Source organism: Lampris incognitus, chromosome 1 (assembly GCF_029633865.1).
Source record: "Lampris incognitus isolate fLamInc1 chromosome 1, fLamInc1.hap2, whole genome shotgun sequence".
Taxonomy (NCBI): Eukaryota; Metazoa; Chordata; class Actinopteri; order Lampriformes; family Lampridae; genus Lampris; species Lampris incognitus.
In genome coordinates this window covers 67,784,380-67,856,468 of record NC_079211.1, presented here as the reverse complement: position 1 = coordinate 67,856,468, position 72,089 = coordinate 67,784,380, and the positions used below count along the sequence as shown (strand labels likewise).

At 44.9% G+C, this 72,089-nt stretch overlaps 1 protein-coding gene across 1 annotated transcript; it reads left to right on the top strand.

Annotated features, from left to right (window-relative positions):
- Nucleotides 1-13,954: 13,954 nt before the first annotated feature.
- med27 (mediator complex subunit 27) lies at nt 13,955-66,918 on the top strand. The gene is made up of 8 exons (XM_056289193.1): nt 13,955-14,163; nt 15,454-15,598; nt 16,630-16,760; nt 44,736-44,829; nt 53,050-53,157; nt 57,308-57,349; nt 58,724-58,801; nt 66,614-66,918. Exons 1-8 carry the CDS (start codon nt 13,961-13,963, stop codon nt 66,746-66,748), a joined length of 936 nt encoding a protein of 311 aa, XP_056145168.1. The 5' UTR covers nt 13,955-13,960; the 3' UTR covers nt 66,749-66,918.
- The last annotated feature ends 5,171 nt before the right edge of the window (nt 66,919-72,089 follow it).

The following is a 72,089-nucleotide window of genomic DNA, read 5'->3' as shown; positions in this document are numbered from 1 at the left end:
GTCCCAGGGCTCCTATCACTACTGGCATTGTTGTGGTTTTTTAAGACAGTCCCAGGGCTGCTATCACTACTGGTATTGTTGTGGTTTTTACAAGTCCCAGGGCTCCTATCACTACTGGCATTGTTGTGGGTTTTTACAAGTCCCAGGGCTGCTATCACTAGTGGTATTGTTGTGGTTTTTACAAGTCCAAGGGCTCCTATCACTTCTCGTACTGTTGTGGTTTTTACAAGTCCCAGGACTCCTATCACTTCTCGTACTGTTGTGGTTTTACAAGTCCCAGGACTGCTATCACTGCTGGTAATGTTGAGGTTTTTACAAGTCCCAGGACTCCTATCACTACTGCTATTGCTCTGGTTTTTACAAGTCCCAAGACTCCTATCACTACTGGTACTGTTGTGGTTTTTACAAGACCCAGTGCTCCTATAACTACTGGTACTGTTGTGGTTTTTTACAATTCCAAGGGCTCCTATCACTACTGGTACTGTTGTTGTTTTTACAAGTCCCAGGACTCCTATCACTTCTCGTACTGTTGTGGTTTTTACAAGTCCCAGGACTCCTATCACTTCTCGTACTGTTGTGGTTTTTACAAGTCCCAGGGCTCCTATCACTACTGGCATTGTTGTGGTTTTTTACAAGTCCCAGGGCTCCTATCACTACTGGTATTGTTGTGGCTTTTACAAGTCCCAGGACTGCTATCACTGCTGGTAATATTGTGGTTTTTACAAGTCCCAGGGCTCCTATCACTACTGGTATTGTTGTGGTTTTTACAAGTCCCAGGGTTCCTATCACTACTGGTATTGTTGTGGTTTTTACAAGTCCAAGGGCTCCTATCACTTCTAGTACTGTTGTGGTTTTTACTAGTCCCAGGGCTCCTATCACTACTGGTATTGTTGCGGTTTTTTACAAGTTCCAGGGCTGCTATCACTACTATTATTGTTGTGGGTTTTACAAGTCCCAGTTCTGCTACCACTAGTGGTATTGCTGTGGTTTTTACAAGTCCCAGGGCTCATATCACTGCTGGTATTGTTGTGGTTTTTACAAGTCCAAGGACTCCTATCACTACTGGTACTGTTGTGGTTTTTACAAGACCCAGGGCTCCTATAACTACTGGTACTTTTGTGGTTTTTTACAATTCCAAGGGCTCCTATCACTACTGGTACTGTTGTGGTTTTTACAAGTCCCAGGACTCCTATCACTTCTCGTACTGTTGTGGTTTTACAAGTCCCAGGGCTCCTATCACTACTGGTATTGTTGTGGTTTTTACAAGTCCCAGGGTTCCTATCACTACTGGTATTCTTGTGGTTTTTACAAGTCCAAGGGCTCCTATCACTTCTCGTACTGTTGTGGTTTTTACAAGTCCCAGGACTCCTATCACTTCTCGTACTGTTGTGGTTTTACAAGTCCCAGGACTCCTATCACTTCTCGTACTGTTGTGGTTTTTAAAAGTCCCAGGGCTCCTATCACTACTGGTATTGTTGAGGTTTTTTACAAGTTCCAGGGCTGCTATCACTAGTGGTATTGCTGTGGTATTTGCAAGTCCCAAGTATGCTATCACTACTGGTATTGTTGTGGTTTTTACAAGTCCCAGGGCTCCTATCACTACTGGTATTGTTGTGGTTTTTACAAGTCCAAGGACTCCTATCACTTCTCTTACTGTTGTGGTTTTTACAAGTCCCAGGACTCCTATCACTTCTCGTACTGTTGTGGTTTTTACAAGTCCCAGGACTCCTATCACTACTGGTATTTTTTTTGGTTTTTACAAGTCCCAGGGCTCCTATAACTACTGCTATTGCTCTGGTTTTTACAAGTCCCAAGACTCCTATCACTACTGCTATTGCTCTGGTTTTTACAAGACCCAGGGCTCCTATAACTACTGGTACTGTTGTGGTTTTTTACAATTCCAAGGGCTCCTATCACTACTGGTACTGTTGTGGTTTTTACAAGTCCCAGGACTCCTATCACTTCTCGTACTGTTGTGGTTTTTACAAGTCCCAGGGCTCCTATCACTACTGGTATTGTTGTGGTTTTTACAAGTCCCAGGGTTCCTATCACTACTGGTATTGTTGTGGTTTTTACAAGTCCAAGGGCTCCTATCACTTCTCGTACTGTTGTGGTTTTTACAAGTCCCAGGGCTCCTATCACTACTGGTATTGTTGCGGTTTTTACAAGTCCCAGGACTCCTATCACTGCTGGTACTGTTGTGGTTTTTACAAGTCCCAGGGCTCCTATCACTACTGGAATTTTGGGGTTTTTACAAGTCCAAGGACTCCTATCACTTCTCTTACTGTTGTGGTTTTTACAAGTCCCAGGGCTGCTATCACTACTGGTATTGTTGAGGTTTTTACAAGTCCCAGGACTCCTATCACTACTGCTATTGCTCTGGTTTTTACAAGTCCCAAGACTCCTATCACTACTGGTACTGTTGTGGTTTTTACAAGACCCAGTGCTCCTATAACTACTGGTACTGTTGTGGTTTTTTACAATTCCAAGGGCTCCTATCACTTCTCGTACTGTTGTGGTTTTTACAAGTCGCAGGACTCCTATCACGTCTCGTACTGTTGTGGTTTTACAAGTCCCAGGACTCCTATCACTTCTCGTACTGTTGTGGTTTTTACAAGTGCCAGGGCTCCTATCACTACTGGTATTGTTGCGGTTTTTTAGAAGTTCCAGGGCTGCTATCACTACTATTATTGTTGTGGGTTTTACAAGTCCCAGTTCTGCTATCACTAGTGGTAATTCTGTGGTTTTTACAAGTCCCAAGTCTGCTATCACTACTGGTAGTGTTGTGGTTTTAACAAGTCCCAGGGCTCCTATCACTACTGGCATTGTTGTGGTTTTTGAAGACAGTCCCAGGGCTGCTATCACTACTGGTATTGTTGTGGTTTTTACAAGTCCCAGGGCTCCTATCACTACTGGCATTGTTGTGGGTTTTTACAAGTCCCAGGGCTGCTATCACTAGTGGTATTGTTGTGGTTTTTACAAGTCCAAGGGCTTCTATCACTTCTCGTACTGTTGTGGTTTTTACAAGTCCCAGGACTCCTATCACTTCTCGTACTGTTGTGGTTTTACAAGTCCCAGGACTGCTATCACTGCTGGTAATGTTGAGGTTTTTACAAGTCCCAGGACTCCTATCACTACTGCTATTGCTCTGGTTTTTACAAGTCCCAAGACTCCTATCACTACTGGTACTGTTGTGGTTTTTACAAGACCCAGTGCTCCTATAACTACTGGTACTGTTGTGGTTTTTTACAATTCCAAGGGCTCCTATCACTACTGGTACTGTTGTTTTTTTTACAAGTCCCAGGACTCCTATCACTTCTCGTACTGTTGTGGTTTTTACAAGTCCCAGGACTCCTATCACTTCTCGTACTGTTGTGGTTTTTACAAGTCCCAGGGCTCCTATCACTACTGGCATTGTTGTGGTTTTTTACAAGTCCCAGGGCTCCTATCACTTCTCGTACTGTTGTGGTTTTTACAAGTCCCAGGGCTCCTATCACTACTGGCATTGTTGTGGTTTTTTACAAGTCCCAGGGCTCCTATCACTACTGGTATTGTTGTGGCTTTTACAAGTCCCAGGACTGCTATCACTGCTGGTAATATTGTGGTTTTTACAAGTCCCAGGGCTCCTATCACTACTGGTATTGTTGTGGTTTTTACAAGTCCCAGGGTTCCTATCACTTCTCGTACTGTTGTGGTTTTTACAAGTCCCAGGGCTCCTATCACTACTGGCATTGTTGTGGTTTTTTACAAGTCCCAGGGCTCCTATCACTACTGGTATTGTTGTGGCTTTTACAAGTCCCAGGACTGCTATCACTGCTGGTAATATTGTGGTTTTTACAAGTCCCAGGGCTCCTATCACTACTGGTATTGTTGTGGTTTTTACAAGTCCCAGGGTTCCTATCACTACTGGTATTGTTGTGGTTTTTACAAGTCCAAGGGCTCCTATCACTTCTAGTACTGTTGTGGTTTTTACTAGTCCCAGGGCTCCTATCACTACTGGTATTGTTGCGGTTTTTTACAAGTTCCAGGGCTGCTATCACTACTATTATTGTTGTGGGTTTTACAAGTCCCAGTTCTGCTACCACTAGTGGTATTGCTGTGGTTTTTACAAGTCCCAGGGCTCATATCACTGCTGGTATTGTTGTGGTTTTTACAAGTCCAAGGACTCCTATCACTACTGGTACTGTTGTGGTTTTTACAAGACCCAGGGCTCCTATAACTACTGGTACTTTTGTGGTTTTTTACAATTCCAAGGGCTCCTATCACTACTGGTACTGTTGTGGTTTTTACAAGTCCCAGGACTCCTATCACTTCTCGTACTGTTGTGGTTTTTACAAGTCCCAGGGCTCCTATCACTACTGGTATTGTTGTGGTTTTTACAAGTCCCAGGGTTCCTATCACTACTGGTATTCTTGTGGTTTTTACAAGTCCAAGGGCTCCTATCACTTCTCGTACTGTTGTGGTTTTTACAAGTCCCAGGACTCCTATCACTTCTCGTACTGTTGTGGTTTTACAAGTCCCAGGACTCCTATCACTTCTCGTACTGTTGTGGTTTTTAAAAGTCCCAGGGCTCCTATCACTACTGGTATTGTTGAGGTTTTTTACAAGTTCCAGGGCTGCTATCACTAGTGGTATTGCTGTGGTATTTGCAAGTCCCAAGTATGCTATCACTACTGGTATTGTTGTGGTTTTTACAAGTCCCAGGGCTCCTATCACTACTGGTATTGTTGTGGTTTTTACAAGTCCAAGGACTCCTATCACTTCTCTTACTGTTGTGGTTTTTACAAGTCCCAGGACTCCTATCACTTCTCGTACTGTTGTGGTTTTTACAAGTCCCAGGACTCCTATCACTACTGGTATTTTTTTTGGTTTTTACAAGTCCCAGGGCTCCTATAACTACTGCTATTGCTCTGGTTTTTACAAGTCCCAAGACTCCTATCACTACTGCTATTGCTCTGGTTTTTACAAGACCCAGGGCTCCTATAACTACTGGTACTGTTGTGGTTTTTTACAATTCCAAGGGCTCCTATCACTACTGGTACTGTTGTGGTTTTTACAAGTCCCAGGACTCCTATCACTTCTCGTACTGTTGTGGTTTTTACAAGTCCCAGGGCTCCTATCACTACTGGTATTGTTGTGGTTTTTACAAGTCCCAGGGTTCCTATCACTACTGGTATTGTTGTGGTTTTTACAAGTCCAAGGGCTCCTATCACTTCTCGTACTGTTGTGGTTTTTACAAGTCCCAGGGCTCCTATCACTACTGGTATTGTTGCGGTTTTTACAAGTCCCAGGACTCCTATCACTGCTGGTACTGTTGTGGTTTTTACAAGTCCCAGGGCTCCTATCACTACTGGAATTTTGGGGTTTTTACAAGTCCAAGGACTCCTATCACTTCTCTTACTGTTGTGGTTTTTACAAGTCCCAGGGCTGCTATCACTACTGGTATTGTTGAGGTTTTTACAAGTCCCAGGACTCCTATCACTACTGCTATTGCTCTGGTTTTTACAAGTCCCAAGACTCCTATCACTACTGGTACTGTTGTGGTTTTTACAAGACCCAGTGCTCCTATAACTACTGGTACTGTTGTGGTTTTTTACAATTCCAAGGGCTCCTATCACTTCTCGTACTGTTGTGGTTTTTACAAGTCGCAGGACTCCTATCACGTCTCGTACTGTTGTGGTTTTACAAGTCCCAGGACTCCTATCACTTCTCGTACTGTTGTGGTTTTTACAAGTGCCAGGGCTCCTATCACTACTGGTATTGTTGCGGTTTTTTAGAAGTTCCAGGGCTGCTATCACTACTATTATTGTTGTGGGTTTTACAAGTCCCAGTTCTGCTATCACTAGTGGTAATTCTGTGGTTTTTACAAGTCCCAAGTCTGCTATCACTACTGGTATTGTTGTGGTTTTAACAAGTCCCAGGGCTCCTATCACTACTGGCATTGTTGTGGTTTTTGAAGACAGTCCCAGGGCTGCTATCACTACTGGTATTGTTGTGGTTTTTACAAGTCCCAGGGCTCCTATCACTACTGGCATTGTTGTGGGTTTTTACAAGTCCCAGGGCTGCTATCACTAGTGGTATTGTTGTGGTTTTTACAAGTCCAAGGGCTTCTATCACTTCTCGTACTGTTGTGGTTTTTACAAGTCCCAGGACTCCTATCACTTCTCGTACTGTTGTGGTTTTACAAGTCCCAGGACTGCTATCACTGCTGGTAATGTTGAGGTTTTTACAAGTCCCAGGACTCCTATCACTACTGCTATTGCTCTGGTTTTTACAAGTCCCAAGACTCCTATCACTACTGGTACTGTTGTGGTTTTTACAAGACCCAGTGCTCCTATAACTACTGGTACTGTTGTGGTTTTTTACAATTCCAAGGGCTCCTATCACTACTGGTACTGTTGTTTTTTTTACAAGTCCCAGGACTCCTATCACTTCTCGTACTGTTGTGGTTTTTACAAGTCCCAGGACTCCTATCACTTCTCGTACTGTTGTGGTTTTTACAAGTCCCAGGGCTCCTATCACTACTGGCATTGTTGTGGTTTTTTACAAGTCCCAGGGCTCCTATCACTACTGGTATTGTTGTGGCTTTTACAAGTCCCAGGACTGCTATCACTGCTGGTAATATTGTGGTTTTTACAAGTCCCAGGGCTCATATCACTACTGGTATTGTTGTGGTTTTTTACAATTCCCAGGGCTCCTATCACTACTAGTATTGTTGTGGTTTTTACAAGTCCAAGGACTCCTATCACTTCTCGTACTGTTGTGGTTTGTACAAGTCCCAGGGCTCCTCTCACTACTGGTATTTTTGTGGTTTTTACAAGTCCCAGGGTTCCTATCACTACTGGTATTGTTGTGGTTTTTACAAGTCCAAGGGCTCCTATCACTTCTCGTACTGTTGTGGTTTTTACAAGTCCCAGGACTCCTATCACGTCTCGTACTGTTGTGGTTTTTACAAGTGCCAGGGCTCCTATCACTACTGGTATTGTTGCGGTTTTTTAGAAGTTCCAGGGCTGCTATCACTACTATTATTGTTGTGGGTTTTACAAGTCCCAGTTCTGCTATAACTAGTGGTAATTCTGTGGTTTTTACAAGTCCCAAGTCTGCTATCACTACTGGTATTGTTGTGGTTTTTACAAGTCCCAGGGCTCCTATCACTACTGGCATTGTTGTGGTTTTTTAAGACAGTCCCAGGGCTGCTATCACTACTGGTATTGTTGTGGTTTTTACAAGTCCCAGGGCTCCTATCACTACTGGCATTGTTGTGGTTTTTTACAAGTCCCAGGGCTGCTATCACTAGTGGTATTGTTGTGGTTTTTACAAATCCAAGGGCTCCTATCACTTCTCGTACTGTTGTGGTTTTTTCAAGTCCCAGGACTCCTATCACTTCTCGTACTGTTGTGGTTTTACAAGTCCCAGGACTGCTATCACTGCTGGTAATGTTGTGGTTTTTACAAGTCCCAGGGCTCATATCACTACTGGTATTGTTGTGGTTTTTCACAATTCCCAGGGCTCCTATCACTGCTAGTATTGTTGTGGTTTTTTACAAGTCCAAGGACTCCTATCACTTCTCGTACTGTTGTGGTTTTTACAATTCCCAGGGCTCCTATCACTACTAGTATTGTTGTGGTTTTACAAGTCCCAGGACTCCTATCACTTCTCGTACTGTTGTGGTTTTTACAAGTCCCAGGGCTCCTATCACTACTGGTATTGTTGTGGTTTTTACAAGTCCCAGGGCTCCTATCACTACTGGTATTGTTGTGGTTTTTACAAGTCCAAGGACTCCTATCACTACTGGTATTTTTTTGGTTTTTACAAGTCCCAAGACTCCTATCACTACTGGTACTGTTGTGGTTTTTACAAGACCCAGGGCTCCTATAACTACTGGTACTTTTGTGGTTTTTTACAATTCCAAGGGCTCCTTTCACTACTGGTACTGTTGTGGTTTTTACAAGTCCCAGGACTCCTATCACTTCTCGTACTGTTGTGGTTTTTACAAGTCCCAGGGCTCCTATCACTACTGGTATTGTTGTGGTTTTTACAAGTCCCAGGGTTCCTATCACTACTGGTATTCTTGTGGTTTTTACAAGTCCAAGGGCTCCTATCACTTCTCGTACTGTTGTGGTTTTTACAAGTCCCAGGACTCCTATCACTTCTCGTACTGTTGTGGTTTTACAAGTCCCAGGACTCCTATCACTTCTCGTACTGTTGTGGTTTTTACAAGTCCCAGGGCTCCTATCACTACTGGTATTGTTGAGGTTTTTTACAAGTTCCAGGGCTGCTATCACTACTATTATTGTTGTGGGTTTTACAAGTCCCAGTTCTGCTATCACTAGTGGTATTGCTGTGGTATTTACAAGTCCCAAGTATGCTATCACTACTGGTATTGTTGTGGTTTTTACAAGTCCCAGGGCTCCTATCACTACTGGTATTGTTGTGGTTTTTACAAGTCCAAGGACTCCTATCACTTCTCTTACTGTTGTGGTTTCTACAAGTCCCAGGACTCCTATCACTTCTCGTACTGTTGTGGTTTTTACAAGTCCCAGGACTCCTATCACTACTGGTATTTTTTTTGGTTTTTACAAGTCCCAGGGCTCCTATAACTACTGCTATTGCTCTGGTTTTTACAAGTCCCAAGACTCCTATCACTACTGCTATTGCTCTGGTTTTTACAAGACCCAGGGCTCCTATAACTACTGGTACTGTTGTGGTTTTTTACAATTCCAAGGGCTCCTATCACTACTGGTACTGTTGTGGTTTTTACAAGTCCCAGGACTCCTATCACTTCTCCTACTGTTGTGGTTTTTACAAGTCCCAGGGCTCCTATCACTACTGGTATTGTTGTGGTTTTTACAAGTCCCAGGGTTCCTATCACTACTGGTATTGTTGTGGTTTTTACAAGTCCAAGGGCTCCTATCACTTCTAGTACTGTTGTGGTTTTTACAAGTCCCAGGGCTCCTATCACTACTGGTATTGTTGCGGTTTTTTACAAGTTCCAGGGCTGCTATCACTACTATTATTGTTGTGGGTTTTACAAGTCCCAGTTCTGCTACCACTAGTGGTATTGCTGTGGTTTTTACAAGTCCCAAGTCTGCTATCACTACTGGTATTGTTGTGGTTTTTACAAGTCCCAGGACTCCTATCACTGATGGTACTGTTGTGGTTTTTACAAGTCCCAGGGCCTCTATCACTACTGGTATTGTTGTGGTTTTTACAAGTCCCAGGACTCCTATCACTGCTGGTACTGTTGTGGTTTTTACAAGTCCCAGGGTTCCTATCACTACTGGTATTGTTGTGGTTTTTACAAGTGCCAGGGCTCCTATCACTACTGGTATTGTTGCGGTTTTTTAGAAGTTCCAGGGCTGCTATCACTACTATTATTGTTGTGGGTTTTACAAGTCCCAGTTCTGCTATCACTAGTGGTAATTCTGTGGTTTTTACAAGTCCCAAGTCTGCTATCACTACTGGTATTGTTGTGGTTTTTACAAGTCCCAGGGCTCCTATCACTACTGGCATTGTTGTGGTTTTTTAAGACAGTCCCAGGGCTGCTATCACTACTGGTATTGTTGTGGTTTTTACAAGTCCCAGGGCTCCTATCACTACTGGCATTGTTGTGGTTTTTTACAAGTCCCAGGGCTGCTATCACTAGTGGTATTGTTGTGGTTTTTACAAGTCCAAGGGCTCCTATCACTTCTCGTACTGTTGTGGTTTTTACAAGTCCCAGGACTCCTATCACTTCTCGTACTGTTGTGGTTTTACAAGTCCCAGGACTGCTATCACTGCTGGTAATGTTGTGGTTTTTACAAGTCCCAGGGCTCATATCACTACTGGTATTGTTGTGGTTTTTCACAATTCCCAGGGCTCTTATCACTGCTAGTATTGTTGTGGTTTTTACAAGTCCAAGGACTCCTATAACTTCTCGTACTGTTGTGGTTTTTACAATTCCCAGGGCTCCTATCACTACTAGTATTGTTGTGGTTTTACAAGTCCCAGGACTCCTATCACTTCTCGTACTGTTGTGGTTTTTACAAGTCCCAGGGCTCCTATCACTACTGGTATTGTTGTGGTTTTTACAAGTCCCAGGGCTCCTATCACTACTGGTATTGTTGTGGTTTTTACAAGTCCCAGGACTCCTATCACTGCTGGTACTGTTGTGGTTTTTACAAGTCCCAGGGCTCCTATCACTACTGGTATTGTTGTGGTTTTTACAAGTCCAAGGACTCCTATCACTACTGGTATTTTTTGGTTTTTACAAGTCCCAAGACTCCTATCACTACTGGTACTGTTGTGGTTTTTACAAGACCCAGGGCTCCTATAACTACTGGTACTGTTGTGGTTTTTTACAATTCCAAGGGCTCCTATCACTACTGCTATTGCTCTGGTTTTTACAAGTCCCAAGACTCCTATCACTACTGGTACTGTTGTGGTTTTTACAAGACCCAGGGCTCCTATAACTACTGGTACTGTTGTGGTTTTTTACAATTCCAAGGGCTCCTATCACTACTGGTACTGTTGTGGTTTTTACAAGTCCCAGGACTCCTATCACTTCTCGTACTGTTGTGGTTTTTACAAGTCCCAGGGCTCCTATCACTACTGGTATTGTTGTGGTTTTTACAAGTCCCAGGGTTCCTATCACTACTGGTATTGTTGTGGTTTTTACAAGTCCAAGGGCTCCTATCACTTCTCGTACTGTTGTGGTTTTTACAAGTCCCAGGACTCCTATCACTTCTCGTACTGTTGTGGTTTTACAAGTCCCAGGACTCCTATCACTTCTCGTACTGTTGTGGTTTTTACAAGTCCCAGGGCTCCTATCACTACTGGTATTGTTGAGGTTTTTTACAAGTTCTAGGGCTGCTATCACTACTATTATTGTTGTGGGTTTTACAAGTCCCAGTTCTGCTATCACTAGTGGTATTGCTGTGGTTTTTACAAGTCCCAAGTCTGCTATCACTACTGGTATTGTTGTGGTTTTTACAAGTCCCAGGGCTCCTATCACTACTGGCATTGTTGTGGTTTTTTACAAGTCCCAGGGCTCCTATCACTACTGGTATTGTTGTGGCTTTTACAAGTCCCAGGACTGCTATCACTGCTGGTAATGTTGTGGTTTTTACAAGTCCCAGGGCTCATATCACTACTGGTATTGTTGTGGTTTTTTACAATTCCCAGGGCTCCTATCACTACTAGTATTGTTGTGGTTTTTACAAGTCCAAGGACTCCTATCACTTCTCGTACTGTTGTGGTTTGTACAAGTCCCAGGGCACCTCTCACTACTGGTATTTTTGTGGTTTTTACAAGTCCCAGGGCTCCTATCACTACTGGTATTGTTGTGGTTTTTACAAGTCCCAGTTCTGCTATCAATAGTGGTATTGTTGTGGTTTTTACAAGTCCCAGGGCTGCTATCACTACTGGTATTGTTGTGGTTTTTACAAGTCCCAGGGCTCCTATCACTACTGGTATTGTTGTGGTTTTTTACAAGTCCCAGGGCTCCTATCACTACTGGTATTGTTGTGGTTTTTACAAGTCCCAGGGTTCCTATCACTACTGGTATTGTTGTGGTTTTTACAAGTCCAAGGGCTCCTATCACTTCTCGTACTGTTGTGGTTTTTACAAGTCCCAGGACTCCTATCACTTCTCGTACTGTTGTGGTTTTACAAGTCCCAGGACTCCTATCACTTCTCGTACTGTTGTGGTTTTTACAAGTCCCAGGGCTCCTATCACTACTGGTATTGTTGAGGTTTTTTACAAGTTCTAGGGCTGCTATCACTACTATTATTGTTGTGGGTTTTACAAGTCCCAGTTCTGCTATCACTAGTGGTATTGCTGTGGTTTTTACAAGTCCCAAGTCTGCTATCACTACTGGTATTGTTGTGGTTTTTACAAGTCCCAGGGCTCCTATCACTACTGGCATTGTTGTGGTTTTTTACAAGTCCCAGGGCTCCTATCACTACTGGTATTGTTGTGGCTTTTACAAGTCCCAGGACTGCTATCACTGCTGGTAATGTTGTGGTTTTTACAAGTCCCAGGGCTCATATCACTACTGGTATTGTTGTGGTTTTTTACAATTCCCAGGGCTCCTATCACTACTAGTATTGTTGTGGTTTTTACAAGTCCAAGGACTCCTATCACTTCTCGTACTGTTGTGGTTTGTACAAGTCCCAGGGCACCTCTCACTACTGGTATTTTTGTGGTTTTTACAAGTCCCAGGGCTCCTATCACTACTGGTATTGTTGTGGTTTTTACAAGTCCCAGTTCTGCTATCAATAGTGGTATTGTTGTGGTTTTTACAAGTCCCAGGGCTGCTATCACTACTGGTATTGTTGTGGTTTTTACAAGTCCCAGGGCTCCTATCACTACTGGTATTGTTGTGGTTTTTTACAAGTCCCAGGGCTGCTATCACTACTGGTATTGTTGTGGTTTTTACAAGTCCCAGGGCTCCTATCACTACTGGTATTGTTGTGGTTTTTACAAGTCCCAGGGCTGCTATCACTACTGGTATTGTTGTGGTTTTTACAAGTCCCAGGGCTCCTATCACTACTAGTATTGTTGTAGTTTTTACAAGTCTCGGGGCTCCTATCACTACTGGTCTTGTCGTGGTTTTCATTCCCCACATTTGGTCAGTCTGGATTTCCAGGTCTTTATATTTGGACAGGTTTTCACTTACTTTTCCTAAGATGCTCCTTTCAGTCAGGATGGACATGTCGATGAGTAGGCAGCTTTTTTATTTTTTTTTCTTGGTGATGATGTCTGGTCCGTTGGCCTTTATCTCACGATCTGTCTGTACTGGCATGTCCCATAAGATTGTGATATGGTCTTTCTGTGTTACTGTTTGGGGCTCGTGCTCGTACCATTTTTCTTTTGTGTTGATGTTGAATTCTTTGCAGATGTTCCAGTGCAGGTATGTGGCGGCCTTGTTGTGTCTTTGTAGGTATTCAGTTCTGGCCAGCTCAGGGCACCCTGCCACCATATGGCCAATGGTTTCCTGGAATTGATTATTATTATTATTATTATTATTATTATTATTATTATTATTATTAAGTAGTAGTAGTAGTAGTAGTAGTACTCGTAGAAGGCGTCATGGCAGTAGTAGCTCAGTAGAACATCCTCTGGTGCCTCCTAGCGTTAGGAGGTCATTTAGTGAAACATGCCAGGTGAAGGACAACGTCCTACGTCTCTCATTCACTGTTCGTTCAAGCCTGACGACAGGCCGTGGTGTAATGTGATTGCATTACAGCTAAGAGGCAGTGTTCGGGCCGCTATGGCAATATAAACACTGCTTTTATTAACATGTTTGTAAAGCGTTCTTCTTACAAAGAAATAGGCCCTCCTGGCTTCCTGCCTGCACACAATGCAAGGCGGTTGCTATGCAACGTACTAGCGGAGTGATACTGAATCGTGCAAAGGAATTAGACGTCACCTCCGTTATACCGCGGCTGACCTCCGATCACACGCCTTGATTTGAGCTTTCCGTACTTGAAATACTTGTTTATGGAAGGCCTGAATATAAACACACACACACACACACACAGCTCATGCCATTCATATCTCTAATTTATTTCAAAACTATTAAATTCTGCTGTGAGATCGCAACACGTGGTTTTCCGGAGTGCATCTGTTAGATAAGTACAGTATATAGAGGTCTACCTAGGCTAGGGCACGGAGAGCTTATTCTTGCACACAGTCAAAGCCTGATATGAACGGCCTGAGCCGCTTCTTGGACATATTCTGGTTCAAAGAGCATTTCTCACGTTCGGCGCTCGTGGGTCTTTTATAGTTTTGCATTTTGTATTGATTATTATTTCAACCTCTCGCCCGTTTTATTTTCTCTATCTTTCCTTTGTATGCACATGGTCCTATTGCTCTAATAGGGAAATGTTGTTGCCACGTTGTTTGTACGTTTGAAATTAAAAAAAAGAAAAAAGTTCAGTGGTCAGTCAATGACGTCATCTCCAAGCGACAAGACAACATGGCGGATGTAATGAACGTCGGAGTGAATTTGGAAGCTTTTTCTCAGGCTATTAGTGCAATCCAGGCTCTCAGATCCAGTGTGACCAGAGTGTTTGACTCTCTTAAGGATGGAATGAAGAACAAAGAGACCCTGGAAGGCAGAGAGAAGGCTTTTATCACCGAGTTCCAGGACAACCTGCAGGCTGTCAACCGCGACCTGAAGTGAGTTCACAGACACGAGCAGAATCCACCTTCATCTGTTACCACTTCAGTCACCACAGGCCAGCTGTCACAGAATACTATAATGCTATAATAATAATCATAATCATAATATACAGTTATTCATAGAGCACCTTGCTAAAAGCATGTGACGAAGTGCTTCACTAAACAAAAACAAAAACCAGATAAGTCCAGACAAGGCAGGAATAAGAGTAAGATCAAATGAGAGTGAAAATAAAAACAAATATCAAACATTTGTAAAAGCTTTAATAAAAAGAAACGTTTTAAGACGGGATTTAAAATAAACTTGAGACTTAGTTCGTCTTAGCTCAGCAGGAAGAGAGGTCCATAGTGTGGGGGCTCGAACAGCAAAAGCCCGGTCACCCTTTGTAACCAACCGAGCCTGGGAATACCCAGCACGGCTCCATCTGCAGGTCTTAATGGTCGAGGGGGGACATAGCACGTCACTAAAAGCAACCAGCAGGATACCGTTCATCTTTGTGCCACGTTCCTCAGTATCGCTGGCTGTTCTGGCCTTTCAGACGTTGGATCAGCAGCACGGAGGAGTCCAGAGGAAGCCACCATACACCATTATCAAGCGCACCACGGTGCATTTCTGATCATATCAAGGGCCGTTACTGAGTGGCTAGCATACGGGATTATTGAAGTGCTTTAGGCATTTATTATGGATTGGCACCAGTATTGTCAATGGACTGCTGTAGGCAGTATACCCCTGGTCAGTGGTGGGTTAACATAAGGTGTTGTAGTGCGCTTGTAAGTCTTCCCTCCCCAGCAAAGACGGTAGTTTCCGTTGGAAACGTTTTCTTGTCCCTCACGTGACACATGGTGTCCTATAAGGCAAACTCGAGGGTGTTGTGCCTCTTTCAACATTCATGCCTGTGTTAAATGTATTGATACACATTCCTTTTTCATCCCTATGCAGATGACTTGCAGCTGCACCTGTCAACCCCCATGAACGTTCCTCTGTTAAGACTGATAAGCTCTTTCTCTAATATTTAAGCCTGGGTTTCATGCATCTCTTTTAAAGACTAATACGCTTAAAGCTAAATTAAGGGGATATACTTCTAAAACGAACAGACAACTTGACAGTGTGTAAACAGCCAATAAGAAATCTGAAAGGAGGTTTAGATTCAGAATTTAATATTTTATATCACAGCGAGTATTTATCTGTCTCCTCTGTCTTACTGGCTGTCCACTCCCCCTCTCTGTTGTCGTGAGATGAAGAGGCAGAGTGCCTGTTTTTCTGACTGCTTGTCTGTCTCGATGTTGTAGTGAGTTGGAGAGACTGAGTGGTCTTGTTGGTCGTCCATCAGAATCTCATCCTCTTCACAACAGCGGTCTGCTGAGTCTGGATCCCGTCCAAGACAAAACCCCCCTTTATTCCCAACTGCTACAAGCCTACAAGTGGTCCAACAAGGTAGGCCCACTAACTAAGATGAATGTATAAGCATACTGTAAAAACAGTATAATGTTTAATAACTAAAACCTGACCTAATTGCTACCTCTGTCCAATCCATAATGGTAGACTCACTATCCCCCCCCCTCTCTCTGTCTGTCTGTCTGTTTGTCTCTCTCTATGTCTGTCTGTCTGTCCGTCCGTCTGTCTGTCTGTCTCTGTCTGTCTGTCTGTCTGTCTCTCTCTCTGTCTCTCTCATATATAACGGGTGGCAAATTAAAAGAAAGGAAAAATCAGCTTGACCCCTACAGTGAGGGGCCCGGGGGCTCTGTTTTGTTGTGATGCTGTGGGAGGCATTTCAACTTGTGTCGACTACTTTTGAAACAATTCGGTCATAGACATCGTCTCTTAACTCCAACTCCATTCTCGCTTCTCAAGTTGCTAATCAGACTGTAAACAATGATGGGTGCATGGAAGAGGAAGTCTTCATAGAACACAGAACCGAGCAGCCAACAGCTACACTGGACCCAAAATATTGTCCATTGTCCCCAGAGGCTAAATTATTATCAGACGATAGCCGATGGGTTCTGAGAGCTCGTGTTAGTTCAGTCTGTCTGTCTGTCTGTCTGTCTGTCTGTCTGTCTGTCTGTCTGTCTGTCTGTCTGTCGATCCGTCTTAGTCTCGGTCTTTCTTTTTGTATGTAGGTCTGTGTGGCTGGCTGCCTGGCTGGCTTGCTGTCTTATTTTTTTGACTGTCTTTCTACATGCTACTATTAGTACTACTGCTATTATTACTAGTTATGCTACTGCAAATACTGCTACCACTACTAGTACTGCTACTATTGCTGATGTTTCTACTATTAGTACTACGACTACAACCACTGTGACTACTGCTGATTCCCTATTTCTCCTGACCACAGCTCATACCATTACTACTTCGAATATCGCTACCACTGCTACTCCTATTATTACTACTACTATTACTACTGTTTATCTATAACTACTGCTAGTACCATACATGGACTGTTATTTAAACCGCTAATATGTCTTCAGCTACAGTACCATGCCGGCTTAGCATCCAGTTTGTTGAACCAGCAGTCACTCAAACGGTCAGCGAATCAGATGGGAGCATCGGCTAAGAGAAGGCCGAAGGTCCAGCCAAGCACACTAGTTCTCCCACCTCAGTAAGTAACACAGTAAACATAGTAAAAGCACTAAATTATACATTCACATGACACCAGCTATACACAAACTTTACGCACCAGTGTAATGTGTTGTGTGTAGCCGTTTTGACACATTTCTGAATGCTAAATGAGTGATGTGCTAAGCATGCTACACCAGTGGTTCTCAAACATCTTCTGCCACGCCCCCCTTTGGAGGAAGAAACATTTTCATGCCCCCTGCCCCAACAAAATGGTGACAAAATGGGCCAAGTTTAACTTTATTTAAATACCATCAAGATCATGAACATTCCTTTCACTTTTCTTTCATTAATTCTGTTGTGCAAATAACAAACGCAAGTTCCACTTCAACTTTATCAAGCCTCTTGTTGTGACATGTGTCACTAGATTGCTCCATCAGTCTGTGTGCTTTTTCAGAAACAGAAAAACAAAAGGAATTTTAAAAAGCACTTTACTAGAACAATAACAATAAAGTTCAATCTGTTCAAAAAAAAGAACAAATGCAGATATATGGGAAAAACGATGAGCAGGTCAGTTTGTGAGAGCTCAAGTCTTATCAATGCATTAGTGCTGCAATGAGCCTGTTTTGCACTGCACATCTTTTCAAAACGGGGTTGCAGGTTTGATACCGCCACTCTCAAGTCATGCTTTCATGTTGAGGTTGGATCTGTACTTTGAGGCAGCAGCAGAAAAGCCCATCTCACAGAGACAGAATGTGGTGAAGGGAAGCAGCCCACAGTCCTCTGTCCTATGAGTTCATAGAAATGTCCTCAAAGACTATATCAATTCCAGTTGGCTTCAGTGATCACAATTTGGTGGCGATTGTTAGGAAAGCCAAAGTTCCAAAAGTTGGACCTAAAATTGTTGTCCAAAGATCTTTCAAATCTTTGTGAGAATGATTTCATTAGGGACATAAACAGGGTACAATGGGATAATGTGTGTAAAATACATGATGTGGATGCAGCACTTGAACTTTTTACAAAAATGTTTTTAGAAGTGGCCGATAAACATGCTCCCATTAGGGAATCACAGTAAGGAAAACAAAAGCATCTTGGATTGATGAGGAACTGAAAGCCTTGATGGCCCAGAGGGATAAAATGAAAACTGAGTCAGTTAAGTCTGGTAATGCAACTGACTGGAAGTCATATTGTTCACTAAGAAATCAAGTGACAAAATAAATAAGAAAAAGAAAAGAAGGTATTATTAAAATAGGATAAATGAAATTAAACATGATGGAAAGAAACCGTGGAAAACTTTAAACGATTTAATGGGTAGATCGGGGGAAAATACACCCCCCTTCCTAGAGGCAGACGGTACCTTCCTTACTAAACCTCAAGCTATTGCTAACTATTTTAATGAATATTTTGTTGGAAAGATTGAGAAACTAAAAAATGAAACAACTTCAGATAACAAACTTTCAAGACAACTGATTAATGACCATTTTATGAAAAATAGAGATTGTGATTTTGATTTTCAAGCTGTTCAAGTGAATACAGTAGAAACACTTCTCAGTAGTGTAAATAGGGAAAAACCCTCAGGATTAGATAAGCTTGATGGGAAACTCTTAGGAATGGTTTGGCCCTATTGCATTTCCCATATGCCATATTTTGAACCTAAGTTTACAGAAGGGTGTATGTCCCTTGGCATGGAAAGCTGCAAAAGTTATTCCTATACCCAAAAACAAGAAGGGCATGTTTACAGGTGCTAATAGGTGTCCTATCAGCATTCTTCTGGTGCTAAGCAAGCTTATGGAAAGAGTTGTGTTTGACCAGGTTTTATCTTATTTTCCTGTTTAACAAACTTAACTCTGAATTTCAGTATGCCTACAAAAAAGATCACTCCACAAGTACTGCTTTGATGCAGATGACTGATCAGTGCCTGAGGGATATAGACAGGAAAATGATTGTGGGTGCTGTGCTACTTGACTTTAGTGCTGCGTTTGATTTAATAGACCACGAGATGCTTTTAATGAAACGTGCTGCTTATGGCTTTAATAATTTGACTCTTGATTGAATGAGGAGCTACTTATCAAACAGAACACAGACTGTTTACTTTAACGGTAGTTTTTCTACTGTAAGGACAGTACAGTGTGGTGTTCCTCAGGGAAGTTGTTTGGGCCCATTGCTCTACTCTGTTTTTACCAATGATATGCCACTTGTTTTGAGTAATGTTAGCTATGTTTGCCGATGATTCCACAGTGTATATGTTATCAAACAGTGTGGATGAGTTAAACGTTCTCTTGGAAAATTATATGAAATTAATTTTGGACTGGGTAACCAAAAACAATCTAGTTCTGAATGTATCAAAGACGAAATGTATTGTTTTTTGGCTCAAACCATGCATTAAGATGTCAGAACCAATTAAGCATATCTATCAAGGGCAGCTGCACAGAACAAGTTACTGAGGCTAAACTTCTAGGAGTCATTCTGGATGAACAACTATCGTGGCAGAATCACATAGACAAAATAATTGGAAAAATGGGGAGAGGAATATCTATGATAAGAAGATACTCCTCTTTCCTTACGCCAACTACTATCTTACAGGATATACAAACCTTGGTTTTGTCACACCTTGACTACTGCCCAGCAATCTGGTCAAGTGCAGCAAAACAGGAGCTAAACAAGCTTCAGATAGTGCAGAATAGAGCAGCACGTCTTGCACTCAGGTGTTCAATGAGAAAAGGTATAGACCAAATGCGCCATGATCCTGCCTGGCTGAAAGTAGAAGACAGATTAACACGCAGTCTTCTAACGTTAGTCAGGAATATAGTTGTGTCAAAACAACCCTACTGCCTGTCCTCAAGAATAACTTTTCCCCAGGACAGACATGAACATGGAACAAGACAAGTTAGCAGAGGTCATGTTACAATTCCTCAACCCAGAACAAATGCAATGAGAAGAACCTGCTATGTATTGGGCCACATCACAGTGGAATAGGTTGCCATACGTTATTACTCAAGCAACAAGTAAAGGAAGTTTTAAAAAGCAACATAAGAGGTTATTTTTGGGTACAGGTATACACAATGTCTAATACATAACTTTTTATATTTTTATTCTGACATATGTAGCTCAAAGCAGGTGGTAGGAGTAGTCTGTGATAGATGCTGCTGTAAGTGTGTGTGTGTGTGTGTGTGTGTGGGGGGGGGGGGTTATGTGTTTGGCTTCTCTAATAATGCTGGTTTAATTGAGGTGGATGGAATGGGGTGGTGAATTGAATTTAGTGATGCAATTGTGTTTATTTATGTATGCATGCATGTGTAGACATGGATGTCTTTAATGTGGACCCCAGGAAGAGTAGCTGTTGCCTTGGGTAAGAGCTAATGGGGATCTAAATAAACATAAACATACTCCCTCTCCACACCAAGCCAGAATTCACTCAGTGTCTGAGCTGTAAAGCTCAGCGTCAGGGTGGAGTCAGATGTTATCTCCATGAACTGGTCCTCTTCAGCAGAGCTGAAATCAGCCAGCAGGTGCTGCTGCATTGAATGGATCTGTCACCCAGTCATACTGAGCACTGTTGTTTGGGAAGTATTTTTGAAAGATTCCTCTCAGGGAAGAGATGTGCTCCTTAAGACATGAAATCACTGTAGTGGCTCCAGAATCACAGGTTTCAACAAATTCACTCAGATTCTCAAAGAAATCAGTATTTCCTTGATCAAGTCGCCTGCCCCCCATCTCAAGCTTTCCAGTGAATTTACTGATCTTGTTTGCCAGGTGAGGAAGGTGCTTGTCTCTGCCTTCAAGCTGAAGATTTAACACTAGAATGACCAAAGTGGTCATTTTGATGGTTTTGGATTTTCAAAGTTTAATAACTTTGTGAAAAAAAAAGATACAGACCTGCTGCTCCCTGAATGCTCCTAAAATTGCATATATTTGCATTAAAATTAGTTTTAGATCAATTGCACAAAAAAAGGTTATGATAATCTACCTAAAACGACCATGAGGGGTCAACATGACTGTCTCATAATTTGCGTGTGATGGTGTGCGTCATGATGTCAGTATTTATGATGTGTGTTGGTCGCATCGTTTCCTTCGTGAAGTTCATTGCTCTGTCCTAGAAACACACTAGCATTCTCCAGTGCAGAGAAATAGTCTAAACTTGATGTGTGATTATTGCCAACATGTCTGGTTACAGATGCCGTTACAGACGCACCATGACTGCCACTGAGGCGTTGCAGTATTTACAGGCGTTGAACAGCGGCCATATTAAATTGTTTGAAGAATAGTATTAAAGTTGTTAAAGTGTTAATGTTGGTGTCAGTTAGTTTCCTCACAGACATACTAAAACATGTAATGCATTAATATCTCAATTGGGTATTTAGCTTGATAGAATATAGAGTTTAAAAACCGTCCGTCATTTTGACCGCCCATGGTCGTTTTAGGTAGGAGAGAAATTCCCGTCGTTCTAGTGTTAATTCATTACAAATACCGCTGATAGGTCAGTTTCATCAGAAATTGTTCATCACTAAACGTGCTTGCAACTTCATGCATACACTTCTCCAGAAACACCTGAATTTCCTCTCCGAGCTCAAATACTCGCGACAACACTTTACCTCGCGAGAGCCACCTAGCCTCGCTGTGAAACAACACGGCTGAATGTTTGGCTCCCATCTCCTCACAAAGTGCATGCAGAGACCAGCTGCGCTCTCAGGGATCTTGTTTTGATGAATTTGACCATGCTAACAACATGGGTCAAAACCTGGTTTAGGTCAGGGCTAATCTGTCTTGACGCTAGCGCTTCTCTGTGTATGACCCAGTGCGTCCATTGCACATTTGGCGAGACCCTCTTGATTAGTGGCTGCAATCCCTTCGTTTTCCCTGCCGTGGTCTGTGCACCATCTGTGCAAACACCCACACAGTTCTCCCATTTCAGCCCATGTTGTGTCAGGTACCAGTCCTAGAAGCCTGAAGAGCTCATCAGCTGTCACTCTACTTGGGACGTACTTGTAAAACAGCAAATCCTTACACAGTGACCGACATGACAAAGCGAACACAAGCAATGAACAAGCAGTCTTTATTGCTGTCAGTAGCGAGCGTTGGAACGAGCATTGGAACTGGACCTTGGAGCAGTGGAAGAAGGTCACGTTGCCTGGTCCGATCAGTCCCGTTTTCTTTTAGATTACATAGATGGCCATGTATGTTTGTGCCATTTACCTTAGAAAGTGATGGTACCAGGATGCACCATGGGAAGATGGTGGAGTGAGTGTGATGCCATTCATGTGGATGTCAATTTGACAAATGCAATTTTGCAGCAGATGACTACAACAGGGACAGCTATTTCAACTGTGCAATCCTCTGGTGTACATTTATACTGCATCAGTACTGCATTCATATTCTTACATAGTTCTTATTTTTTATATATATTGTTGTTTTATATTGTAGTATATTGCACACATTATTTTTCTGTTTTTCCTATAATTTCCCCAATGCTTAACACTGATCAGCCAAAACATTAAAACCACTGACAGGTAAGTGAATAACACTGATTATCCCGTTACCATGGCACCTGTCAAGGGGTGGGGTGTATCAGGTAGCATGTGAACAGTCAGTTGTTGAAGATGATGTGTTGGAAGCAGGAGAAATCCGCAAACGTAAGGATCTGAGAGACTTTGACAAGGGCCCAGTTGTGATGGCTGGATGACAGGGTCAGAGCATCTGGCAGGTCTTGTAGGGTGTTGCCAGTAAGCAGTGGTCAGTACCTACCAAAAGTGGTCCAAGGAAGGACAACCAGTGAACTGTCGACAGGGTCATGGGTAATCAAGGCTCACTGATGCTTGTGGGGAGTGAAGGCTAGCCCAGCGTTTCTCAAACATCTCCTGCAGGACCACTTGCCCTCATGTTTTAGATCTCTCCCTGCTCGCTGGGCTAGCCCGTCTGGTCTGATCCCACAGAAGACCTTCTGTAGCTCATATTACTGAAAAGGTTAATGCTGGCTATGATATAAATGATATATGGTGTCAGAACACAGCACATCTTAGCTTGCTGCGGACCAGTCAAAATACCAATGCTGACCCCTGTCCACCAGCAGTGGACAGTGGGGGTAAAATTGGACCTTAGACCATCGATTTGTCCATGTCTGTGTCTAAGTTTGTGTCTTAATTTGATGGCTGGGAGAGCTGGCACTGGATCGGCTGGGAGAGCTTGGTCTGCTGCGTCCTGTGGACCCAGGGACCACGGCCCTGCCTGGAGCTGCACCTGAAGAGGAAACACCGAGGGCGGTCTGACAGGACACATAAGCGGGGCAGGCTAAGCTAACTGCTAGCCCATGCAGACCAGCAGTTCTGATAACATCGAGGGCGGTCTGGCGGCAGCCTCGCCTAGCCTTGACTGTGTTTTTGGTGTCGTCGTATGGAGTGTGGGGAGGTGTGTCGAGGGTGCCTGGCTGGGAGAGCTGGTGTTGCATCGGTTGGGGGGGCCTGGTCTGCTGCATCCTGTGGGCCCAGGGCCGTCCGTCCAGCCATCCGTCTGTCTGTCTGTCTGTCTGTCTGTCTGTCTAGAAATTAAGCATTGGTCTTTATGGAACAGACGGCATCTGTTTATTTAAAGCAAATTAATTTTTTACTCCTCTTCCTTTGCTTTTTCCCTCTCTCTCTCTTGTCTGTCTTTTTATAACTTTCCATTTCTTTCTTTCTCATTTCTTTACTTTGTGTTTCACTTCCTCTCTCTCTCTCTCTTTGTGTCTCTCTCTGTCTCTCTCTCTGTCTCTCTGTCTCTTCTCTCTGTCTCTGTCTCACTTTCTCTGTCTCTTTCTCTGTTTGTCTCTATGTCTCTCTCTCAAATTAAAATAGCTTTATTGGCATGAACAAAACATATGTTGTCGCTGAAGCACTTTGCAAAAGATTAAAACATTACATCACATATTGAATACACATTAAATTCACATTACATCACATATTAAATATACATTAAATTCACATTACATCTCATATTAATACATAGGTGCCATCACATAAGCAGGTTCCATATTTTTGCCTGCTGAAGCAGTCAATTTTTTTTTTGCCATACAGTACAGTTCAATAAATATTGTACAGTTTAATGCAATTGCTTAATAGCATATAATTTTGGGGATCTTATAGTTGTTGTGAGTCCCGCAGGCTGTGGCAGCAGATACATATTGAGCTGCCAGAGGAGCTGTTGTTCCTTCACCAGAAATGCCAGTTTCTCCTCTGGGCTTAACAGTAGGAAGTTTGGTACTTTCTTGGCTGTTTCCCTGAAGTGGAAGTCTCTTACTGAAGAGAACTTCCCACAGTGGAGGAGGAGGTGCATCTCTGTTTCTACCTCCCCTGTCCAGCAGTGACCACATATACACTCCTCTCTGGCTAGCCATGTTTGTCTGTGTCTTCCTGTTTCTATAGCCAGCTGGTGGTCACTGAGCCTGTATTTGGTCAGGATCTGTCTCTGCTTCGTATCTCTAACAGAGTGGAGATACTCTGCCAATCTATATTCTCTGTTTAGGGTCAAGTAACACTTTAGTCTGCTTTGGGTTTTAGTTTCATTTCTTCACTGTTCCAAATATAGATCTTTTGACTGATTCATAATTTGTTTTATTCTGCTGTTTTTTGAGGCGGTGCTGATGGGAGCCTGGTTGGTTAGCTTCACCATCAGCTGACTGAGGGGACTGTTTTCAGGGTTCAGCTCTTGGGTTTTTAATGCCTTGAATGGAAGGGTGTCTTTTGGGCTTGAATTTAGATGCGTCCAAAATGTTATGGCCCAATTTTGGATGTTTAACAGTAGTGGGAAACGCCCCATTTCTGCTCGGCAGGCATTATTTGGTGTCTTCCTTTGAACATTTAAAATTTTTCTGCAGAACTCGGTGTGGAGGGCCTCTATTGGGTGTTTGTCCCATGAACCATGCTCCAATCCACTGAGCAGGCCCCAGACCTCACTTTCATACAAAACTATGGGTAAAATAATGTAATCAAATATTTTTGTCCAGATTCTAACTGGAATCTTAATGTTTAATAGTTTGGTTTTTAATGCATACATTGCCCTGCATGCTTTTTCTTTGAGTGTGTGTATTGCCATACTGCCATACTTCCTGATGCAGATATGGACAGACCAAGGTATGTATAATTTTTTTGTGTGTTCAATTAGGGTAAAAGTAAAGTGATATTTGTTTGCAAGGTATCTGGGTTTTTTTTTCTGAAATATCATAATTTGGGTTTGCTTAAAGTTTACATCCAATGCCCAGTTTTGGCAGTATTTTCCTAGGATGGACAGGTTATGTTGAAGACCATCACTAGTTGGGGACAACAGAATAAGGTCATCTGCATAAAGCAGGTATTTAATCTCTGCGTCATAGAGTGTGAGGCCTGGAGCTGCTGAATGGTGCAGCTGGTGAATGGTCCAGCTGCAAGTTCATTTATATACAGGTTGAATAATGTTGGACTTAAACAGCATCCTTGCTTCACACCGCATTCTTGGGTAAAATACTCTGTTCTTTGATCTATGTCTCTCTCGCTCTCTCTCTCTCTCTCTCTCTCTCTCTCTCTCTCTCTCTCTCTCTCTCTCTCTCTCTCTCTCTCTCTCTCTCTCTCTCTTGAGTGGAAGTCTGTGTGAGTGAGTGCACGTTTTGGCGTTTTCTATTTTCTATTTTTCGTTGTTTCGTGTTTTTTGGGGGTGTTTGTATTTTGAAAGATTTGCTGTCGTGGTGGTGTGTTTTGGTAGTGGAGTGGTTTGGACAGGCCTGGCTGTGAGTCATGCAGACTCGTGGAGTCGGAGGCATGGGGCTGGAGGAGCTCACACGCCGACACAGAGTTACACTCTGTCCGTCTGTCAGTTGCTCAGTGGAGGTTGCGGTTTAGCAGTCGGTGAAGTCGTTGGCTATGGCAGTGTTAAGTCCGCATTTAGAATGAATAGTGGAGTCGTTGTGTTTCTCCACAGTATTGATAAAGTCAATGTGGTTGTGGAGCAAGGCGTGGTAATCCAGGACACCTTTGTTCAGGTGGTGCCGCTGGTTAATCCGGCCAAAAAAGTAATTTTGTCCAAAGTCCGTCCATTCATTAGCAACGAAATATTGCGAAGAGCACTAGTGAGACACGGACAATTAATGTCTCCTATAAATTGATTCCTCTGAGCTGCCAATCTCCACATTTAAAACATGTTGTTTCCTTCAGAAGGCAGCAGGTCTTTATGGTTCCGAGGAACAACACGGAGTTGAATCAAATATTGAAGTTCAGAGTTGATGGTTTTGACTATGATGTGTATGTATCATCAGAGACAATGAAATGTTTAGGTTGCGGAATGGAGGCTCATCTCATCCATTCCTGTCCAGAGAAATCAGCTGCTGAGCCAAATGAGGGTGAGACTGCAGCACAGCACCCTGAGCAAACTGGAACTGCAGCGCCGATCCCAAAGCAGGAAGAAACACAGCAGGAAGAAAACCAGAGTGAAGCTGAGTTTCTGGCCGCTGGTTCAGGTGCTGCTGTTCCTGGTTCAGCTAACCCAGAGGCTGCTGGTTCGGATTCTGCTGATCCAGGTTCTGCTAAACTATGGGCTGCTGGTTCAGCTGCTGATGATCTGGGTTCAGCAAGTTCAGGGGCTGTGGGTTCGGGTGCTGCTGATCCGGGCCCTACACAGGACGATAATGTTGTAGAGGTTGTTGAAAAGTGTCCCACAGATACTACTACCTGTGATGTAATGGACACGGAGTCTGAAACTAATGAAGCAGAATGTTCTCTGGAGGAGGAATGTGTGATGTTGGTAAAGAAAGACTCTTCTAATGTCAAGAATAAGAAGAGGAAACCTGATGAGGTGTCTCCGCCTTCTAGTATAGCGACAAAGGTTTCTCGTCAGAGGAGGTGTCTGCAGTCAGATGAGAGTGAAGGTGATGAGGCGAGTGATGTGGAGTCTCTGGCTGCCTCGCAGACGGGGACTCAGAAACAGACTGGGTACTCTGTAGTGAGCATTAAGAAGTTCTTGCAGGACACTAAGGGGGCCAGAAATGTAAAAGTTGACAAAGTGTTTCCTGATTTGCAACTCTTCCTTGATTCAGTGAAGACTTTTCTGAGAAGTCCTGGTGGTCTGGGGGAGAAAGCTTTCACTTAACAGAAACTTTTCGTTTGAAAAAAATAGTTCAAAAGGTCAGAAATAAGTTAGGGAATGATGAATAAGTTTTTCAATGTATTCTTTCTCTGTCCACTTGTTTCTGTTTTGCAACTTCTTTTCTTATGTCTGTATGGACATAAGAATGGGGAGCTTAAATTCAAATGGGCAAGGACCGGTGGGAAAAGGGCCTCTCTTTTCAAGCTGTGTGCTCTTAAAAAGTTAGATGTGCTTTTTGTACAAGAGACACACAGTACCACTCATAACAAGGCTGACTGGAGGACAGAATGGACTGGTGAGACCTTTTTAAGTCACAAAACCAGTAACAGTGGTGGAGTTGGTATTATTTTCTCCAGGAATTTTATTCCTCGGTCTGTCGAGTCTGAGGAAGTTATTAAAGGCCGCCTGTTAAAATTAACAGCAGTGTATGAACAGGTAAAAATGGTGTTTATTAATGTTTACGCTCCAGTTGTGGGAGTGGAGAGGTTAGTCTTCCTGGATGTTTTAGATGAGGTTATTGAGAATGGTACCAGTGAGGACTGTTTATTCATTGGTGGAGATTTCAACTGTACTGAGGACAGCAGGTTGGACAGGAACCATGCAGAGCCTCATGCTGCCTCTCGCAGTCATCTGGTTCGTCTTATTGAGGCTCATGAACTGTGTGAGGTGTGGAGAGGGTTTCATGACAAACAGAGACAATACACCTGGACACATGTTAAGGACAACTTGATGTCTATGGCCAGGCTTGATGGTTTCTATTGCTTGAAACATCAGTTTATGTGTTCAAAAGTTTTATCATCAGCCCTGTGTGTTTTTCTGACCACTCACTAGTAATGGTTTCTGTCTTTATAAAATGTGTGAAATCCAATAGTGCCTACTGGCATTTTAACACAGCCTTACTGGAGGATAGAAACTTCAAGGACACTTTTGTCTGTTTTTGGAAAAACCACCAAAGTACAATATCTGATTTTGTGTCTGTACAACAGTGGTGGGATATTGGAAAAGTCCAAATAAGACAACTGTGTCAACAGTACACTCGGAATGTCACACAAACCTTAATGACTTCAGTGAAAGCTCTGCAGTCTGAAGTAGAGGAACTCCAGGGCTCGGCTGAGGCCACAGGGGACCAACGCCATACTGCGGCACCCGCAGAGAAAAAGTCTCGTTTGAACAACCTGCTGGGTGTTTCAGCTCAGGGCGCTTTGGTCAGGTCCCGCTTTCAACATGTAGCCCAGATGGATGTCCCATCACACTTTTTCTTTGGCCTGGAGCGTAAGAATGGACAGAAGCGGTTCATTCACAGCTTAAGATCTGACACTGGGCAGGTGCTGACTGACCATACTGCAATGGAGCAGCGTCCGAGTGATGTCACAGCATCGCTGTCGCTATGAATGCGTCACAGGAAATCAGACATGCGGAGCATGTACAGTACAGCATGGCTGTGTTTACAACACCAACTCGCGTATATGCTGCCATAAATCTGATAATATTAACCCCGAATGATGTCCCCGGTGCAAAGGTCACATCAGAGATTGAGGTGCACAGTAACCTGCAACTAAAAAGATGGTTTAAGTGTGGTGGACTGCCGAGGACAGGGAAAAAAAAAAACGAGTTGATTGACCGGTTGGTTGAGGGGGTGTGTCAGCTGTCACACAGCATAAGGTTTCCCATTTTCTCTTCATTTGGCTATGTAGGCTGCTGCATACGTTCAGATTTGAAATCAAATAATTTCATATGAGGTTACAGTACAGCTTTTCAGTGTTTAGCTTCTATTACTGACCCTGTCAGAAGCGGACTGGCCAGAGAGTACCGGGACAAAGTACCGATTGCACCCAACCCCCCGCTCATGGTTTTATGAACACTTGATTACAGTTAGATTAGAGGACTTCTTTTATTAGCTTTTATTAACTTTTTAATATTTTATTTTATAATGTTAACTTGGCCCAGTAGTTTAAGTGGTCTGAAATACTGGGACTATACAAAAAAACTGTTATTTTCTAAATGGTGAATTCAATATTTATTTATTTATTTATGAAAATTCTGTTTATTCATTTTCCATGTTTACACAGTATAACAAGAGAGACAAACATAACAACAACTCACACCCAGTGCCACTATAAGATATACACCTTACATTTATCATTCACTGTACACACATACACACCACTACACTCTCCCACATAGAGATATGACTCCCACACCCCGAAATATGGATACAGAGATAGAGAATGATGATAAGATAAAAATTAAAATATGTAAAATAATTAGTAAATTAAGAATAGATTCCATGTAATTCATCCATGGATGTGAATCCGATATTTATACAAACACCCTCTAATAAAAGCTGAAAATTCGTACTTTAACCACATATGAAATTGTTTGATTTAAAATCTGAACTTTTGTGGCATATAGCCAAATGAACAGAGAAAATTCTCCTTTGTACCAGACATTAAGGTGGACAATGTATATTCGAATAGATTATGTGTGACTTCCATAATACATGTGATTTGATGCACGTAGGTCTTGAACACAGAGTTTCTGGCTGAGTATCTTAGTGAAGCTTTTGTTTACATTGACATCTGAGCTGGTGGTGTACCGGCTATTCATTTCAGGATCAAGCACTGCATCGAAGATGGACGAGACAACGTAATCGATCCATCCATTGATGATGGCAAGTGGTACCAGATGCAACTTCATGCAATCCAAGGTCACCTACCGGCTCCTCCCATCCCACTGATAACAGGCTGGAAAAGTCTGACGAGTGCCATGGACCTGCCAGAGTCATTCAATCATGGTCCCATCTACCACTGGCTGGTAGAATCCATTGAGACGGACAACGCACAGGCTACAGAGCAACCCCTGCGACGTGGGGAGCAATATCGCACCTCCGGTTGGGTTGGTGAGATTTCTGTCCAGAATGACGGAAAGCTCATCTTCATGAAAGCTGCAGTGAGAGCATCGATGAACAATGAACAACACAGCACGCTAGTGACACTATCCACACAAAGTGGTTCCGTGATGGATGGCAGCTGTGACTGCAAGGCCTCTGCACTTGGCTGGTGTAGCCATGTTGGTGCCATGCTCCTTACAGCTCTTTATAAGCCAACATGCACCGACCTCCCATGCCAGTGGAAAAAAAGGAGCAAGCGAAAGGACCCTGGCCCAGTTCATGACAAATCCTACAGAAAAAAACATTGTCAGTGTTCTGAAGTTTGACCCCAGGCCCATCACGTACAGAGGGGTCAGTGATGAACAATTGAACAATTTTGTGGCAGATCTTAGAACGGTGAATCATGGCACTGGTGTCACCAGCATGCGGCAGACACTGTTGGTCCATGTTTATGAGGATTATGCCCGTACAGGTGAAAGGAAATGAGAAATCTATCATCTCAAAGACATATTAAAACGGAACCTCAGTGTCAATGAACAGCATCAAGTGATTGCTGATACTGAGGCTCAAAAATTACGCAAAAAAAAAAAAAACGAAGAAAATTACAGCAAACTGCTTCCTTCTAATGTAGTCTAGTGCATCCAATGTCTGACTTCCGTTTGCTGCGAAGCTTCCGCTTCCACTCGGGAAAGGCTAAAAATAGCTCATGAACGCTGCCCCATTCGTAAGTGTGCTGTCAGTTTCTACAGTAGTGTAGAGCCGAAGGAACGGAGAAGACCGTAGGTTCACACTTTAGCCGTGTAGGCAACTTTCTTTAATCTACGGTAAATCAGAGAGCAACCAAACCACAGCTCGACTGAGCGGAGGTGGCAAGAATAATCAGAAAACTGGCTGGACAACCATAACTTAACCCTGCGTTAACCTGCCAGGGCAACCATGACTTAACCCTTAGTTCCTGGGTTGAATTCTGTCCCCAATACGTGTCCACCACATGAGCCCCCCCAGAATTCGCCCTAGTAATCGAAGTCAGGCAGGCGCGGGGGGACAACAGGCCGTCCGCGGCGGCTCCGGATAACAGGGGCCGGAGTGTCTCTGGGAGGCATTGACGCGGGCCTGTGGAGGTCGGCCTGAGGAGCAGAAGAGGCAGCTCGGGCCTCCACGGGGGGAGGAGGCGGAGCCGGGGGACGACCGCGACGAGGAGGTTGGGCTAACTCCAACGGCTGCGTCAAGTCCAGGTGTGCGGGTTTAACTCGGTCCACTGAAACATGCTCGGCCGTGCCCCCAAAATCCACCACCAGGTGCTTAGTTCCCCGTTCCAGGACACGGAAGGGGCCGTCATAAGGGGGTTGCAGAGGGGGGCGGTGTGCGTCGTGACGGATGAACACGTAGTCCGCTGACTGCAGACCTGGGGGCACCTGGGACACCGGCGCGCCGTGTTGGGCGGTAGGGACGGGTGTGAAAGCTCTGACCCCGTCCAGCAAGGAGGCTCGTTGGTCCACAGCTGACCAGGGACGCGTTGCATTGGGCATGAAATCGCCTGGGACTCGCAGCGGCGTGCCGTACACCAGCTCCGCAGAGGAGGCTTGTAGGTCTTCCTTCGGGGCGGTCTGCAGGCCCAGCATGACCCATGGGAGCTTGTCGACCCAGTTGCAGTCCTTGAGAGTAGCCCGAAGCGCAGCCTTCATGGACCGGTGGAAGCGCTCACATAGGCCGTTCGCCTGAGGGTGGTAGGCGGTAGTGCGATGAAGCTTGACGCCCAGAGCCTCACCCACAGCACTCCATAGCTCTGAGGTAAACTGTGGCCCGCGGTCAGATGAAAGGTCGGAAGGCGTACCGAAACGTGAGACCCACGACCCAATAAAAGCCCGGGCCACATCAGCAGACGTCGTGGATGCCAGGGGAACAGCTTCAGGCCAGCGCGTAGTCCTGTCCACCACAGTGAAGAGGTAGGTGAACCCATGGGAGGGGGGTAGGGGACCAACCAGGTCGACGTGGACATGGTCAAATCGTCTCTCCGGCACTGCGAAGCGTTCCAGGGGCGCCTTAATGTGGCGGTGTATCTTAGCCCGCTGACAGGCAACACACGAGTCGGCCCACGCTTTCACGTCTCTCTTAAGTCCCTCCCACACAAACTTAGCAGAGGTCAGGCGCACGGATGGCTTACCGCCTGGATGAGAGAGGCCGTGCACAGCTTCAAATACGGGGCGTCTCCAGCTGTGCGGGACGATGGGCCTGGGCTGTCCTGTGGAGACGTCACACAGGAGGGTGGCACCTGTGTCGCTGAAAGGAACGTCCTGCAGGCGGAGCCCCGTGTCGGAGGCCCGGAGACGGAGGATGCTCGGGTCCGTGGCCTGGTCAACGGCCATCTGTGCATAGTCAAGGCCTAGGTGGACCGCTCCAATCACTGCCCTAGAGAGGCAGTCAGCTACCTGGTTAGACTTACCAGCGACGTGCTGGATGTCGGTAGTGAATTCCGAAATGTAGGAGAGTTGTCGCTGCTGGCGAGCGGACCATGGCTCGGCCGTCTTGGACATGGCAAACGTGAGGGGCTTGTGGTCCACGTACGCAGTAAACTCGCGGCCCTCTAGCAGGAAACGGAAATGCCGGACAGCGAGCCAGAGACCGAGGAGTTCCCTGTCAAAAGTACTATACTTGCGCTCTCGGGGTGTAAGCTGGCGACTGAAAAAGGCCAAAGGCTGCCAAGCCCCCCCCACCCACTGTTCGTGAACCGCACCAACAGCATAGTCCGATGCATCCGTGGTTATGGAAATAGGCGCTGTAGGTGAAGGATGCGCTAGCAGGGTAGCCTGGGAGAGCGCAGCTTTAGTCTCGGTGAACGCACGGTCCCGCTCTGCTGTCCAGTCGACCGCCTGGTTGGGGGACATGCCTTTCAGCGCCTCGTACAGTGGCCGGATGATAAAGGCGGCTCGGGGAATGAAGCGGTGGTAGAATGTCACCATCCCGATGAACTCCCTGAGCGCACGAGCTGTTTGGGGGCGCGGAAAGGCCGCCACCGCTTCCACCTTTGAGGGCAGGGGGACTGCCCCGTCCCCAGTGATGCGATGCCCGAGGAAATCAATGGCTGTCAGCCCGAACCGGCACTTCGCCGGGTTGACGATCAGCCCATGCTGGCTGAGGCGTGTGAAGAGGGCATGAAGATGGGACAGGTGTTCTTCCTTGGAGGCGCTGGCAATGAGTATGTCGTCCAAATAGACGAAGAGGAAAGGAAGGCCACGGAGCACTGAATCCATCAGCCGCTGAAAGGACTGGGCCGCGTTTTTGAGTCCAAATGGCATTCGTAGGAATTCAAATAGGCCGAATGGGGTAGTCACCGCTGTCTTGGGGATGTCTGAGGGGTGCACGGGAACTTGATGATAACCACGGACCAGGTCGACTTTTGAGAAGACGCATTTGCCAGACAGGTTTGCAGAAAAGTCCTGGATATGCGGGACAGGATAGCGGTCGGGCGTGGTGGCGTCATTTAGTCGGCGGTAGTCCCCGCATGGGCGCCAACCTCCATCAGGCTTAGCGACGATGTGGAGTGGGGACGCCCACGGGCTGTCAGAGCGGCGGATGATCCCCATGCGTTCCAGGTGCTCGAACTCAGACTTGGCAATGGCGAGTTTGGCGGGGTCGAGACGCCTGGCTCTGGCGTAGACCGGGGGCCCCTTCGTAGCAATGTGATGCTCCACCCCATGCTTAGCGGTGGGTGCAGAGAAGGTAGGCTGGGTGAGGTCAGGGAACTCAGCGAGGAGGCGGGTGAACTTGTCTGCCTCTGAGAGAGAGTTGGCTAGACCTGCATAGGCCGCTTCCCTCCGCGTACATGCGAAGGAGGAGAAGGTTAAGGCATCGACCAGACGGCTGTTCTGAATGTCCACTAGCAAACCGTAAGCGCACAGAAAATCAGCTCCGAGGAGGGGAAGCGTTACATTGGCCATGACGAACTCCCACGTGAAACGTTGTCCACCAAAACACAGTTCTACAGACCGCACGCCGTAGGTGTGGATAGGGCTGCCGTCAGCCGTCGCCAACTGGGGGCCCCGCTCCCCGCCCATGATGTCGACGTCAGTAGCAGGGAGCACGCTTCTCTGTGCGCCCGTGTCACAAAGAAATCGCCGACCGGAGATGGTGTCGAGGATGAAGAGTAGCCTGCTCGTATCGCCAACACTCATGGCCACTACTGAGTGTTGGCCCTCTCGTTTCCCGTCGGCCTGTAGTTGCAGGGGGAACGGCACCGTTTAGCTTTCGCACCAAATCGAGCGTGGTACATACAGAGTCCAGAGGGCTTGTAGCGGTCTGATGCTGTGGCGCCACCGTCGGGCCACGCCCGCGATGTCGGCGGGGGGCCAGTGAAGGTAGGAGCCAGCACCCCGGCATGGGAGGAACGTTGTGTAGCGACGAAGAATCGGTCAGCCTCCTTTGCCAGCTCACGGGGATCAGTGATGGTGGAGTTAGCGAGCGCAGTCTGGACGTGGGGCGGCATGTTGCGCAGAAACAGCTCCATAAACAGGAAACATGGCTTTTCTTGACCCAGTAGGTTTAACATCCTGCTCATTAGCTCCGATGGTTTGCCATCTCCCAAGCCCTGAATTGCGAAGAGGCGACGTGCTCTCTCCGTTGTTGACAGTTCAAAAGTTTCAAGGAGGAGATGTTTAAGTGCGGCGTATTTACCATCGGCCGGTGGGTTGGTTATGAAACCGCTTATCCTGGAAGCCGTAGCGCACCCCAGCGCTGCCAATACGTAGTAGTACCTGGTCTCGTCTGCTGTTATGTCTCTGAGCGCGAACTGTGCCTCAGCCTGCGCGAACCATGTAGCCGCGGAAGACTCCCAAAACTCCGGCAGTTTAATTGCAACGGCGTTCGTAGCCATAATGTGTGTGGTTTCAGAAAACTTATCCGAAAACCGACGTCGGGGTCACCAGTGTAGAGCCGAAGGAACGGAGAAGACCGTAGGTTCACACTTTAGCCGTGTAGGCAACTTTCTTTAATCTACGGTAAATCAGAGAGCAACCAAACCACAGCTCGACTGAGCGGAGGTGGCAAGAATAATCAGAAAACTGGCTGGACAACCATAACTTAACCCTGCGTTAACCTGCCAGGGCAACCATGACTTAACCCTTAGTTCCTGGGTTGAATTCTGTCCCCAATACGTGTCCACCACAGTAACCTATTTAGAGAGGAGCAGGCAGTGACTAAGAGTTTTTATACCGATCTCCCTCAGGTGGATCGGCAGAGCAAAGTAGAGTTGGAAGCAGCTCTTTCCTCTGATGAACTCTATGCTGCTCTGCAGATTATGCAGAGTGGGAAAGCTCCTGGAATTGAAGGTCTACCTGTTGATTTTTACAAATCTCTCTGGTCGGTGGTCGGGGGGGGGGGGATCTGCTGGCGGTGCTAAATGACAGCCTCGCCAGAGGGCGTCTGCCATTGAGCTGCAGGTCGGCGGTTTTCACCCTGCTGCCCAAGAAAGGTGACCCACAGGCCATTAAAAACTGGAGGCCTGTGTCACTACTTTGCACTAATTATAAGCTCCTCGCAAATTAGCAACCAGACTGAGTAAAGTGATGGAACAGGTGATTCATTGTGACCAGACCTACTGTGTACCTGGCAGGTTGATTTCAGATAACATCATTCTGATTCGAGACTTTTTAGAGATCTGTAGGCTGATTGGCCTCAACGCCGGCATCATATCCATTGATCAAGAAAAAGCCTTTGATCATGTTGAGCATGAATATCTTTGGCTCACATTGAGGGCTTTGGTTTTGGTCCTGGCTTTATTAGCAAACTTAAGGTTCTGTATTAATTAATGGTGGTTTGAGTGCTCCTTTTCAAATGCAAAGGGGGATTAAACAAGGCTGTGCTCTATCGGGCATGTTATATTCCCTAACACAGTGTTTCTCAACCCAGTCCTCAAGGAACCCCTATCCTGCAGATTTTCTTTGCAACCCTGAATAGGTACCTGTTTGTAGTAATTCAGCAGTGAATGTCAGAGTTTGCACACCTTGCATAATTAAGTGCTGTGAGATGATTGGTTGAGTAAGTACAAGCAGAGCTACCTATGCAGGGTTACAATGAAAATCTGCAGGATAGGGGTTCCTTTAGGACTGGGTTGAGAAACACTGCCCTAGCATTTGATCTGCTGTTACACAAACTTAGATCTGATCTTCAGGGTATAACTAACCCAGGTTGTAGTGCACCCTTAAATCTGTAAGCCTATGTGGATAATCTAGTAATTCTGGTGAACAGTCAGCAGAATATTGACATGTTGGAGAGGGACATCGTCCAGTTTGGCTTAATATCTTCAGCCAAAGTTAACTGGCTCAAAAGTGAAGCTGTCAGTGTTGGGGTGTACTGGAGAAAAAGCTGTGTTTGCCTGGGGGGTTGGTTTGGAAGGTGGGAGGGCTGAAATATTTAGGAGTGTTTCTAGGTGATCAGTCTGTTGTTCTTAAAAAACTGGGAAAATGTTCTTGAAAAGGTCAAAGGTCGGTTGGCAAAGTGGAAGTGGATTTTAACTGAGATGTCCTACAGAGGTCGAGTCCTGATGACCAACAACTTGATATCATCAATGTTATGGCATCACCTGTCAGTTGTTGACCCCCCACCAGGCCTGCTGTCCAAGAAGCAGGCTCTTCTTGTCAACTTCTTCTGGGACAAACTGCACTGGGTGCCTCAGTGTATGCTGTATCTGCCGAGGGTTGAAGGAGGGCAGGGCCTGATCCACCTGAGCAGCAGGGGGGCTACCTTCCGTTTCCAGTTCCTGCAAAGGTTTCTGTACGGTCCTGCTGAGTTAGTGTGGAGGTTGCTGGCTTGGACCATTCTGAGTCAGCTAGGTGGCCTGGGACTGGAAATATATTTGGTTTTGATGGACTTGAAGCTGCTTAACATCAGACCTACCTGACTTCTACTGTGGGCTGTTCAAGGTGTGGAATTTGTTAAACAAAGAGAGACTGAGACATCATGACTCTTTGATTTGGCTACTCCAGGAACCAATCATACATGGCATCCATTTCAGTGCAGTCTGTCAAGTGGGGCCAACTCTGCTGAAGCGGTTCTGTGTGTCGAACATGGTGACTCTGGGACATGTAGTTCAGCTTGCAGGCCCAGACATGGACAATGCAGCTCCTCTTGCCTCCCACTTGGGACTGAGATCAACTCGTGTCCTCACTCTGCTGCTTAACAGATGGAGGGAAGCTCTCACAAATTGTGAGCGGACACTGTTGATCCAGTATTATAATGACTCTGGTAGACCTGATGAGGATAATGTTTTCCCTTCAATGAACATTTCCCTAGATTTTAAGGACTGTACAGAACCTCTTTTAAAAGTGAGAATTCCTTTTTCTTTTCAGGATCCAAATGGAAGGTCGGTGTACAAAACGTTTGTTAAAGTTCTGTACAAGGACAAATTACATGGTAGACCTGACACCCCATGGACGGCTCACTTAGGTCTGAGGGACAGTGTTGGACCTGAGTGGAGAGTGCTGTACAAACCACCATTGGTCAATATAGCTGCAGACCTGCAGTGGAGGGTCTTACATGGTATCGTGGCTGTTAATGCTTTTGTCTCTGTCATTAATTCTGATGTTAGTCATGATTGCCCATTTTGCTCTTATCGTGAAACTGTCTTTCATTGTTTCACTGTTTCATTGTGCCACTTTTTACTTTGCTGAAAAATGTTTTTGGGTTGTTTGGGGAAGTCTTTTTCCAAACCCATGTTCATTGTGGGCTACAGGTACTCTCAGAAACACAAGGCCAAATGCCAGCTTCTTAATTTCGTTCTGGGGAGTGCAAAGATGGTCGTGTACATGAGCAGAAGAAACAGACTGGAGGACGCTGGGGATGCTGATGCTGTCTTTGTGTTTATAAGAATATTAAGAGCTCATTTAACAGTTGATTTTTGCTACTGCACAATGATGGACGATCTGGAAAGTTCTCACAGTGTGTGGTGTTGTAAAAATGTACTTTGCTGTATTGTTGATGATGAGCTGATCTTGGGGAGTGTCCTGACATGATTTAGATTCTGTGAATCTGATGTTACTGACCATGTTGGTCTTTCTGTTGTAATTTTATTGTAATTTTTATTAACGTATTGTTGAAAGTTAAAAAAAAAGTCTCGGTCTTGCTCTTTCTCTCAGTCTCTGTCTCTCTGTCTCTCTCTGTCTCTGTCTCTTTGGGTCTCTGTCTCTCTCTATCTGTCTCTCAGTTCAATTGAATTCAATTCAAAGGGCTTCATTGGCATGAAAGTTTCAAAACAATGTTGCCAAAGCATCAAAATACAGTGTGGACAGTATACAATAACACTAATAATGAACATCAACAGCGTTAGTTTCAAATAAGACAACTGTACTTATTTAACTGAACTTTATTTGCGCTCTCAACAGCAGGTGACCACAGCCTACTGAACATTTCAACAAGTGCCTTTCACTAGCAGCGTGCCTTCCTCCTAACAGGAGGGTTACCGTAAAGACTGCGGTAGAAGTGACTAACAAAACAGGCTACTGTATTAACTGTATTATAGGCGCCAACAAAAGTTAACTTAACAAACTTAACAATCTCCCCTCTTTTTTAAAAACAAAAACTGCAAGGATAATATTTCAGGAAAACAAAACAAATGCTCAGTTATCAACAGTCAGGCTCAGTCATCTAGCTTCCAGTGCCTTAAGTAATACCAGGGAAGAGGCTCCCTTTTTGGTCAGACAGTCTGCCAGCTCTTCCTTTGTAGCTGACCAAAGAATACGATGAATCTTTTTGTTCTGGATAAGTTCTTTGATGCCACTTATTCTGACATAGAGCTGACATGAGTAGTCTGAGGGACTCTGATGAGCATGTAGGTGAGTCCTTCTGTAGATCTTTAGTTTTGAATTCTTCAAAACCCCTAGCCACAAGACGCGCTTTGGGTATTATACCATCAGGGGTTTCTTTCAGTGTACACACCCATCTAGTGGACACATGCCTTTGACCCATATCTTTTACCTCCTCAAACACCCCATCATTCTTCCAGCTACTGATTTAATCTAGTTTAGCCTTATCAAATGAAACACCATCTGTGACTAATACATCATTTTCCTGCATATCAGAGCATAGTTCTACACTATCCAGTGGATTAACCTGAAGATTGTCTACCTTAGTAAGATCAGCTGACCCCATAGTACCAGCGATGTCAGATAGTTCTAAGTACTGTAGGTTGTACCAGTTTATGTTATTTCTTGTAGCCTTTCCTGCTCGTCCCATCACTTTAGCTCTGTGAAACGCATCTGTTACATTATCCACACAGCTGATTGTTTGACCTGTTTTCAGCCCTAGGGAGGCTCCTACCCTTATGCCTGTCTGTTGATTATCCTTATGATTGTTACCCTCAGTGACATCTGTATCATTGTCTGTAACACCCCCAGCCTCACCGTTATTGTTCATATCAACATCTATGTCACAATCAGTACCAGGTATGTCCCCACTGTCATTGTTATCAACATCCACATCACTATCAGTAACAGGTACATTCATATTGCCCTCAGTAACATTCTCCGCAGGGTGCTCTAGACCCTCACTAGCACCTACTTCACTCTTATCAACCTTCCGCAACCTAGAATGATGAACCCTGACATAGGTCCCACTATGGCGTACAAAGATCACCACCCCATCTTGTCCTATCACGACTCCAGGACCTTTCCACGCAACACAGTCTGTCCTTTTGTAGAACACCTTGTCCCCAGTTTCATACGTCTCATCTGTTGGACGAAGTTGCTTTCGTAGAGCTCTTCTGATTCTCTCTGAGCACTCTGCCTCTGTGAAAGCTTTCCTTACTGCATATAATGCTGTTATGTGCTGTCCCACCCATGCACTCATAGTAGTTCCCTCCAAAGCAGGTGGCTGATCCACTAACACAGAGGGAAGGTTCGGATTCTGTCCAAACACCAGCTGATGTGGGCTGAAGCCATGTACGTTCTGCATTGTGTTCTTTGCCATGAGTGCCCAATCCAGTGCAGTTTTCCAGTCAACTCCATTGTCAAGTTTTACCTTCAGTATTATCTCTGTGAGCATTTGGTTATGGCGTTCCAGCAAGCCATTGCTCCATGGACTATAGCCAGCAGTCGTCTTTATCTTGATGTTGAAGTTCTCTGCCATGTCTCTTATTTCCTCATTGTTGAACTCGCCGCCATTGTCGCTGAAGAGACGCTCCGGTGGACCATGGACACTGATCCAGGAATGTCCAAAGCATTTCACTATCACTTGGTTTCTTTGAGGTCACAATGCCACCAGCACTGAAGCGTGTGAAGTGATCGATAATGTGCAGGTACCACACATTCGGTTCTAGCTCATGTAAATCTACTGCCACAGTCTCATTGTATCGGGAGGCCATGGGCAGACCAACAGCAGGCTTGGGCTTAGGCTTGCTGTACTTAAGACATATCTCACATTTTCCTACTATCTCCTCTAGAATAGCAGTGCTCTCATCATCAGTGTTTCCAGCATTTATCAGAAGCTTCTTCAGTTTGTCAACTGATGCATGTCCAAATTGCTTGTGAAGTTTCAGTAAAGCTTTGTGTTTTTGTTCCTTAGTCATATTCTCTGTGATGGCCAGGACCACATTCTCATATGTATCACATGGGGACTCATTATCCATTATGTTCAGACAGTAGTGTCCTAAGGAGGTCATCTCCAGAGCTATCGGTTGCTGAAACATTATTGCTGTATCGTTCGCCAAGTTCAGCACAGCTCCTGCTCTCTTTAGAGACGTTTTACTCAGCAGTAAAGGGATGTCAGATGGGACCACTTCTGTGTCTATACAGCATTTTGTTTCTCCTATCTTGACTGGTATCTTGACCTTTTTTGTCGAATGTACAACTCGCCCATCCCCAAACTTGAAGGCTTGCTACTCTCTGTGTTAACTATTTTCTTTACTTCTTTCTCATTTAGTGCCCCTACATAGTTATTCAGCCATTTTTCACCACAGACAGTCAGTCCTTGTGCACTCCGTGTCAATGACAGCTGATCCCAGAGCCTCAACCATGAATATTTCCGTATCCGATTCCTTAGAAAACAGCGTTATATTACACTCATCAGGTTCTTCTGTGCATTTATTTTCTTCTGTCATCTTTACGTGTTCTTTCTTATGTGGGCAATCTTTCACCCAGTGGAATGTGCTTTGACAAATCCCACACTTAGTTCGTCTTCCGTACTTATCAAGTGGATTTGTGCCTGCGAGTGGTCCTCTAGCTTGCACACTTTGGGTTCGTGGGTGCGGTTTTCTTTGATCTGTATAGTAGGCTGCATCCTGACTCACATTAATGGCTCCCGCCTTCTGCTCATGTTTTTCTCCGAATATGCGTTTCAGTGCTGACGTCATATCATCAAAAGTGTGCTTACCACATGCAGTCAATGCCAGTTGCTTGTCTTTCACATCAAGACCTGCTGTATCCAGTAGTTTAAACGCCAAAACAGTGTCGGGCAGAACCATCTCGAATTTACGGATCCTGTTGTATTTCTGTTCAAAATCAACAATAAAGTCCACCATCGAGATGCCATTTTCCCTCGATATTCGATCAAACTCAGAATAGGCTTCGTAGGCCTGGTCCTTCTCTTCTCTTAAAAAAACCTTGTCAAGTTCCCCAATCAAAGTGGTCATTCCATCATCCTTATTTAGATCATACACATTTATTCCTAAAGCAGTATCCCTCGCTATACCTGTCAACGATAGAGCCACAGCCAACGCTTGCTTTTTCTTGTCCAAGTTCGTCACCCGTCTCTATATTTCCACTTCATTTTTCCAGTTTTCATACGGCTTCTTTTCATCAAATCCAGGAGACTGTCTGAAGTCATTCGAGGCAACCATCCTCTGCTACCAATGTTAGTTTCAAATAAGACAACTGTACTTATTTAACTGAACTTTATTTGTGCTCTCAACAGCAAGTGGCCACAGCCTACCGAACATTTCAACAAGTGCCTTTCACTAGCAGCACGCCTTCCTCCTAACAGGAGGGTTACCGTAAAGACTGCAGTAGAAGTGACTAACAAAACAGGCTACCGTATTAACTGTATTATAGGCACCAACAAAAGTTAACTTAACAAACTTAACAAACACAACATTAGCAATCAATAAAGAAACAATAAAACAACAATAACAATAAAGAAACAATTAAACAACAATAACAATAAAGAAATAGAAGTAGATCAGAAGGTGGAGCATGGGTTGTGAGGAGACTATACCTGTCATGTGTTGTGCTTCTTGTCTCTCAGGCTGGAACATGACCTGACATATCTTGCTGCATCTATGTGCTGACACTGTTTTCCCCAAGTACATGTTGCATCTTAGTCTGGTCACACAATGTGTCCAAGTCTTGGAATTTACATTTAATTTTTGTTAAGAACTTTGTTCTTAAGTCTTCATATGTGCTACATTGTAGCAGGAAGAGTTGCTCTGTCTCCACCTGTCTCTGTGGACAGAGCTGACACAGCCTGTCTCCTCTAGGCAGCAGGTCTGCCTGTGTCGGACAGTGTCTATGGCCAAGCTGTGATCACTGAGTCTGTACATAGTCAGTGTCCTCCTCAGTTTCTGGTCTGTCACGGTGGTCAATAGTCTGCCATTGTGTACTGTGTGTTTACAGCCAAATAACATTGAAGTTTGCTTTGAGTTTTTGTGATAGATGTTCAGTGGTTAATGGAATGTTCTTGTTCTTTAGCTATAATGTGGTTGGGCCAGATTGTTTGAGGACTGTCCTGATGACTTGTGCTGTTGGCTGAGCTGAGCCTCAGGACCAGCTGGCTGAGGAGACTCCTCTCTTTGTTCTCCGCTTGGTAACTGAGAGCTTTGTGATGGTAGGAGTCGGGGTCACTTGCTTTTAGGTGTTGGTAGAATGTGATTGCTCCTTTTTGCATTGTTATTAACAAGGGAAACTGGCCCGGTTCTGCTCGGCATCCATTGTTGGGCATGTTCCTTTGCACTCTGAGAATGCTCTTGCAAATCTCAGTGTGCAGGGTTTCGATTGGGTGTTTGTCCCAGTTTTCAAAGTCTTGATTTACAAGAGGACCCCACACTTCACTACCATATAGTAACATTGGCTCAGTTATGGATTTGAATATTTTGAGCCATGTTCTAACAGGTATGTCTATGTTTGAAGATTTTTTTTATCGTATAGAAAGCCATTCTTCCCTTGTCTCTGAGATCATTAATGGCGAGGTTGAAATTTCCTGTCGAGGTAATTATTAGTCCCAAATATGTGTAGCTGTGTGTGTGTTCTATGTCAGTGGAGCCTAGTAAGAACCTGTTTGGGTTTCCCTGACACCTGGGTCGTTTCTGGAAGACCATAATTCTAGTCTGTTTCAGATGAACTGTCAGAGCCCAGGTCTGACAGAAGTTTAGCAGATGATCCAGTTGCTGTTGCAATGCCTCCTCAGATGGAGCTAATGTTAGATCATCTGTAAAGGGTAGGCATTTAATTTGTGTGTCAGAGCGGGTGAGACCAGGGATATCTGATTGTTCTAGAGATTTTGCCAGTTCATCAATATAAATGTTAAACAAGGTGGGGCTGAGACTGCAGCCATGTTTTACACCCCTACTTTGGGGTAAAAATCTGTTTCCATATTGGCAATTTTCACAGCACAATTATTATTTGTATACATGTTTTAATTATGTCATATGTTTCCCCCCTACACCTTTTTAATTAATTCAGGAACAGACCGTTGTGCCAAATTGAGTCAAATGCTTTTTGAAATCTACAAAGCCAGAGAAGATGTTGTCTTTGTTTTCGTGGACATGTTTATTAATGAGGATGTGGAGGGTATAGATATGGACTGTAGTTCGATGTTGTGATGTAAAACCAGTTTGACTCTTGCTCAGGACATTATGTTCGCTGAGGAAGTCTTGCAGTCGGTTGTTTAGGATGCTGCAGAATAACTTCCTCAGGTTGCTACTGACACATATGCCTCGGTAATTGTTTGGGTCAAATTTTTTCAATTTTTAAAGATTGGTGTGACTAATCCCTTGCTCCAGATGTCAGGAAAATGTCCCATGCTCAGAACGAGGTTGAATCATTTTAATATGGCAGCGTTGAACTTGTGGTTGCTAAATTTCAGCCTTTCATGTAAAATACCATCAGGACCACTGGCCTTCCTTGGTTGTAGGGCCTAAAAGAAAAAGTTCTAAAAGGTTAAAGACTTAGTCAGTTAGGTCATGATGAGTGTGTTGCACTGGGTGATCTTCCTCTTACTGCTGCTGGAGGAGCCACTGATTCATGGAGCCAAGGCTGGATGTACACGACTGGTGCTCTCCAGGACTTTCCAGGAAACCGGTTTCCACCAGGAACATCACCCTACAGCGCATAGTGGCTGCAGCAGGATGGGGACTTGACAGACTGAGGCGGTAGCTCAGCTGCTCAATATGAGCTCTACATGCCGCACGAGAGACTTTTTAAAGCTACGGATTACAAAACTGTCTGAAGAAGAGCTGAAGATGATGAGGGACTATGACAGGGGAGCAGAGCAGCCACACAGAAATGACCTTTTTCCAGAACTTGAGGAGTATTGAGCTCAGTGTGGGAGGTGATGAGGACATGGTTTTCTTTTTTCTAATTTGTGTGATGAGGGCAAGTCCTGGCTGTATTATTGGGTTTTGTTTTATGTGTTGTGTAAATTGTGTAAACACTACATCATGTCACGTTGTGTGTCTTGGGACAGAGCTCCTCCTCTGGTGCTCGCCCCGAGGTTTCCTCCTAGTTTTTCTTCCTGTTAAAGGTTTGTAGGGAGCTGTTCCTCATCCGATGTGAGGGTCTAAGGACAGGATGTTGTGTTGCTGCACCCCCCCCCACCCCAGCCCCCACCAGAGGCGAATTTGTCGAATTTGCAATTGTTATGTCTGGCTATGCAAGTAGAGTTGATTTAAGTTAGAAATTTTGAAATTCTGTTTGTTGTACAAATGCTTGTTTAGACTACTCAAGGTTTCCCCCCTGAAATGCTGAGCTGGATTATAAAAAGATGATCATGTTTGAATATCAGCTGTTGGACAGGAATGTAATCTGAATAAATGTACTTTTCAAATCAAATCTCTCTCTCCTTTAGGTATGTAGATGATGTGATTTCTCGGATTGGCAGAATGTTTCCTGACATGACAATAGAACTGTTCAGACCCAATGGAAGCTCTGCTGTCCTGCTGGTATGTCTGTCTGTCTTTCCTGCTGGTATGTCTGTCTTTCCTGCTGGTATGTCAGTCCATCTCTCTGTCTGTCTGTCTGTCTGTCTGTCTGTCTGTCTGTCTGTCTGTCTGTCTGTCTGTCTGTCTGTCTGTGTCTATGTGTCTGTCTGTCTGTCCTGCTGGTCTATCTGTCTGTCTGTCTGTCTGTCCTGTTGGTATGTCTGACTGTCTGTCTGTCTGTCTTCCTTTCTGTAAATACATAGATAAAGATAAAATAAAATGTCTACCTCTATCATGGATACATGTAAAACTTAGAACTGTGCAATATGTCTGAAAATGTCACAATTAACAAAGTTTCATATCAGATGACCACAACTTTCATCAGCATGTTATCACAGATGTTGAATCAGTTCACCTGGACACAACGTTTATTGATACATATGTTTCATCATCATCTAGGTGTCCTCATCAGTCTCACCTGACTGCAGGTACCCCCACCCTTATAAACTGACTGCAGGTACCCCACCCTTATAAACTGACTGCAGGTATCCCCACCCTTATAAACTGACTGCAGGTACCCCACCCTTATAAACTGACTGCAGGTATCCCCACCCTTATAAACTGACTGCAGGTACCCCACCCTTATATACTGACTGCAGGTATCCCCACCCTTATAAACTGACTGCAGGTACCACCCTTATAAACTGACTGCAGGTACCCCACCCGTATAAATTGACTGCAGGTATCCCCACCCTTATAAACTGACTGCAGGTACCCCACCCTTATAAACTGACTGCGGGTACCCCACCCGTATAAATTGACTGCAGGTATCCCCACCGTTATAAACTGACTGCAGGTATCCCCACCTTTATAAACTGACTGCAGGTATCCCCACCCTTATAAACTGACTGCAGTTATCCCCACCCTTAGAAACTGACTGTAGATATCCCCACCCTTATAAACGGACTGCAGGTATCCCCACCTTTATAAACTGACTGCAGGTACCCCCACCCTTAGAAACTGACTGCAGGTATCCCCACCCTTAGAAACTGACTGCAGGTATTCCACCTTTAGAAACTGACTGTAGGTATCCCCACCCCTTTAAACTGACTGCAGGTATTCCACCCTTATAAACTGACTGCAGGTACCCCCACCCTTATAAACTGACTGCAGGTATTCCACCCTTATAAACTGACTGCAGATATCCCCACCCTTATAAACTGACTGCCGGTATCCCACCCTTATAAACAATACAATGGCATAACGACCCAAACCAACCACCAGTTTCATATGCAGATATGGGTGTAACATTAACTAGAGTTACAATGGTCATGTGTACTATTCACACAGGGTTGGGGAATAGTTGCAGTCACAGCACTGTAAGACCGTGACAGATGTACTCTTGTGTGCTATTGTAACAAGTGTCTGAAATTGAGATTTGTAGATGTTCGCTTTTGATTTTTTTTAAAAACACAAACCAATCAAACAATGGACGCACAACTACAACTCCTCCCCACTGCCCACCCTCCCAACAGACCAATACAAAATCTCCCACCACACTCCCACCCTGCCTGACATGCCATCTGAAACAACACGAATTAGATTAAATCATAACAAAAACTAACAAAGTAAACAAGTAACAACTATAAATTAAATGAACAAAGGAATAGGGGGGAAAATTAGCTAAAAGAATAAACAAATAAGCAAAAGGGAAAAGGAGAATAAATGAGAGAAGGTTGAGATTTAGATTGTAAGCCCATCAAACCTGGCCATCAACTGAGCATCTAACTCCTCCACAAAGTCTAAAAAGGGCTTCCATGTCGAGTGAAGTTTGGATATAGATCCTCAAAGATGGAGCGCCAGAACTGCGTTAGTTTCTGGCAGGACCAGAACATATGTAAGAGACTGGCAGTGGCTTGTTTGCGTCTGTCACATGTTGGGTCTAAATCTGGGTTAAGTTTAGCCAATTTCTCTTTGCACCAGTGCAGGCAGTGCACTACTTTGAACTGGATTACGCCATGTCTTGTGCATATAGAGGAGAAGTGTGTCCTCTTAATTACCAGATCCCAAGTGTACTCTGGAATGGACATATCCATATCACTCTCCCACCGATTTGTTTAGGGGTTCAAGTGGTATTTGGTCTAAACTATTACAATTGACAATTTCATTTAGCAGGCGCTTTTATCCAAAGCAATGTACATCTTAAAGTTAATACAACACAAGCAAGGCTCTAGTCAGGAGGCGACAACGCAAGTGCCATAAAACCTAGGTTCAAGTCCGATAGGACATAGGTGGTGTTAATTGCATAATACAATTTACTGATATACTCTTTTTCAGCAGGATTAATTTCAAGAATGTAATCCATTTGGGTCTTTGGAGGCAGAGCTGGGAAACGATTAAATTTAGATTGAGTAAAATCATGAATCTGCGCATGTCTTAAAAAGGGACTTCAAGGTAAATTAAACTTCTCAGATGGCTGATTGAAAGGCGCAAAACGTCATCAATAAATAGGTCCTTCAAACTGAATATTCCAATGAGTCTCCAAAGTTCAAAGCTCCATCAGAAATAGAGGGGACAAAAGACTGATTTTTTTTTTTGTAATAGGGGTACCAATAGGGAGAGCTTTAAATTTGAAAGCCTGTCTAAATTGTTTCCAAAGATTAGTAGACTCAATTGAATGGGTTATCAATAAACTTGGATATAGGATGAGCCCAAGGGAGTGCTGAGCAGAGAAAAGAGTGCAGAAATGAATGAGAGACATATGACGTCTCAAAGGCTAACCAACGTGGAATTTCGGTGCCGATGAAGTTCGCTTGCAAAAAGGACAGTGCTCTCCCATTACAGGACCAGTGATATTGCTGATCTGCTTCTGGTGTGGGAAGATGGTAGAGCGAATTCACATTTGTTGTGGCCTCACCCAGTACCGGTGTAGGAAGATGCCGGCGCAAATTCACATTGCGGTGGCCTTGCCTAGTACCGTCCATGCAGTGTCTTTGTCCACGTCTGCGTCCAAGTTTTGTCTTCGTTTGATGGCTGGGAGAGCTTGGTCTGCTGTGTCCTGTGGACCCAGGGACCATGGCCCTGCCCGGAACAGTTCCCGAGGAGGTAACATTGAGGGCAGTCTGACAGGACGCTGAAGCGGGGCAGGCTAAGCTAATTGCTAGCCCATGCAGACTGGCAGTTCCGATAATACCGAGGGCAGTCTCGCGGCAGCCTCGCCTAGAGTTGACTGTGGTGATTTTGGTATCATCTTTGGAGAGGTGGGAGAGGTGTCTGGCCAGGAGAACTGGCGTTGGATCGGCTGGGGGAGCCCGGTCTGCTGCGTCCAGTGGGCCCAGGGACCACGACCCCTGCCCTGAGCTGTGCCCGAAGAGGAAATACCGAGGGCGGTCTGACAGGATGCGGAAGCGGGGCAGGCTAAGCTAACTGCTAGCCCTTGCAGACCGGCAGTTCCGACAGTCATCCTGGCTGGTGTTCATTCCCTTGGAAAGTGATTTTTTATTTTTTAGTTTGGATACATCTGTGTTAGTTTGTGTATATATATATATAGTTTGGATATGTGTGTTCTTGTAGTTTTTGGAAATGTGTTTTTGTCTTTGTGTTGCACTGCTATGGGCTGGGGGAAACGATATTTCGTTTCATTTCATTTAATTTCATGTGTGCAAGTACATGAAATACTGAAAACGCAAGTAAAATGACAAATAGTGTTCCTGAGTCCTGATTCCTGTACTTGGTAAGGCCATTCCACCAGCTTCGAAAGGTTTCTGAGGGACTGGTTTGCATGTCTGAGGCATTTTTCCATTCCAAATAAAGGATGAAATAAATTCATCTAGTGAAGAGAATACTTTCTTTTTAATAATAAAAAAGGTATAGATTGAAAGAGGTTTAAAAATGTGGGCAATATATTCATTTTACCTGCATTAATCCGACATGCGAGAGATAGAGGGAGCCCAGACCAGCGTTCCAGATCAAGTTTAGTACAGCCTAGCAGATTTAGAAAGTTAAGTTATAAAAAGATCATTATGTCTCCGTGTTACAACAATTCCAAGATAAGTAAATTTGGGCACCCGGGTAGGGTAGCAGTCTATTCCATTGCCTGCTTACACAGGGATCGCCGCTTCGAATCCCTGTGTTAACTTTGGCTTGGTTGGGTGTCCCTACAGACACAATTGGCTGTGTCTGTGGGAGGGAAGCCAGACGTGAGTGGATAAAAACGTCAGCTAAATGACTGTAATGTAATGTAATGTGGGTATGTGTCCTGGTCGCTGAACTAGCATCTCCTCTGGTCAGTCGGGGCGCCTGTTTGGAGGGGAGGGGGGTAGTGTGATCCTCCCGTACGCTACGTCCCCCTGGTGAAACTCCTCACTGTCAGGTGAAAAGAAGCGGCTGGCCGCGCCAAATGTATCGGAGGAGGTATGTGGTAGTCTTCAGCCCTCCCTGGATCAAGAGAGGGGTGGAGCAGCGACCAGGATGGTTTGGAATAGTGGGGTAATTTGCTAAGGACAATTGGGGAGAAAAGGTGGGGCTGTGAGATAAGTAAATTTGTTAGATGAAATCTTGAACGTAAGGGAGCTAAGTAGACATTTATCTGCCACGGAGTTAACTGGGATTAGTTCACTTTTATGTTAGTTGAGTTTATATCCAGAAACAATTCCAAAATCCTTCAATAATGTCAAGTTCTTGGGGATGCGGATTAAGGCACCAGATACAAAAACCAACCGGTCATTAGCAAAAAGTGATGCGTTATATTCCCGGTCTCTGTGAATACCATGGATGTTGTGGTTGTTACGCAGGGCTATGGCGAGAGGCCCTGTTATGATTGCAAAGAGCAGGGGGCATAAAGGGCACCCCTGTCTAGTTCCTCTACGTCACTGGAAAGAGGAAGAGATTACATCATTTGTACATATCGAGACAAGATTGAGATGGTTTGAACATGTGTGGAGGTGCAGATGGCTGATGTGACAGAGGAAGATGCAGAGGACTAGAAGAGATGGAAACGGATGATCCACTGTGGCAACCTGTAACGGGAGCAGATGAAAGTAGTAGTATGTGATGGTTTACGGTAAACATCAATCAAATGTCCCTCATCACCAATTGCAATTTCAGTCTAAGAAGGCTAAGCTGTCATTTTTCACATCCACCCTGGTGACCTTGATGTAGTTATCCACAGAGTTAATGTGGTGGGTGAAATGTGCTACATCCTGAGATGTAATTTTAACCCAGGTGTTGTCCACAAATCTGAACCACTGGCTACGTGGTGTCTCTGGATAGGACATCGGAGCCCTCTTTTCCCACTTCCTCCATGTCAAGTTGGCCACTGAAGGTGAGACTGGGGAACCCATAGCACACACTTGCTTCTGCCTGTAGTACTGCCCGTTGTATGTGGAGTACGTGGACTGAAGACACAGTTTTGTTTTTGGTCGTTATGTCACTGTATTGTTTCTAAAGGTGGGGATACCTGCAGTCAGTTGAGACTGAAGAGGTCACTTAGATAAGCGATGAAACGTTTCTGTCTCAATAAACGTTTTGTCCAGATGAACTAATTAGACTTTCTTTCACTCTGGGTCATTGCTACACAATATTAAAGGACACCTACTGCTCTGTCCCCCGTGTAGCCTTGGGACTCTCTGATCAATGTCTGATTCATCTTACCCCAACCTACAGGCAGAAACTAAAATCTGCAAAGCCTATGGTTAGAACTGTGAGGAAATGGGTCATTGAGTCAAAAATGGAGCTACAGGTCTGCCTTGACTGCACTGATTTGAGTGTTTTTGAGGCTGCATCTACAGACCTGGATGAACTTACTGACACTGTGACATCCTACACAAGCTTTTGTGAAGACGTGTGCTCCCACCAAAACTTCCGGTACCTTTGGCAACAATAAACCCTGGTTCACAGCAAAACTCAGACATCTTTGTCAGGCCAAAGAGGAAGCCTACAGGAGTGGAGATAGGATCCGGTACAACAAAGCCAGAAATACACTTACAAAGGAGATCAGAGAAAAGCAGGTTTTCTGCCAGCGACCCAGCAACAGTCTGGAGAGGTTTGAAAGTCATTACCAACTACAGGAGACCATCCCCCAACACTGCAGGGAACCATCAACTGGCTGATGATCTAAATTGGTTTTACTGCAGGTTTGAAAAGCAAACCTTCACACCCCTCAACCTCTCTGGCCACAACACAAGACCAACTGCACTCCCTACCAGCCACTCTCCCCTCCCCACCGAACCCCCACTCGACACGCAGGATCTGTGTTGAGGACGTGTGTCAGCTCTTTAGAGACAGAAGACCAGGAAGGCACCGGGCCCAGATGGTACGTCACCCTCCTGTCTTAACGTCTGTGCTGACCAGCTGACCCCCCATTTTCACACTGATCTTCAGCAGATCACTGGAGCTGTGTGAAGTCCCCTCCTGCTTCAGGAGTGCCACTATCATTGCGGTCCCCAAGAAACCCCGTATCACAGAATTAAATGACTGCAGACCCATTGCCCTAACATCTGTGATCATGAAAATGTTTGAGAGACTGGTATTGGCCCACCTGAAAGAAATCACAGGCCCCCCTACTCGACCCCCTGCAGTTTACCTACCAAGCAAACTGGTCAGTGGAGGATGTAGTCAACATGGGATTGCACTACATCTTCCAACACCTCAACATCCCAGGGACATATGCAAGGGTCCTGTTTGGGAACTTCAGGTCAGTGTTCAACGCCATCTTCCCAGATATCATCCACTCTAAACTCAACCGGCTCACTACCAGCCCCCATCTGCCAGTGGATTAAAAACTTCCTGACAAGCAGGCGACAGCTGGTGAGGCCGGTAAAAATCTTATCCAGCATCTGGACAATCAGCACTGGCACCCCCCCAACCAATGTGTGCTCTCCCCTCTACTCTTCTCCCTCTACACAAATGACTGCAACACAGGTGACCTGTCTGTTAAACTCCTGAAGTTTGCAGATGACACAACCATCATCGGCCTTATCCGGGATGGTAACGAGTCTGCATATAGATGGGAGGTTGAACGGCTGGCCCTCTGGTGCGGCCATAACAACCTGGAGCTGGACACACTCAAAACAGTGGAGATGACTGTGGACTTCAGGAGGAGCCCCCCAACACTGCTCCCCCTCACCATACTCAACAGCACGGTGTCTGTAGTGAAAACCAACATATTTCTGGGTTCCACAATCTCCCAGGACCTAAGGTGGACATCCAACATAGACACAATCATCAAACAGGCCCAACAGAGGATGTACTTTCTCCGCCAGCTCAGGAAGTTCAACCTGCCTCAGGAACTGCTGATTCAGTTTGACACTGCAATAATCCAGTCTGTCCCCTGCACATCCATCATTTTCTGGTTTGGATTGGCCACCAAACAGGACAGGGACAGATTATAATGGACAGTTAGGTCTGCAGAGAAAATCATTGGTGCCCACCGTCCCTCAATTCAGGACATATACACCTCTAGAGTCAAAAAACGGGCAGGCAACATCACTGCAGACCCATCACACCCTGGTCACAACTTGTTCCAACTCCTCCCATCTGGTAGGTGCTACATAGCACTGTACCCCAAAGCAACCAAATATAAAAAAGTTTCTTTCCGCGAGCTGTCATTCTGATGAACACTTGACACTATCAATAAATCCAGCAATGTTGTATATACTGTACTGTACATGTTGTATGTACTGTACTGTACATTGTATGTATACTGGTGCATTCTGTCATGTCCATCTATCTCAGGCATGTATGCAAGTAACCTGCTAACATGTATTTCAGCATCTCTGATGTATTCTCTGCACCATTGCACCTTATCACCTCTTATTTCACCTGTATAAGTCAGTCCTTGTGTATATATGTGAAGATTGTTGTAGTGTTGTTATTCTATGTTAAGTACACTGAGAGAGCCACATTCCATGTAGTGCAAACCTACATGGCCAATAAACATGATTCTGATTCTAATGATGAGGAAGATGCCAAGCACTGTACAGATGCCACTGGAACAGCCTAGAACCTGAGCCACACAACCATCATCACTATGTAGACCTGACAGCAGGACAGAGTACACATGCACACAAGAGAAACTCGCATCACACCATTCACATACTTAGAAGAAGAGACAAGAAAAAACATTAGTCACACATCGTAGTGAGAGTTTTTCTTTTTGTAGTCTAAAGTCTAATAATTCCCATTGTAATTCTTATGGTGTCTTTCTCTTGCCCTCTGCCTCACTCTCGTTCTTTCTCCCAGGTGACTCTGGGGAAGATTTTGAAGGCCATTGTCGTCATGCGATCTTTGTTCATTGACAGAACTGTTGTCAAAGGATTCAATGAGAGTGTTTATTCTGAGGATGGAAAGGTAATTTACGTCTCGATGTATGCTCAATAATCCAGGTGTAGAAAGTTGAATCAGTTCATGATTAAATTTTCTGGGGGTGGTGCTTAAGCTCCCTTCTACAACTCCATTTTTCAACTCTACATATATCTGTCTATGTTGTGTATATCTAGCCACTAAATCTTTATAGTGTGTAACTATTTACTAAATGTGTATTTATTTTATTTTATTTATTTTATTACCTTATTGATCCCCGTGGGGAACTTCTTCCTCTGCATTTAACCCATCCTAGCTGTGTAGCTAGGAGCAGTGGGCAGCTGCCGTGCAGCGCCCAGGGACCAACTCCAGTTGGTCTTGCCATGCCTCGGTCAGGGGCACAGACAGGAGCATCAACCCTAACATGCATGTTTTTTTGATGGTGGGGGAAACCGGAACACCCGGAGAAAACCCACGCAGACACGGGAAGAACATGCAAACGCCACACAGAAAGGACCTGAGATGACCCCCCAAGGTTGGACAACCCTGGGGTTCGAACCTAGGATCTTCTTGCTGTGAGGCGACAGCGTTAACCACTGCGCCACCGTGCCGCCCAAATAATAACTTTATACAAAATGCATATAGTGTAGCACTATTTACTGGAAAAAAAATACATACACACGCGCGCACACACACACACACACACACACACACACACACACACACACATATATATATACACTACCGTTCAAAAGTTTGGGATCACCCAAACAATTTTGTGTTTTCCATGAAAAGTCACACTTATTCACCACCATATGTTGTGAAATGAATAGAAAATAGAGTCAAGACATTGACAAGGTTAGAAATAATGATTTGTATTTGAAATAAGATTTTTTTTACATCAAACTTTGCTTTCGTCAAAGAATCCTCCATTTGCAGCAATTACAGCATTGCAGACCTTTGGCATTCTAGCTGTTAATTTGTTGAGGTAATCTGGAGAAATTGCACCCCACGCTTCCAGAAGCAGCTCCCACAAGTTGGATTGGTTGGATGGGCACTTCTTTGAGCAGATTGAGTTTCTGGAGCATCACATTTGTGGGGTCAATTAAACGCTCAAAATGGCCAGAAAAAGAGAACTTTCATCTGAAACTCGACAGTCTATTCTTGTTCTTAGAAATGAAGGCTATTCCATGCGAGAAATTGCTAAGAAATTGAAGATTTCCTACACCGGTGTGTACTACTCCCTTCAGAGGACAGCACAAACAGGCTCTAACAGGTACTATTTAATGAAGATGCCAGTTGGGGACCTGTGAGGCGTCTGTTTCTCAAACTAGAGACTCTAATGTACTTATCTTCTTGCTCAGTTGTGCAACGCGGCCTCCCACTTCTTTTTCTACTCTGGTTAGAGCCTGTTTGTGCTGTCCTCTGAAGGGAGTAGTACACACCGGTGTAGGAAATCTTCAATTTCTTAGCAATTTCTCGCATGGAATAGCCTTCATTTCTAAGAACAAGAATAGACTGTCGAGTTTCAGATGAAAGTTCTCTTTTTCTGGCCATTTTGAGCGTTTAATTGACCCCACAAATGTGATGCTCCAGAAACTCAATCTGCTCAAAGAAGTGCCCATCCAACCAATCCAACTTGTGGGAGCTGCTTCTGGAAGCGTGGGGTGCAATTTCTCCAGATTACCTCAACAAATTAACAGCTAGAATGCCAAAGGTCTGCAATGCTGTAATTGCTGCAAATGGAGGATTCTTTGACGAAAGCAAAGTTTGATGTAAAAAAAATCTTATTTCAAATACAAATCATTATTTCTAACCTTGTCAATGTCTTGACTCTATTTTCTATTCATTTCACAACATATGGTGGTGAATAAGTGTGACTTTTCATGGAAAACACAAAATTGTTTGGGTGATCCCAAACTTTTGAACGGTAGTGTAGATAGATACATAAACACACACACACACACACATACATATATATATATATATATATATATATATATATATATATATATATATATATATATATATATATATATATATAGGAAAGGGTTTAACCACATTAGCAGCTGATGAGTGTGCGACGCACGAAACAGGCCTGTACTGCAATGCATTAATATATATATATATATATATATATATATATATATATATATATATATATATATATATATATATATATATATATATATATATATGTAAAATCAACGCCACAGATACAGAAAAAAAAAGTTTTACTACATAGCAGTACAGGCCTGTTTTGTGTGTGGCGCACTCATCAGCTGCTAATGTGGTTCAACAAAGAAAGACACACAGTTCACGTTGCCCAGCGCCACGCCCCTAATTTTGGTGGACAGCTGTCCACAGTATTGATATTCCACTCCTCATTAGTTTAGCACTTCTATCAACACCATTGATGGATTCGGGGGGAAAAAACGCTATCTATCTATCTATATATATATGTATATATATATATATATATATATATATATACACACACACATACATATATATACAGTTTATTCATTTATTTATTTAATTTGAAGAATCCTGTGTCATACTCCTTACCAGGTGGTGGTGCTAATGCACAGTTTTTGTTTGCCAATTGCCATAAAAGGAAAAAAGAAGAAGAAGGGGGTGGATATTAGAGAGAAGGAGGGAGAGGAAGATAACTAGAGAGAAGAAGGGAAGGGTAAATAACTAGAGAGAAGGGAGGGGTAGATAACTAAAGAGAAGAAGGGCGGGGTAGATAACTAGAGAAGAAGGGAGGGGTAGATAACTAGAGAGAAGAAATGTGGGGTGGATAATGAGAGAAGAAGGGAGGGGTAGATAACTAGAGAGAAGGGAGGGGTAGATAACTAGACCAAAGAAGGGTGGGGTAGATAACAAGAGAGAAGAAGGGAGGGGTAGATAACTAGAGAGAAGGGAGGGGTAGATAACTAGACCAAAGAAGGGTGGGGTAGATAACAAGAGAGAAGAAGGGAGGGGTAGATAACTAGAGAGAAGAAGGGTGGGGTACATAACAAGAGAGAAGAAGGGAGGGGTAGATAACTAGAGAGAAGAAGGGAGGGGTAGATAACAAGAGAGAAGAAGGGTGGGGTAGATAACAAGAGAGAAGAAGGGAGGGGTAGATAACTAGAGAGAAGAAGGGAGGGGTGGATAACTAGAGAGAAGGGAGCAGTAGATAACTAGAGAGAAGAAGGGAGGGGTAGATAACAAGAGAGATGAAGGGTGGGGTAGATAACAAGAGAGAAGAAGGGAGGGGTAGATAACTAGAGAGAAGAAGGGAGGGGTGGATAACTAGAGAGAAGGGAGCAGTAGATAACTAGAGAGAAGAAGGGAGGGGTAAATAACTAGAGAGAAGGGCGGGGTAGATAACTAGAGAGAAGGGAGGGGTAGACAACTAGACCAAAGAAGGGTGGGGTAGATAACAAGAGAGAAGAAGGGAGGGGTAGATAACTAGAGAGAAGAAGGGTGGGGTAGATAACAAGAGAGAAGAAGGGTGGGGTAGATAACAAGAGAGAAGAAGGGAGGGGTAGATAACAAGAGAGAAGAAGGGTGGGGTAGATAACTAGAGAGAAGAAGGGTGGGGTAGATAACAAGAGAGAAGAAGGGAGGGGTAGATAACAAGAGAGAAGAAGGGAGGGGTAGATAACTAGAGAGAAATGGCCTCAGTACAAAACGAATTCCATTGGAAGTTTCGAAAAAAAAATAAGAAGATCCCTGTGTTGTAGTGCCGGCCTGTGTAGATACACACGCACCTGTATGACTCAGTCACGACTCCAGCGTAGCGTGTTCCTGACATGTGCTGTTTGAATCCCAGCGTAGCGTGTTCCTGACATGTGCTGTTTGAATCCCAGCATAGCGTGTGCCTGACATGTGCTGTTTGAATCCCAGCGTAGCGTGTTCCTGACATGCTGTTTGAATCCCAGCGTAGCGTGTGCCTGATATGTGCTGTTTGAATCCCAGCGTAGCGTGTGCCTGATATGTGCTGTTTGAATCCCAGCGTAGCGTGCGCCTGATATGTGCTGTTTGAATCCCAGCGTAGCGTGTGCCTGATATGTGCTGTTTGAATCCCAGCGTAGCGTGCGCCTGATATGTGCTGTTTGAATCGCTGCCGCCGTATCATCAGCATTCAGCCTGGTGCACCAATGGCTATAACAATAGTAATGACTGTCCTGTCAAACTCTCTCCTCAGCTGGACATCTGGACCAAGTCCCAGTACCAGGTCTTCCAGAAGGTAACACACAATACACGCCTTAACAATATTCATTATCGTACCATCAACAACTCCTTCTAGGACATGCCCGCGGTGTGCAGTAGATACCTCTGAGATGGTGATCAGGTCCTTCCAGGACATGCCCGCGGTGTGCAGTAGATACCTCTGAGATGGTGATCAGGTCCTTCCAGGACATGCCCGCGGTGTGCTGTAGATACCTCTGAGATGGTGATCAAGTCCTTTCAGGACATGCCCGCGGTTTGCAGTAGATACCTCTGAGATGGTGATCAGGTCCTTCCAGGACATGCCCGCGGTGTGCAGTAGATACCTCTGAGATGGTGATCAAGTCCTTCCAGGACATGCCCGCGGTGTGCGGTAGATACCTCTGAGATGGTGATCAAGTCCTTCCAGCACATGCCCGTAGTGTGCAGTAGATACCTTTGAGATGGTGATCAAGTTCTTCCAGGACATGCCCGCGGTGTGCAGTAGATACCTCTGAGATGGTGATCAAGTCCTTCCAGGACATGCCCGCAGTGTGCAGTAGATACCTCTGAGATGGTGATCAAGTCCTTCCAGGACATGCCCGCGATTTGCAGTAGATACCGCTGAGATGGTGATCAAGTCCTTCCAGGACTTGCCCGCGGTGTGCAGTAGATACCTCTGAGATGGTGATCAAGTCCTTCCAGCACATGCCCGTAGTGTGCAGTAGATACCTCTGAGATGGTGATCAGGTCCTTCCAGGATATGCCCGCAGTGTGCAGTAGATACCTCTGAGATGGTGATCAAGTCCTTCCAGGACATGCCCGCAGTTTGCAGTAGATACCTCTGAGATGGTGATCAAGTCCTTCCAGGACTTGCCTGCGGTGTGCAGTAGATACCTCTGAGATGGTGATCAAGTCCTTCCAGCACATGCCTGTTGTGTGCAGTAGATACCTCTGAGATGGTGATCCAGTCCTTCCAGGACATGCCCGCATTGTGCAGTAGATACCTCTGAGATGGTGATCAAGTCCTTCCAGGACTTTCCCATGGTGTGCAGTAGATACCTCTGAGATGGTGATCAAGTCCTTCCAGGACTTTCCCATGGTGTGCAGTAGATACCTCTGAGATGGTGCTCAGTTGCTGCAGTACATCAGCAGTTGGAGTCATAATTTGAGTGTTGTAGTAGAAAAGAGAGTTGGGGGGGCATTCTACTGCAACGGCTACTGTGACACAGGATGTCATCTATTGTATTACCCAAGTTATATTTTAGTACTAAGTAAAAGAGACAAAAGTAAACCAAGAAGCACTGACACAACAGGGTTACAAAAGCAAGGAGAGAATGAGAACCAAACTCAGAAGAGCCCGGAAACAGTAGCTGTCAGTACTGAGCGCTGTCATTGGTTGTGTTGTTGCCAGGTAACAGACCATGCCACGACGGCCCTGCTTCACTACCAGCTACCTCAGATGCCTGATGTGGTGGTCCGCTCCTTCATGGTGAGTGTGGTTTTGGCTGTCATGGTTACTACAAATGTGTATTTGTGTGTGTGTGTGTGTGTGTGTGTGTGTGTGTGTGTGTGTGTGTGTGTGTGTGTGTGTGTGTGTGTGTGTATATATGGGGGGGATCTTTGTGTCTGTGTGTGGAGGGGGTTACCTCCTGAAATCTTATTTCCTTAATGAGCTTCTTACAGTAAGCTGTAGCATCTGGTGTGAACATGTTGCTGACTGCAGCCGAACACTTCCAGTCCTTCCACATGAAGGATGTCTTCATAGTGTGTCGTCTCTGTTCTGCTCTCGCTGGTTTGAGTGGGCTGGATCTGTGTTGGACTCAGGTGTCAGCAGACTAGTCATCTCATCAAATGAACCAGTCAGAATCAGAAAGACATCTTTACCACAGTCCAGCCAGACAGCTACTGATCCCTGTATCTCGGATAAGTGAAAAAGTGGTTGATAAACATACAAACATTACAGAACATGGACCGTCCCACACAAGGTTGTTAGAATTGGATACAGAGAGATGCACCTCAGAATTACTGTAACTGTGCATGATTGGAAGATACATCCTAGGATTCACTGGGACACATCATCGGTGATGTTTCCTGAGGTCCTCGGGTGTTTCGGGTCTTTCACCATCATACACCCTCACTCAGGCGACCCAGCCAGGGTTGATCAGGCCCTGGCTTGTTCTGGTCCAAAGCCATCTGGAGGCCCTCTCTGCAGCCTCCGTGGTAGACTTGATGGCTTTCCTTTTGGCAACCCCAGTGATGCCAAGTAGAGTGTATATGTTTAAGTGTTTTGAATATTGTCACCACTTTATCTTGCCGTCAGATGGCCCCTTCATGTGGAACTGCTTTCTCTCAACCGCAGAATGTCCGTATTCCTTCACATAAGTGCACCTATGCAGCACACATTATTACGCCGCAGATCAACAGAACCAGATGGATGTTCTGCGGTTGCGAGAATGTAGTTCCACATGAAACCGACCAACACGCTCATGTACAACACTGACAGGAACACCCTGTGTGTCAGTAAAATGTCACACATTAGCTTTTTTCTTTCAGCCTGGTTACATCTGAAGGTTAAGCACAGCAGTGGAAACTGTGTTGTCTGTTGTCAAGTTCATGTTGGACTGACGTGATGCTCTGTGGTGTGTGTGTGTGGGAGGGGAGGGGAGAAAGATGAAGAAACTAAGAATACGAAGATTAAAATGAACTAGTTCACATTCACGTTCATTATTTTGAATTTTACACTAAGTTCACCTTCATTTCTTTCTTTCTTTCTTTTTTTAAATGAGCTGCTCCGAGCTTTAACACTAGAATGACCAGGACGGTTACTGTGACCATTTTGGATTTTTAAAGTTTAATAACTTTGTGAAAAGACACAGATGTGCCGCTCCCTGAATGCTCTTAAAATTGTATATACAGCTTGGGTCTCAACTGGGATCTCAAGTCGGACACATTTATGTTCAAGGTACCTGATGAAGACAAGCCCTCCCCCCATTGAGGTGTCTTGTTTACAGTGAATAGTATCTTTGATCCTCAGGGATTCATTGCCCCAGTCACAGTCTAAGGCAAGTTCATTCTCAGGGAGTTCATATTGGACAACAGTGACTGGGACTCCCCCCTACCCCAAGAGATGGAAGAGATGTGGATCACATGGCGGTATTCATTTAACGATTTGAGTGATCTCAAAATCCCAAGACCTTACACAGAGGTTTCCCCCTCAGGAGCAGCACGTAGGAAGCTGTGCATATTCTCTGATACTTCCACTAAGGCAGTGGCTTCAGTTGCCTACCTCAAATTGACTGACATGGACAGAAACATATGTGTAGGCTTTGTCAAGGGTACAGCAAAGCTCAGTCCACGCTCTAAGCATACTATCCCAAGGCAAGAGCTTTGTGCTGTAGAGTTATGTAGTTCTGGCAGTAGAGCTGGCTGACCTTATTTCCCTAGAAGTCAATGTGCAGCTAGATGCCACAACTTTCTACGCAGAGTAAGCTAGTATTAGGTTATATCTATAGTGAAACTAGGCATTTCTACATCTATGTTAGCAATGGACCTATCACTCAGTCCCGCCCCTCGAACGCAGATGAGCCAGTGGCAGTGTAGTACCAAATGCACGCGGGAGCTCACTCAGACATCTAGAGCTAACGACTCTACTAAGTAGCATCAGAGTTGCATCAGAAGTCGTGGTTTTTGTGATGTTTTATGGATATAAGTTGAACAAAAATGGTCAAACGATGTGCATGGGGTACATGCAATACTGATACGAGGTATCCTGAGAGGATAGACAATGGGGTATATTTTATCCCATTTCCCAAAGCAAAACAAGAAAGGTGAATTAATTTATCTTACCCTGCGATGCACGAACAATGCTGGTCCTGGATGATGTTATCTGCAATCGTGATGACCATGAGATGAGGCTTTTCCTTTTGCATTGTGATCTGTAAACTCTCGCCTCCAATTTAAGCTTGTCACCCACCATATCTGGTTTTAAATTTTTCACATATCCCTCCATAGCATAGTGAAGTTCTTTTTGATGGCTTCTAGATGAAATCAGGTCCTTCTGTCTCCAAAAGGTATGTGTAGCCTCTGGGATATAGTTTTGACACCGATAGCTGGCATTGTAACTCTCTAGTCAGCCCGGGTAGCTTGTCCGAGTTAGCAACATTAACTAAGGGGGGGCGGGACTGAGCTATAGGTCCACTGAGTCTTTTGGCTAAAGAGATCCTCCTGTCCGGAGCAGTGGCAATATGTACTGTCAGATGAAAATCCAGCAGATCTCGCCCCGAGATCTGTCACTTCTATTCACCTCTCAGACACCACCTGGCGTTATGAGCCTGCATTTCTGAAATGCCCTCCACCAGAGGAGATCTTTGAGCTTATTGAGCCTGCTTTGGATGCAGAGATCCACCCCCAGGTCTCTACTCTAAACACGACAATATCAAACAGGCAACTTGGATCCCAGCGCTTCTCCAAGTTTCACTCTTGGAAGTCATTGACTCATGCCATTACATGGCTCATTCACATTGCTTGTCTCTTCCATGAAGATCCATTCACCAAGAACATTGACTGCAGAGGCCGGTATCATTGCCATACAACCTACACACTTGAAGAACTCACAAAATGCAATTGCATTGTGCAGTTCAGGAAGATGGTTATCATCAAGAGTATGAGTGTCTTAAGAAAGAGTAGAAGCTTCCCTAGCACAGCCCGCTTAGAGCCTGTGATCCCTTCATCGACACTGAAGGCCTTCAGAAAGTCAGGGGTTGCATTGCAGAAGCAGAAATTCAGCAAGATGAGAAGAATCTCCTGATTATACCTGGCAATCACCATTTCACAAACCTTCTGGTCAGGCATTATCATCAGCATATCCAATATCAGGGAAGCCTATTCACAGAAGGGGAAATATGTGTTGCTGGTTTCTGGATTGTTGGCAGAAAGAGGTGTGTGAGCAGTGTTATTTGTCAATGTGTTACATGTCGCAAGCTCTGTGGGTCACTTCAGTCACCGAACATGGCCAGCCTCCCACCAGACCATCTCGCCGTGGAACCACCATTCACAAATGTCTGCTTAGATGTTTTTGGTCCATGGATTGTTTCCTCACGGGGCAAGAGGAAGCCTTGCACAGAGTAAATGGTGGGCTGTGATATTTACTTGTATGTGTGAGAGCAGTTCAAAATTGAATCTCTCTACACTTCAAGGTTCATCAATGCTCTCAGGCGTTTCTTTGCTATAAAGGGCCCGGTGAAATGCATTCATTCAGACCGGGAAAACTTTATTAGTGTCTGCAAAGAACTTAAGATTCCTTCCAACTTCGATGACTAATCTCCTGGAACAGGGCTACACCTGGATATTCAACCCCCCCCCCCACCTCACATGGGTGGCACTTGGGAAAGGATGATTGGTGAAGCAAGAAAGAACATTGACTCTGTTCCTCCAACTTGGACCCTCTAAGCTGAATCATGAGGAGGCTCTCACCACCATCATGGCAGAGGTGACTGCCATCATTAATGCTGGACCCCTCATCCCGGTGTCTACTGACCCAGACGACCCACTCATCCTCACACCTGCCACACTGCTAACTCAGAAAGTGAGCCTTCCTTCTCCCCCTGCTGGTGAATTTGAGATCCAGCACCTCTTCAACATCCAACGTGTGTGTGTGTGTGTGTGTGTGTGTGTGTGTGTGTGTGTGTGTGTGTGTGTGTGCTCAAACACACATGCATGTGGGGATCTGGGAGAGGAAGTGTATCCATCTGACGAATGGGCATGTGCTTGAACTCAGTTTTATACACTAATTGTAGTCTCACCCATTCATTTCTAATGACTGATCATTTTTGACCTGGAACACAACAGGTGTCTAATCTCATCTCATCTCATCATCAGCCACTTCTTCAGGGTCAGGTCACGGTGGCAGCAAGCTAAGTAGGGCACTCCAGACGTCCTTCTCCCCAGCAACACCCTCCAGCTCCTCCTGGGGGATCCCAAGGCGTTCCCAGGCCAAATTGGACATGTAGTTCCTCCAGAGAGTTCTGGGTCTACCCCGTGTTCTCCTCCCAGTTGGACATGCCTGGAAAACTTCCAAAGGAAGGTGCCCAGGAGGAATCCTAATCAGATGCCTGAACCACCTCAACTGGCTCCTTTCGATGCGAAGGAGCAGCGGCTCTACTCTGAGCTCCCTCCGGATGTCCGAGCTCCTCACCCTATCTCTAAGGCTGAGCCCAGACACCCTACGGAGGAAACTCATTTCGGTCACGACCCAGAGCTCATGACCATAGGTGAGGGTTGGAACGAAGATTGGGTGGTAAATTGAGAGTTTTGCCTTCCAGCTCAGCTCCCTCTTCACCACAACGGTCTGATACAATGTCCGCATTACTGCTGATGCTGCACCAATCCTCCTGTCAGTCTCCCGCTCCATCCTACCCTCACTTGTGAACAAGATCCTGCGATACTTGAACTCCTTCACTTGAGGCAACAACTCATCCCCAACCCGGAGAGAGCAATCCACCATTTTTCGGTAGAGAACCATGGCCAGAAAATTGTGGATTGCACACCACACCACAGGTGTGCAAAAGTTAAATAAAACACCCAAAATTTAATGAAAATTATCAAAAAGTATTTTGTGTGTTGAGAGGCCCTATGTGGACAAAGTCATGGAACCTTATGACAGTCAAATTAAATAAACTAAATTTTTCAGAGAGCAAACTTGTAAATTGGTCCAATTCGACTGGAACACAACAGGAGGGTTATGCATGGCATTGTTCACCCATCGCTAAAAAAACCTAATTTGGATCCCCTGTCCTCAAGTAACTACAGACCAATTTACAAATTGTGTTAGTCCGATAGGACACAGGTGTCAACAGGCAGTGCCTTTGTGCACTGCCTGTTGACACCTTTGCCCTATTGGCTATGCATAGGGTGCATAGAAGTGATTTTTAATTTTTGTTTAATAATACCATCAGACGTGGAGGTGTTGGAGAAAGAGCTGGGTCTTTAGCTTCTTAAAGGTGGAGAGGGACTCAGCGGGTCGAATGGAGTTTGGTAACCTGTTCTACCACCGGGGAACTACATTAGGTCATTTTTATCAATTGCTGATCTACAAAAAGTTGTACATGCTTTTATCGATTTACAGCCTGACTACTGTAATGCACTTTACTCAGGTATCAGCCAGGGTTCCCTCCACCATCTGCAGTTTGTACAGAATGCTGCTGCTTGCCTCATTACCGGGACGAAGAGGCATGATAACACCACCCCTGTGCTTGCCTCCCTACACAGGCGCCCTGTTCGAATTCAAGTTGATTTTAACATGGTATTATTCACTTTTAAGGCCTTAAATGGTCTTGCTGCTACATAGATTTATTGACTTGGTATGCACCATCTCAACCATGAAGATCCACAGATGGAGTCCTGCTGGTTATTCCCAGGTCGCAGGTTGTCACAAAGGGTGATCAGGCTTTTGCTGTTCAACTGAGACAAACCAAGTCTCTAGCTTCTTTTAAATTCCCTCTTAAAACTTTTCTCTTTGTGAATGCTTTTGGAAGTGTTTGATATTTGCTTTTATTTAGTTAGTTTTTATTTCTTGAACCTAGTTTGAACCTAGTTAGACTTGAACCTAGATTTTTTTGACACTTGCTTGCATTGTCGCCTCCTGACTAGATCCTTGCTTGTGTTGTGTTAACTCTCAGCCATATGTCGCTTTGCATAAAAGCGTCGGCTACATGAAACTGTAAATTGTAATTGTAATTTATATTGCTGTTTATTTGGTCTCGTTCATTTATTGACATTACCTCCTCTGTGCTTGTGTCCTCTGGTCTTATTCTCATGTTTGCCATGTCTGGTTTGATTTCTGTTGTAAAGCACTATGTAACATTTGTAAATAAAGTTTATTGTTATTATTATTAATCAGGTGGGCATGATCCATGCCCCTTCGTAAAGGTTCGCTCAGTGACAAACAGAACGTCCAAGTTTAAACAGGACTTGTTTGCAAGGAGAGGACATTTAATAATGTTAACTTCTGTCTCTCTCCATGTGGCTAAGGAGTTATGTCAAACTGTCTGTGTGTCTCTTTGTCTAGACATGGTTAAGGAGTTATGTCAAACTGTCTGTCTCTCTCTGTCTCTCGACATGGCTAAGGAGTTATGCGAAACTGTCTGCCTGTCTCTCTGTCTGTCTGTCTCTCTCGACGTGGCTAAGGAGTTATGTCAAACTGTCTGTGTCTCTCTCTGCCTGTCTCTTTGTCTAGACATGGCTAAGGAGTTATGTCAAACTGTCTGTGTGTCTCTTTGTCTAGACATGGTTAAGGAGTTATGTCAAACTGTCTGTGTGTCTCTTTGTCTAGACATGGTTAAGGAGTTATGTCAAACTGTCTGTCTCTCTGTCTGTCTGTCTCTTGACATGGCTAAGGAGTTATGTGAAACTGTCTCTCTGTCTGTCTGTCTCTCTCGACATGGCTAAGGAGTTATGTCAAACTGTCTGTCTCTCTGTCTGTCTGTCTGTCTCTCTCGACATGGCTAAGGAGTTGTGTCAATCTGTCTGCCTGTCTCTTTGTCTAGACATGGTTAAGGAGTTATGTCAAACTGCCTGTCTCTCTGCCTGACATGGTTAAGGAGTTATGCCAAACTGTATGTCTCTCTGTCTGTCTGTCTCTCTCGACGTGGCTAAGGAGTTATGTCAAACTGTCTGTCTCTCTCTCTGTCTGTCTGTCTCTCTCGACGTGGCTAAGGAGTTATGTCAAACTGTCTGTGTCTCTTTCTGCCTGTCTCTTTGTCTAGACATGGTTAAGGAGTTATGTCAAACTGTCTGTCTCTCTGTCTGTCTGTCTGTCTCTCAACATGGCTAAGGAGTTATGTCAAACTGTCTGTCTCTCTCTCTGTCTGTCTGTCTGTCTCGACATGGCTAAGGAGTTAGGTCAAACTGTCTGTGTCTCTCTCTGCCTGTCTGTCCGACATGGCTAAGGAGTTATGTCAAACTGTGTGTCTCTCTCTGCCTGTCTCTTTGTCTAGACGTGGTTAAGGAGTTATGTCTAATGGTCTGTCTCTCTCTCTGCCTGTCTGTTTCTCGACGTGGCTAAGGAGTTATGTCAAACTCTCTGTCTCCCTCTCTGCCTGTCTCTTTGTCTAGACTTGGTTAAGGAGTTATGTCAAACTGTCTGTCTCTCTCTTTGCCTGTCTGTCTCTCTCGACGTGGCTAAGGAGTTATGTCAAACTGTCTGTCTCTCTCTCTGCCTATCTCTTTGTCTAGACTTGGTTAAGGAGTTATGTCAAACTGTCTGTCTGTCTGTCTCTCTCTCTCTGCCTGTCTGTCTCTCTAGACGTGGCTAAGGAGTTATATCAAACTGTTCCAGTCTTCCTGTCAGCGCTGTGGCCGCTTCCTGCAGGATGGACTTCCTCCAACATGGAGGGACTTCAGGACATTGGAGGCATTCCACGACACCTGCCGCATGTAGACAGTCAGTCAGACTGACTGGCTTTACAGACAGACAGACATGTAAGACCATTTTCTGTTATGACGTCATGATGTTTTCTTGGTTTGAAGACTGAACTGCGGTCTGTATTTGTTAAATGTGGACTATCCTGCTCTTACTGGCATCAGATGTCCTCAATAAAAGCTTTTTTATCATCACACGCCTGCCAGAGTGTCTGTCCACAGGGAAGGAAGACAGGAATGACACAAGGGACAGAGGATGGCAGAAGGGCATGAAATGAAGACAAGAAGACAACTAGATTAGAACCTGATTTAAATGATCAGAATCAGATCAGAATCATTTTTATTGCCCCTCTAGGTTTAATATTAATAATAATAATAGTAATAAAAAAGCAAAGTGTCACGCCCACGAACAAATGAAACAAAAATGGGAAGGGAAACAAATGCACGGGCAATACCCAAAAAGAGTAGGTGAGGAAGATGTAGACCAATATACACTCACCGGCCACTTTATTAGGCACACCTGTCCAACTGCTCGTTAACGCAAATTTCTAATCAGCCAATCACATGGCAGCAACTCAATGCATTTAGGCATGTAGACATGGTCAAGACGATCTGCTGCAGTTCAAACCGAGCATCAGAATGGGGGAGAAAGGTGATTTAAGTGACTTTGAACGTGGCATTGTTGTTGGTGCCAGACGGGCTGGTCCGAGTATTTCAGAAACTGCTGATCTACTGGGATTTTCACGCACAACCATCTCTAGGGTTTACAGAGAAAGGTCCGAAAAAGAGAAAATAGCCAGTGAGCGGCAGTTCTGTGGGCGAAAATGCCTTGTTGATGCCAGAGGTCAGAGGAGAATGGCCAGACTGGTTCGAGCTGATAGAAAGGCAACAGTAACTCAAATAACCACTCATTACAACCGAGGTATGCAGAAGAGCATCTCTGAACGCACAACACGTCGAACCTTGAGGAAGATGGGCTACAGCAGCAGAAGACCACACCGGGTGCCACTCCTGTCAGCTAAGAACAGGAAACTGAGGCTACAATTCGCACAGGCTCACCAAAATTGGACAATAGAAGATTGGAAAAACGTTGCCTGGTACTGAAAATAGGTGTCAACATATCAGCCATCAGAGACATGACCCAATCACTTCAGCAGCAGTACCCGACTGTATTTCAGGGGGTAGGGAAGCTGAAAACAAAACAGATAACGCTACACATAGACCCAGAGGTGACACCAGTAGCACAGCCACTCAGGCGTATACCCTTCAACCTACGGGCGCCTGTGGAGGCCAAGATAAAAGAGCTCCTAGATCTAGACATAATAGAACCGGTCGATGGCCCAACACCATGGGTAAATTCAGTGGTCACTGTGCCCAAGGCAAACTCAGAAATAAGACTGTGTTTAGACATGCGACAGGCAAACCTTGCCATCATCAGAGAGAGGTATCCAATACCCCCTGTGGATGAGCTACTGCAAGGGATGAATGGATCGGTGGTGTTTAGTAAACTGGACTTAAAGTGGGGCTACCACCAACTTGAAATGACCCCAGAATCACGTGGAATCACCACATTCGCCATCCACAACGGAGTCTACAGATACAAGAGACTCATCTTCGGCATGTCTTCCGCCAGCGAACAGTACCAGCATGAAATCGCCGCTGCACTGGCTGGTATAGAAGGTGTGGAGAACATCTCAGATGATGTCATAGTCCACGCTAAGGACGAGGAGACACACAACGAGCGACTACACAGTCATGAGGAGACTGGAGGAGTGCGGACTAACGCTAAACCCTGCCAAGTGTCAGTTCAACATGGATCGACTGATTTTCATGGGAATCCTGCTGTCTGAAAAAGGAATCGGTCCTACAGAGGAGAGAGTGAGAGCCGTGAGCGAGGCGAGAGAGCCGGAAAACGCATCGGAGGTGAGAAGCTTCCTCGGGCTCGTAAATTACAGCAGCAGATTCATTCCACAGTTTGCAACAGTGTCAGAGCCGCTGTGACGCCTGACAAGAAAGGACACTCCGTTTGAATTCGGTCCAGAACAGAAACGCGTTTGAGGCGCTGAAAGAGGGCTTAGCCAAAGCAGGGACACTAGCCTACTTTAGCAAAGATGCACCCACCAAAATCATTGCAGATGCTAGTCCAGTGGGATTAGGAGCAGTGTTAGTAAAGACCCCGAATGGAGAAAATGTTCCCATTTGTTATGTCAGTCGTGGTCTAACCGACTGTGAACGCAGGTATTCTCAGACAGAGAAAGAGGCCTTATGTCTGGTATGGGCGTGTGAAAGGTTACACCCATACATCTATGGTAGACGATTTGACTTGGTTACAGACCACAAACCTCTTGAATCCATCTACAGCCCACGCTCGAAACCATGCGCTCGTATAGAGCGATGGGTCCTAAGGTTACAGCCTTATGATTTTAAAGTAGTACATATCTCGGGCAAAAAGAACATAGCAGACCCACTATCACGTCTGCTGGGGAACAGCGCGCTGAAACAGAAACATGCACACGGATCCGACGAGTACGTGAGATTCGTTGCAGTGAGTGCCACACCCAGAGCACTGACAACCCGCGAGGTGGAGGAGGCATCAGCCCACAACGAGGAGCTGATCGAGGTGCGCAAAGCTATTGAGAGTGGACACTTTGAGAAGTGCGCAGCATATGCCGCGGTGGCTAGTGAGTTATGTGTAATAGGACAGTCGGTTCTACGTGGAACGCGTATTGTGCTGCCGCAAGTACTGCGGGCACGCGCTCTCTCACTAGCACACGAAGGACACTTAGGAATTGTCGGAACTAAACAGCACCTCAGGAGCAAAGTCTGGTGGCCAACAATGGACAGAGCAGCCGAGAGACATTGTAGGTCATGCCACGGATGCCAAGTTGTTGCTCGGCCAGACGCAGCGGAACCGTTAAGACCAACAGAGTTACCAGAGGGGCCCTGGCAAGATATTGCCATTGACTTACTCGGACCCCTGCCGACAGGTGACTCGATTCTAGTTGTAGTTGATTACTACAGCCGCTACTATGAGTATTACGTGTTAAAGTCCACAACCACGTCAAAAGTGATAGACAGTCTAGAGACAATCTTCAGTCGACATGGACTTCCCGTCACACTGAGGTCGGACCAGGGTCCTCAGTTCAAATCAGAGGAGTTCAGTGAGTACTGTGACACCAACGGAATCAAGCATGTGAAAACAACGCCACGATGGGCGCAGGCGAACGGCGAGGTAGAACGTCAAAACGCCTCGCTGACGAAGAGGATTCGCATCGCTGTTTCAGATGGACTCAACTGGAAGCGAGAACTCAGAAAGTATGTGACAGTATACCGGAGCATCGATCACGCGACCACAGGGAAGAGTCCCGCGGAGTTGCTCTTCAAAAGCAAGATGAGGGGGAAGCTGCCAAGCATCACAGCAGCACACGCTGATCTGGAGGTAAGAGACAGAGATGCAGAACAGAAAGGACAACCAAAGATCTATGCAGACGAACGGCGTCACGCCAGGTACTCGGATGTCAATGTTGGTGACACGGTCCTGGTGAGACAAGAAAAGACTGATAAACTGACAACACTATTCAACACAACGCCACACAAGGTGGTGAGCAAATCAGGAAACCAAGTTGTCGTCGAATCTCCAACCGGAGCCAGATACCCACGGATCACAACATTCCTGAAGCGATACACCAGTACTCAGGAGACACCTGCCGGAGGGAGCAGAAGCATCACAGGATGCCGAGGACTGCACATCAAACAGAGAGACACTGGGTGCTCAAAACGCAGAGCGGAGCAACACCAGCAATGACAACCCGGCCGGGGGCAGACAGGCCTCCAAGAGAGAGACGCTTGCCATCGAGGCTGGCAGACTATGATATGACATAGACTGGAGAAATGTAAAAAAAAAAACTGTTGGGTCAAGTTCAGTGACGATTGTTGTTTGATGATGCAAATGTGAAATTAACGTGTTAAAAGGTCTTATATGTTTACGGACCGTTCTAGTCCATGGGCCAGATGATATTTTGGTACACTCAAGGTGGCAAAACTTACTTATAATTTTTGAAAGGATCCATGTCTGTAGATGATATTTTGGTATGATAACCATTCCTGAGTGGCAGCTGTATCACAGTTATCAGCTCATGAAGTTAACCACCCGCTAAACTAAATTGCATTTTAGACGCTGGTGCATATCCTGGTTTAGCCTCATGGTCAGGACATTTTTCAATGTTCTATAATATTGTCTTTGGTATCATTTTAAAGGGGACCTTCTTAGCTTTCATTCAAGCCCTGTTGTGGATATTTCTCACAAATATAGAGGTCACTTGAGCTCTTCAACCCGTCAATAACACACATCTTTCTGCAATGTTCGCCTAAACTATATACTTTCTTTTTAGCCCTGTGGCATCTAGGAATATCAGGGACACAAAACACAAAAACTGGAATACTCACAGGACTGTAAAGATTCAGGAAATGTATAATACACCCATACTATTTCATTGTGTGAGGTGATTGTGAGCCTTAAATGAGAACTAGACCAAAGCCAGTTAGGTCACAAACTGGTCTCTATACATTTGTTTAAATACACAATCAAAATACATGATAAAAAGGAATACCATAGTGAGGTAATGAACTATTTTAATATTTTAAACAACATTGACATTTACATATACTTAGTCAATGATACATGTAATCCCATATCATTAGTGGGTATATGTAATGGTAATGGGTATATGTGAATATGGTTACATTATTGTTATCAAGCTCTGGGTAACCAAGTCCAGAATCAACATCCTGTGCATCAATAGACTACTACCACAGTAATACCATCAGAATCATCACACTGTCATTCATCAAACTGCTCGTTTCTCTCATCATCTGACTCCCCAAGTTCAAAGTCCAGTTCTGGACCATCCTGCTGTTTTTGGTTACTGCAGGCCTGTAACCTGCACATGTCTGTGCATGGAAGTCCATTTGACAGGCACATGCAGCTTGGCATTTTGCATGAATGCTCACACTTGCATGTTAGCATTTCCAAGACCACATCTGGTGCAGGTGGGGAGCGCATCCAGTAAATGGCCAGCTTGCCTTCATCGTCTGTCCATCCATACTCAGTAGGGCTTGGCACCACAGGGTTAGCCTGCAGACAGCACTTCCATATTGCTGCCTGATAGTTGGCTCGTTGAACATGCATAAAGAGACAGTCTCTACATGGTGGCAGCTGGCTGGACTCAACCTCTCCCCTTTTGGTGCAGAAGAGCTGGTAACGCAGTTTGTTCACCTCAGCAGTGCTGCTATTAGCAACATACATCCGACAGGTGAACTGCTCAATTTTCTGGAACAGCTCATCACTCACATTCCATGTC

What these genes read in the sequence shown, in the direction of transcription:
- med27 (XM_056289193.1), top strand. Translation starts at nt 13,961, where the DNA reads ATGGCGGATGTAATGAACGTCGGAGTGAATTTGGAAGCTTTTTCTCAG. An exon ending in ACACTAGTTCTCCCACCTCA is followed by an intron (nt 16,761 to 44,735) that starts GTAAGTAACACA and finishes TCTCTCCTTTAG; the next exon opens with GTATGTAGATGATGTGATTT. An exon ending in TTTATTCTGAGGATGGAAAG is followed by an intron (nt 53,158 to 57,307) that starts GTAATTTACGTC and finishes CTCTCTCCTCAG; the next exon opens with CTGGACATCTGGACCAAGTC.